The sequence below is a fragment of the Urocitellus parryii genome, chromosome 6 (genome assembly GCF_045843805.1).
Source record: "Urocitellus parryii isolate mUroPar1 chromosome 6, mUroPar1.hap1, whole genome shotgun sequence".
Taxonomy (NCBI): Eukaryota; Metazoa; Chordata; class Mammalia; order Rodentia; family Sciuridae; genus Urocitellus; species Urocitellus parryii.
Genome location: NC_135536.1, coordinates 172,278,642 through 172,339,589, shown reverse-complemented (window position 1 = coordinate 172,339,589; position 60,948 = coordinate 172,278,642). Strand labels below are relative to the sequence as shown.

The window sequence follows — 60,948 nt, the reverse complement described above, 5'->3', positions numbered from 1 at the left end:
TGGATGTCCTGGGAGGAGGCATTAGGAACAGCATCTACAGAGGCATCTCCACAGCTCCTTCTCTCAGGCTGAGCATCACGGAGCAATAAGAAGGTGGCACAAACTGAGAGTCCCAGGCAGCACAAATGAGGAAGGATCTGTGGGAAACATGTCCACATTCAATTATCTGCTCACCATTCATGAGAGTTTCCTGAGATCAATGATGTCCTCAGGTGACTGTCAGGGACATCTGTCTTGAGTAAACCAAGCCCCAAGGCAGGATTCTTAGCTCATCCTCTCCTGTTTCCTGACTCCTTTTCCTTTCCCTACAATGAAAGTCATAAGGAGAGCATCCTTGAGAGCAGCCCATCTAAAATTTCTCAATGTTGCTCCACATGGTAGAACCTTCCTGTCCATGGAGGCCCAGCAGTTGACTATTGGACTAGCCTAGGGGTGGTGTCCAAGGGCCACACCAAATCTGCTGACCCTCATTGCATGATTTTAGCTCATCCTCTCTGGAGCCCTTAGAACTCAGTGGACATCCACTGCCAACCCTTCACCTCCTCATTTCCTGTACACACACACACACACACACACACACACACCTCCACACTTCCTGGGAACTGAGACCCCCACAAAAGGTACCTGAAGTTCTGAGGGTGCCGAGGGGTGTGTGCCTGGTTCTCTAAACCCACTGACTCTGCAGCTGTGCACAGGTGGGCAGCACCCCCCCTGGCCCTGCCCCCTCTGCAGCAGCCTGTGTTCCACCCTCCCTCCTGGGGACTTACAGTCAGGACGTCTGCTTCCTGTGGACATAGACGGCAGAGACACTGACTCCTAGAAGGATCTTGGGGCCAAGGAACAGGCCTATGAGGTATGAAGAAGCAAGTGTAGACATCACTGCTCCTGAAAATCAAGGGAAAAGAGGGAGCCATTAGAAGTACTCCTACATGTCTATTCCCAGGAGCCTGCACTTGCCCCAGGTGAGGCTACCTAGGCCCAAAAAAATTGTGAAGGTTGAGCACACACACCCTGTCCTGGCTGCCCTGGTCAAGCCTGAGGCAGAAACCTGGTCAAGAGGCTCCTTATTCCATTCACCCAGCCTCAGGTCCCAGAGTGTCCTCCTTGAGGGAAGGTGAAAACATGAGCTCCATGCACACTGCCCACCTACCATGGAGATTCCTACTTGATCCTCACCATCTCATGGAGAGCGATCACCATCTCCTCCTGTTATGGAGACTGAGGCCTGGGGAGCTTAGGGAGAGTCATGGCTTAGAGGAATCCAAACCCAGAGAAGCTCCTCCCTGGAGTCCTTTATGGTGATACCTAAGATCATGTTCTCTGGACCAAAACAATGTCCGTGTCTTCATGCCAAGGAACCAGTTTTCAATGGGGCATGCCCATGGAGGGTGGGCCATTTCATGATGACAGAGGAGAGCCAGGCTTCCTGTTCAGTACCATGGGTGTGAATGACCCTGTGTCTCAGGACCTTGGGGAGCCTGCTAAGAAGTTGTAAGATGAACTAATAAAATTTCTGTCTGAAAAAAAAAAAATTTGTGAGTCAAGAAAATCTTTCTCCTATGTGTGAGGGACCAAAATATCCAAAGAGCAGACCACCCCTCCAGTGCTGTGTCACCTGAAGTCTTTCTCTTGGACACACAAAGCCATCTCCAGAGAATCAGACCTGTGGAGTCTTGTCCTTGTCACTATGGGCCATTTTCCTCTAAAATGATGCTAACAACAATGGAAATTTTTTTTGTAAATAAAGAAATCCTTCCAGGTCCATAGGAAGGAGTGGACACTGCTGCCCTGCTGGGGGCCAGGGTTCTCAGCTGAGTGCTGCTCTGGGGCTCCCCCTCAGTGGAGGAGAGCTGCACTCCTGCCCCCTCCTCCCTCTAGAAGGCCCCAGCATCAGAGCCTGCCTGAGCAGGGAGTGGAAGGCCCCTCTCCTCTCCTCCACTGAAAGCAGCTCTGGGTTCCTCTGGCTTCTGTGGGGACAGATGAGATGCTGCTGCTTCTCTCTTCAGGTGGGAGGGACCCTGATGTGTATGCTGAGAACATTCCAGGAATCTCCCTGATCCCCTATGTCCATCACAGAGGGCACTTCCAATGGACACCCAGCTCCAGGAGTGGTCTGGGAATCAGACTCTACACTGTGAATTTGAACCTGAGACCCATCAGCTGGCTGGTAGCATGGCCCCAGTGCTGGAGGTCAGTGGCACCTGGGCAGGCACTGGCCTGTGTTGAGGTGCCCTTGTTCACTCTTTCACCTGAAATGAAGTGGTTTGTCCTCAGGAGGGAGTTTTTGACATCTGGTGCTTGACCATAAATTAGGAAATGGTTGCTATTAGGCTCTGGCATTGGAGGGCTATTTCTGGGCGTCATTCCCTCTGGGGAAAGACAATGAGAAGCTAAGTGTGAGTCATCTCATGGTAAAGGTGAAGTCTGGGAGCCAATGGAGTTGGAGTTCCTGGCGGATTTTGAGCCAGAGGACAGCAAATCAGAGGTTTGGTTCCTGGATGTAATTCCAATAGTAGCAGAGCTTCAGCAGAGTTTACATCCTCAGGTTCAAGGGCTTTCCCTTGGGAAGTTGTAAAAGCTGGATATGAAGGTCAGGGCTATATGGATCAAATCACTCGAAGACCTTCAGTTGACTTCTGGGTTGCTGACCACAGTCACAGCAGGATGGCTGCCAATTAACTCTGCTCCAAAGATATCCAGTGCCATCTTCCGTGTCCCTTCCCCAAAAAATACTTCCTGCATCATGAAATCCTCACTTCATCCCAGAAAGGAGAAGTGCTGTGGTCCCATGTTACAGAGAGGATCTGGGATGCACCAGGGCACACGTCCCATGGGCTGGCCCTCAGGATGCAGTATTCATGCTGGTGTCCAGGTGGGTCAGAGGAAACTGGGAGACTCTCAGACCATTAACTGAAGCCTCCTCCCACAGAAGCAATAAAAGAAGATCCAGATGAAACCCAAGCAAGCAGAATAGGGGAAATAATAAAGAAAAGAGTCAAAATTCAATAAAATGGAACACAGGGAAGTAATAGAGAAGATCATTGAAACACAAAGTTGGTACCTTTAAAAGATCAATAAAATTGAAAATGTTCTTGCACTGATGATGATGAGGAGGATAGACAGAGAGAAAGGACATACTAGTAACATCAAGACTAAACAGGGTGCAGGGTGTATTTGTAGAGATTCTGCAGATTTTAGACTGAAATCTGCAGTTATGAAGTTGACACTATACATAAAATAGACTAAAACTGCTTCAAGAAGCTCAAGGTCCCCCAATGCACCCAAAATGAAATCTAGCACATGAATGGTCTTAAAATGCTAAGGAAAGACATCATTTTTAAATCTTGGGGAAAGGCTTCCTAATGTCCAGGTGGTTTTGTAAGGAGGTTGTACCATGTACTGAAGGATGAATTAAAACCAATGTTGGTGCAGAGAAAAGAGAAATAAAAGGAATTCTGAAAAATCTGAATACATACTCCAATTATTTTTTATGATTAGAGAAAACTATCATTATTTTTATTAACTGCCACAAAGCTGTTGGATTTGTAGAACAATGTCCTTCATCATTGGACCATTCCAGCTGTGGACTCCACTGGCACTGGTGCGTATTTCTGGCAAAGTGAATAGTGGATGGGATTAGGCAGCCTCCATGTATCTCCTACCATGAGGGAAATTGTCTCTTACTTCTAATCATTACTCTTCCTGCAAGAAGGGACAGGGATAAATCAGTGGCCCAGTGTTGACCCAGCACATGAGGCCCATGGTAGGGCATGCTGGAAGGAACCTGGACCTTGAAAGAGTCTGTAGGAGTCCAGACCTGCTCCTGTGGTCACACAGGGAAATCATGCACATGGAGCTACAGAATGGGGTCTCCAGAATGCTGTGGGTCTTTAGGAAAATATTTATAGGAGAAGGAACATTTTTTTAATTAGCAAAAATTTGCTCTATAGCTACTGTTGGCCCTGACCCCAGTGACTTAGATTTGCCTAGAGCAGTTTAGATAGTTTCCACAAGTCAGGGCAGGAAGCCATCAGCAACACTCCCATTGCTCTCCAGGGCTGTCCCAGTTTCCCTTTCTGTAAATTCCTAACACACAGGTAGTTGGAGCATCAAAGGAGAATATACACAAGCAGAAATTTGCATGTTGTGATGAGGTTTTGAGGGTCCTCACTTCAGTAGGTCTGTGACCACAAATCAGGAGGAAATCAAGACCCCTGTGGAGACCCCTCAAGGTCACCTAGGGGCCTGCTCCAAACAGTCTCCACCTCCTCAGGGAGTCCTTTCCAGATTTCACCTGGTAGGTACCAGCATTTGTCCAGTGAGGCTACAGATGTGTAGGAAAATTCCAGTATTGAATGAAGGCTGGAGAGACTCTGAGGAAAAAGAACAAAGCAACTGATAGGTGGATAGACAAAAGGTGGACAGTAGGACAGGACAGTCCCCCTCCATCTCTTTCTTTTTTAATGTCTGTTTATATCAGAAGATCCATGGAGAGATGGACCAAGCTCCTGACAGTGGAGACTCTAGAGGTAAGGAGTGGGGGATGGAGGGGAATTTAAGGTTATAATACATATTTATAGACTTGTGAATTATTCTGTAATGGATAGGAATACTAAATTTAGGACTAAAAATTTTAAAACAAAAAGATACAAGACAGAAAAGTCCCATTCACCTGGAGTGGAGACCCCCCAGGCAGATATGTGTTTCATTTTGGTCCTGCAGGTTGAACCCAGAGGTGCTGATCCACAAAACCACCTCCCCAGCCCTTTTTAATATTGATTTAGAGGCAGGGCCTCGAGGGGTTGCTCAGGACCTCACTAAGTTGCAGGTGCTCACCTGGAATTTACCTCCCTCTTGCCTCAGCCTTCTGAGCTGCTCAGATTAGACACTGGCCCTCGCCAGAGAAGTGTCTGTACACTGCTCCTTCAACATAATTAGCCTTCAGGAGGTGGATGGCTGCGTACCACCTGGCAGGTGACCCCCACGTCCCCACTCTGCACACAGGAGTTCACCAGGAGCCCATTAATGTGGTTACAGGTCACGTCCTTGTTCTCTGTGACGACTGAGGCAGTTTCCATCTTGGACATGTGTCCATTCTCCAGTCAGGTCACTTGAAGCTCAGGAGGTAGAACTACTTTCCCTGGCAGGTGATAGTTACCTGGTTTCATCACTGTGTGATTTAGGGGGACCCTCAATGTGGGTGGAAAGAGAGACACAGAGAGAGGGCCATGAGGACATGATGAGTGTCAGGTGAAGAAGGCAAGTGGCCAGTGCTAGGACAGGCCCATCCACCCCTGACCTCTTCCTTAGTGTCCCTGTTTGAAGCCCCATGAGATGTGTGCCCAACCCCACAGAGGAGACCCTCAGAGTGTGGGTGTGGGGAGCTGACTAAGACGCTGCTGTGTTCCCAGGCTCTGGGTGCCCTGGGGGAAGGGGGTCACTGCTCTCACATCACAACACACAGAGTCAAGGTGAAGTTTAAAGCATCTGGTCAGCTGGAAGAGTCCTCACCGGGGGTGTTGTCCATACCTTGCTCCCTGGGGCCAGCAGAGACCTGCAGGGTGTAGCTCCTGGTGGTGGCTGGCTGCCCGTCATGCTCCACCCGGCAGGTGAACGTCACGTCCTCCCTGTGCACAGAGGAGTTGACCAGCAGCCAGCTCGTCAGGTTGAAGGTCCCGTCCTTGTTCTCTGAGCGGGTGGAGGCTTTCTCTGTCCTGGACACATTTCCATTCTCCACCCAGGTCAGCTGTAGGCTCCGGGGGTAGAAGTGCTTCACCTGGCAGGTGACGTTCACCTGGTTCCCTGCCATGGTGGGCTGTGAGGTGACCTCCACGGTGGGCGGAACTGAAACAGCACAGGGAAAAGCTGTGACCTTATGGGACAGATGCTGAGCTCCTCCCAGCAGGGCAAGGGCCTCCCTCGGGACAGGGACAGGCATGCAGAGGGGCTCAGACACTGAGGGTTTGCACGGAAGTGAATCACTAACCACAGGGCCTGCCACCCACAGGTGCCAAGGGACCAGCAGCTCCCCTGAGGGTAAGTGAGTGAGGCTGACAGGCTGCCTGCAGGAAGTGAGCAAATAGATGGAACCTCCTGCATGTCAAGGCTCGGCTCTGGGAGGAGCTCAGCAGAGGTAGTTGCTGATGTTCAATGAAATGAAGCCACCAGCTCATGCTGGCCACAGGGCAGGAGTCCACATGTGACGGCAGGGGACAGCACTGCTGGGAGCTAGAACCCAGGCCACTGAGGTCCTGGCCAAGGCCCCTGGGGAGCAGCAGGCTGGGTGGCCAGTGTGGGCTGAGGTGGGGAGCAGGGTCCTGTACCTCGGATGGTGTCAGACAAGTTGGCAGTCCCACGAAGAGGGCTGCCCTGTAGGGTGACATGGGCCACCTTGCAGATGACCTGAGAGTGGACGTCTCCAGGGGCCAGGGTCACCTGGGCTGTGCTGGTCACATTGAAGGACACACTTTCTCCCGTGGGGTGCACGCTGGTCTGGGTGTGCGAGAGCTCATTCCCATTTTTGAACCACTTGAGGGTGATGTTCCGGGGGGAGAAGCCGTGGGACTGGCAGGTGAAGCTCACCATCTGCCCAGGTGTGGCCCTCGTCCCTGGACCGGACACCATGGGGGGAGAAGGTCTGGCTGTGAAGGGGATTGACAGACAAGTCAGATGATCTGGAGTCCCCTTCTGAGCATAGTGAGTGACACTGTTAAGGATCGTCTTTGACGTTATTGTTGGTGTTATTATTTGCTGTCCTGGGGATTGAGCCCAGGTGCATGCTAAGCACATGCTCTGTCACTGGGCTACACCCACAATGACAAGACAAGATGTTTTTAATGCTCCTAATAAAGCTCTCTGGGTGCTGAGTGTCCTTGTGTGGTGTCCCTACACTCATGTCCCTGAGTGAGCACAGCTGTCTAGCAACACAGTGAGGAATGTCAGCCCAGGTGCTGCTCCAGGCCTGAGGTCAGAGCCTTCCTCTCAGCACCAGAGCACTGCTACCAACTTAGGCCCAGGGAAGAGCTCACTGCCCTGTCTCACTCTTTGTTAACAACCGTGTCCTGCTGGCCTGCCCTGGAATGCTTGACACCAAGGGGAGTCATATTTAGAAGCAAATGCAGGGGACAAACAGTACCAGGACACCAAAGTGAACATGGGAACCAGCTCTCCATGCTGAGATGTGGCCCAGCACCTCATCTGTGGGATGGGGTGGTTGGCAAATCTCCTCCCAGGCCACACTGAGCACAGGTAGCTTTGGATCACACAGAGCTGTCCCTGGAATCTCAGCAAATGGTCAGGCATGCTGCCCAGAGACTGGGGAGGCTAAGGCAGGGGGACTGCAATTTAAGATCAGACTGGGAAACCTAGAGAGATCCTTCCTCAAAATAAGTAATAAAAACTGCTGAGGATGTAGCTTATTCTTAAAATGCCCCAGTTTCAATCCTCAGCGCCCATGCACACACACACACACACACACACACACACACACACACACACACACAGGTCCCTCCTTCTCCCTGACTTTGTTCTGTGCAGGGCTCGTCCACAGGGGGTTCTGAACTCAGCCCACTTGTTCCTCTTTCCACCAACATGCCATGGGCCTCACCTGGGCCAAGACCTGGATGTGAGAGGGAGAGATGAAGGGGTGCTTTCTGAATGTGGGCTTCCCTGGGTCACTTGGCATTGGAGTCACAGGTCACTGAACAGGGATGAGTTCATAACTGATGGCTAATTACAAGAGATGCAGACCCAGGCCCCTGAGCAGGTCCTGAGGGCCCTCAGGTGAGAGCATCAGGTGGCTGCTTGCCTGTGGACAGGTCCTCAGACAGGTCCCTTGGTGTCTCCAGATTGCTCACCACCACCCAGCACCTTCTACAGCTGTCACCAGGCAGCAAATATCATGAAGGTTTGTATCAGCAAATATTGACCTCCAACCTGACATGCACCCATCCCAGAGGGCACAGTATGGAGGGTGTCACTGAAGAAATGGAGTCACCCAGACCACACCAGCCTGGAAGGCCCTACAGGGTTAGGGACTCTGTGGCCACTTATCAGGAGCTGCTCAGCATTTTGAGGCTGACTTGAGCCCCCGGAGCCACTCAGATCTTGATAACCACCTCCGTGAGGAGGTGCTAGTAAGAGTCCATTATGGGACAAGGCTCAGAGAAGGGCATGGCCAGGCAAGGGCCCCAGGCTGGGGGAGAGGGAAGAGATCAGACTGCTCTCCTCCACACAGAGGATAATGCAACACCTTTTTTTTTTTTTTCTGCTGAGGTTCCTTGTCCCCTTTGGCAGAGTTCTTAAAACCACCACCCTGCAAGAGGAGCTTAAAGGCAAGGCACAGCTCTGGCATGCAGTAGGAGCCTAATAAATGACACCTGTGGCTGTATCCTCACTCCTTCTGAAAGTACACATACATTCTTCAGAAGCCAGAGGAGCAACAAATGCAGTGGGGACCCCAGGAAAAGCTCCATCCTATTCCTGCAGCCCCCAGGATGACCTGTGTGAGAGGAGGAGCAGACACCACAGGATGACGGGGCTCCGCCTGTTTCCCTGTCCACCCCCCAGGTACTGAGAGTCTACCCAGGGCCTCAGGGGGCTCAGCAGGAACCAGCACTGAGCTGCACCCCCGCCCTCTCCCTGTGTTCTTAAGAGTCCCCACAGGAAACAAGGTGACAAAGTGCTTCTCACATCACAAACAGCATCACAGGGGTTTCATCCAGAGAAGCTGTTTCCATAAAGAGGGGCTCTGTGAAGGGACAGGGGACAGATGCCTCAGTGACATTCTGGGTCACCAAGGCAGGGAACATTGTGTACTGAAGACCCAGGGCTCCTTGGTTTCAGCTCCTGTTCACAGGCAACGTGTGTCAGATGTGGGCTCTGGGGTGACCCTGGATCTAGGGGCCTCCATTGGGAGACCCTGCCACAGGCCCCGGGAGCTGAGCCCAGCACTTGCTGTTCAGCAGCATCCACACCTGAGAAGGCTCCCGTGCTCTCCTTCATTGCCAGAGGAAAGAACCCCAGCTTTCCTTCCGTGTCTTCAGGACATCTACCTCAGGAGTCCACAGCCCTGGCCACGTGTCAGAAACTTCTGGATAAGTGAAAACTTCAGAAGCCCAGACCCTCCTCAGACCTTTTAAAGCAAAGTTTGTATGTGAAGCCGCCTGGGTCTGGGAATCTTTGTGTTCAGGTTCCCCCATGATTCCTATGCGCAGCCAGTGGGGAGCCCCCGACCCCACCCACAACAGCAAGAACAACTGTAACATCTCCCCAGGAAGAAGGCTTTTGCTCTTGTTCAATCAACACAGCAGCTCTGTGTGTCCTGCTGGGCATCTCCCCATGGAGAGAGACCTGGCTGACACTCAGGAGAGGTTCCCCCTCACTGTGGCTTCAGGGTGTGAATGTCAGTGGCACCTGAACCTTGGGAGAGGGAGGAGGAGCATGGACGCAGCTCCCTGCCCAGTGGGTCAGGTCAGGGTCTGTGTTGAGCCCCTCCTGTGCCCTGGCTCCTCTGTGGGGACAGTGTCTATTCCCAGGGCAGCAGGAGCCTGGGCTGGAGTCAGGTTGGGCTCTGTCCCCTCCTGGCATTAATGTGCTGTGAGATAGAGGGCCTGCTGGGCCTCCAGCTCCCCAGGGTCAACAGGAGTGGGCACAGGGGTGAAGGTCCATGTGTGCTGACCACCTCAGCCTCATGGCTTAGGATGGGCATGCAGGGCCTCTTGCAGGAACCACACAGTGAGCACCTGTGCTTCCTGAACTGGAACCCCTGTGTCACCTACATGGGGAACGTTGCCTGGGGAGTGACCCAGCTCTGCTCCTGCCCTGCAGGGCCTGTGAGGGCTGGTCCCTGAGACACAGGGATTCACAGGCAGACCCAGGGCAAAGGCTCCAACCTCCTGGCAGCTCCTCCACCAGGGCCCCAGGTCTACAGGGAACCTGAGCCTGTCAGAATCCTCTCAGGTGCTGTTCCAGGAGGGGAAGGAAGGAAAGCATGCCCTGCCCCCTCCCTGCTCTGGAGGCCAGGTCCTCAGGGAAGGACAGGAACAGTAGCCTGTGGGAGGGGAACTTTACCTGCTCTGCTCCCAGCCCTTTCCAGAGCATCCAGAGGGCGGATTGGCACACAGTGGGTCCTGGGTGCTGGTGGTATAAAGAGGACTCACCCCCACAGGGCAGTGCTCTCTGATCCAGCAGACACAGTCTGGCTCTGTGATTGGCAAGTCCCTCAAACCCTCAGAGCCCTCAGCTGGGGAGCCACAGGGCAGGCCAGACTGGAAAAGGTCAGGGCTGTGGAGCAGGCAGGTGAGGGGTGCAGATGCCCCCCATTTAACAGCCATGGAGCCTGGACCAAATAGCTCAGCCTCCACAGGCCTCTGCCTCCCTGACCTGCAGAAGGGGTGACCACAGGTCATGACATGAGCACCCAGTGCTATTCCTGCTTCTCAGCTGTGGCCCCCAGGGTGGGGTGTGTGACCCCTGACCTCCTGTCCCACCCCAGGGAGGAGGAGGCAGCTGCACTCACCTCGAACAGACAACTCAGTGCCTGATCCAGACTTATACTCCTTATCAACAGGGGTGCGTTTCTGGAACTTCACACAGTAGTAGGTGCCGGCGTCTGCTGGGGTGACATTACTGATGCGGATGGAAAAGTCCCTGTTGTCCCTCTTTGTGGTATCTGAGAGATTTGTGACTCTGGGGAACCAGCCGTCTTGGTAGTTGTAGATCAACTCCCGGCCTGGCCCTGCCCCCTTAAACCACTGGATGGGCCCCACGGGGAGCAGGGAGGTCACAGTGCAGTGCAGAGTGGCCAACTCTCCAGCAGCGACAGACACTGACTTCTCAGGCTGGATCACCTGCAGCTCCTGTGCAGCCGCTCCTGGGGGAGACACAGGGTGGTCACACTCATCCTGGGGATCCCCTTGGTTTATCACGTGGTATCAGCAAAGCCTGTCACTGACTGAGTGCCCCAGAGTGGCCTTGAGCTCAGCACAGGGCGTGTCCTCACACTGAGCCTCCCCTGGCCTGCACCTCCACACTGTGAGACACCTGCCCCTGAGGCCCAGAGCCCTGAGCAAGGTGGAGGGAGGGGACTTGAGGGCCTGAGCCCTCCCCTGAGCTCTCATGTGTCACCAACTGTTTGTTGATCTTCTCTTTCTGACCACAAGGTCACTGGCACTTCATGGACCAAGACATTGGGTTGGGTCCTGTGGGTCTTGGGTCTCCTGAGTATTGGGGAAGTGGTGGGTACAATTAGTGGGACATGGATTTGACTGTGAGTCTTGGCTCAGCTCCCTGTTCCACAGAGATGCCAGCTCTTGTTTCAGTTTCCTCCTTCAGCCTGGAGTGGTGATAGAACATACAACCATGAACTTGCAGCTCAAGTATGAAAGAACACATTGCTGAAGCCCCTCCCATATCTGCCCACAGCACAACCACCTTGTACTCTCCTTGGCTGACCCCAATGGCTCCACCATGTCGCACAGCCCTCTGTCCCGCTGGCTGTCCTGTGCCCTGGGTTGTGCAGCTCTCTGATGCTTTTCCAGAGAGAGGAAAATTCTCTCCACCTTAGAGTACTGCTCCCATCCCAACCACAAGAATACCCACTGAGATACCAGCTCCTAGCCTTGACCCAGGCTGCAGAATCATCCTACCATTGGAATCTGGAACACCAGACCCTGTGAATTGGCTCTTTGCCAGTGCACTGTGTGGGAATGTGATTTGAGGAAGGATCCCTGCTGGAGGGTGTGTAGTTCCATGAGGAGCTGAGTGTCCACTGCTGAGTATCCTGTGAGAGTCAAGGGGGCAGAGGGCCACACAACGGCTGGATGAGCCTGTTCACAGTGTCCACCATGTGGTGAGTGGCATTGATGGGAAAGGTAACTGGTTCTATTCCTTCTTGGCTCCACATGGTCCCCCTCCCAAGGACAGTCCTCTGTTACCCTCCCCCAAATGACCATGCTGCTCTGCAGGCAGTCCCTTCTCTGCTGCTTCCTGGATGCTGCTGTTCTCCACCTCCCACCCTGTCCATGGCTGCTGTCCATGGTGATGGGTGGATCCTGGTACAAGGAGAACAGGGGAAGGAGCAATTTGATCTCTCTCTCCTTCAGATGCCCAAAGATATAATTTGAGGTTATAAATCACCCTGGGCAATGTGCGAGGACTTTGAGGTGACAGGCTAAGAGTCTCGCCCTTTAAATTAAATAGACTCACAAGGCACAGTGGCACCCAGAGGCTTGGGAGGCTGAGGCAGGAGGATCCCTAGTTCAAAGCCAGCTTCAGCAGAAGTGAGACGCTAAGCAACTCTGTGAGTCCTGGGGATGGGGATGTGGCTCAGTGGTGCGTGCCCCTGAATTTAATCTCCAGTAACCACCCTCCACCCAAAAAAAAAGTTAAATGTTCAAAAATAAAGAATGTGTAAGACATACTTGTGTCCACTATTGCTCCTCAGGGTGATGACCCCTGTCCCTCTGCATTAGTCAGCTTTGATTCCTGTGATCAAATACCTGACAAGATCAACTAAGGGAGAAAAGGCCACTTTGGGCTCACAGCTGCAGAGGCCAGTCTACTGTCAACAGGAACCAGGCAGGATGTCCATGACAGGGTGTAAGTCCATGCATGGGAGAAGGTGAAGGAGAAGGGGTGGGGGAGGAGGAGGAGGAGGAAGAGGAGGAGGAGGAGGAGGAGAAAGGCAGTGGTGGTGGGAAGACCAAGTGGACATGAAGATCCAGGGACAAAACACAGTCCTCGGGGACATGCCCCAGGGACCTACTTCCTTCAGACAGTCCACACCTGCACAGAGTTCCCACCACATTGTGACTCCATCTCTCTCCTGTCAGAATGGCCATCATCAAGAATCCAAAATATAAATGGTGGTGAGGATGTGGGAAAAGGAACTCTCACTAACGTTAGTGAAAATGTTAACTAGTACACCCACTATGGAAATCAGTGATTGTTTTCAAGTCACATTGATCACTGTTCAGTATGTGATATGATTTACCTCTTTGTTATGTGTTGATCACCACCATTGTCCCTAGAGGTACCTTAGCTACACAGGGCAAATACTTTGCCTCCTTTATGCTAAATTCACTACAAGTTTCTGTAACAGTTCCTGCACACAGTAGGTGTACACTCAGTGTGTACTTAGCGTGTGTATTGCTCAGTGCCACACCCCCTGCATTGCAGAAGTCGATTTGCAGTGGATATATTTTGTAGAAATGGCCACAAGTTGAGTTTACCACACAGAATACTTAGCAAAACAAGAACTACTTGCAGAAATAGTCAGGAAGTAGAAGAGCCCAGGATAAGAAAACCACAAACCCTGTTCTTCTACCATTGTCTACACCCATTGGCAGAAGCTGTACAAAGTGTGTAAATCAATCTATATATGCATATATACAAATTTAAACCAGGCACCCTTCTTATTGTCTTCAAATATAAATATAATAAAAGAAACAAGATCCAAATCCTCTTGGGGTCTCTAGTCCCCCCATGATGAGCATGAGATGCCCCAGGTCTTTGGAAGCAGACGTCTGACCCCATGAGGTCGCGCTACACACCATTAAAACAATGTCTGGCCACATGTAGGGTCAGGGCCACAGAGTTTGAGAAGATGGTGGGTGAACCACGAGCTCCAGATCAGAGCATCTGCACCCAGACCCCAGCCCTCGCACTGCCCCTGAATGACCACGGAGCTCCTGGTGCTTCTGCTTCTTAGCTGTAAGGTGGGGTGACCAGAGTGTCTGCTGTGGGTGTCATGGTCACGTGATGAGCTGTACAGCATTTCAGAGAGTCTGGCCCTTGGTGAGTGTTCAAGAAATTGAAAGTCATTACTCAGTAGATTTCCTGAGGCCCAGAGCCTTCCACTGGCCCAATATGATGTAATAAGGGTAAGGACATCGTCACAGCCTGCGTCAGTCAACTCTTCATTACTGTAATTAATACCTGAGACAAATCCACTTATGAAGAGAAAAGTATGATGAGCTCACAGTTTTAGAGGTTTCAGTCCAGCATTGATTGTCCCCAAGGCTATTGGGCCTGTGGGAGGCAGCAAATCAATGGAGGAGAAGGTATGATGGGACAAAGCCATGTACCTCACGGCCAGACTATGAGAGAGAGAGAGAGAGAGAGAGAGAGAGAGAGAGAGAGAGATTGCTTGCTCCATGGCCTTGAGGAGGTCACCTCATCTTTGGTGTCTCAGAAATTATCAGGATATAAAAATTGATCTTCTAGAAATGTATTTGAGCTAAAATATTACAATATGCAGGTGATTCTTGTCACTGCTGTGTGAAGCATCAGCTGATGTGACACCTCTGGCCCCAGCTGCAGGGGAGGCCTCCCAGAGACACTGCTCAGGACCCTTGGTCTGGGCTCCAGAGAATGCCCTGTCCCAGCCTCCATGGCAGAGCCTGTGTTTGTCCTGAGTCCCTGAAGTCCATGGGCAGAGCTGACCCAGGGGCCAGGACAGAGGACTCTCCCCAGACAGTGGTCACTCACCTGTGAGTCCCAGCAGGAGGGTCAGCAGCAGGACAGGACAGGGAAGCTGGAGCCAGGAGGCAGGTGCAGACATGGTGGAGCCCTGAGGAGCCTGCTCTGTCCCAGGGTCTGTGCTGGGAGATCCCTGACTCTGCTCTCTGGAGGGAACTGACTCTCTGCCTCCCTTGTTGCAAGAGGAAGTGACAGTGACAGAGTGACAAGCAATTTCCTTCAAAATTGTGAAATAGAAACTAGGAGCATGGACAGCGAAAGTTAAGAGTCTCTCATGCATTTTCAGAAGAAATTGGACGAGCCTCCTTCCCCTGGGCCTGCTCTAGTCCACTAGGCCCCTCGTGGTTCCCTGGGTCTTAGTGAGAGTCTATTTGAGAGTCACAGTACAGGCAGAATGTTCCCTAGACTCCTGACCCTTGGCTGGTGGCCTCACTCTGCAGCAGCTACACACAGAGCTACTCAGCAGAGGGAGGAGGGGTCCTGGGGTCTGCTCAGTGTTGGGGAGGGACTGGTCACCTCCTGCCATGGCCAATCACTGCAAAGCTTCTTTTCTGTAAAGGACCATAGTTCCCCATAACAGTTGGGTGCATCCTGACAAAACCATACGTGCATGCAATTAGGGATCAATCCTGGGTCTCCCTTTTCCTCTCCCCTGCTCACCCCACACCCTCCTCCTTCCTAATTTCTACTAGATTTCCTTTTGCTCATGTCTTCATTTATTTTTATTGTTTCTTTCAGTTTATATATAAATGTGGTGTATTTATATTACACATAACACAATTTTAAAAGAATTCCTTCTGCATTTCCTCCCTTTTCCATCCCTCCTCTTTGACTCTTGCTCTCCTTCTGTTCTACTGACCTTTCCCACATCTGTGTGACATCCTCTCCTTCTCTCCTTCTTTCCTTTATTACACTCTAGTGTGCAGAGGTCAGAGAAAACATTAGACCTTTGACTTTCTGAGGGTGACTTCTTTACTTAGCATGATGTTCTCCATGTCCATCAACTTACTGTCAAATGCCATGATGTCATTCTTCTTTGTGGCTGAGGAGAACAGGAAGTGACCGTGATGGAGTGAGAAGCAATTTCCTTCAAATGTGAAGTAGAAACCAGGCAGCAGAGTTAAAAATCACAGTTTATTAATCCATTTATCTATTGACAGGCCCTGATTGACTCCATAATTCAGCTATTGTGAATTGTGCTGCTACACACTTCTATCTGGCTCCATCCCTGTAGGATGCTAATTTTAGATCTTTTGTAAAAATACCAAGGAGTGGGATGGCGTGGTCATGTGGTGGTTCCATTCCTAGTTATTTGATGACTCTCCACTCTGTTTTCCTGAATGGTTGCCTTCATTTGCAGTCCCACCAACAATGGATGAGTGTGCATTTTCCAGTCATCATCGCCAACACTTATGATCTGTAATCCTGGCATTTGCCTTCTGACTGGAGTGAGATGAAGCTGTATTGTAGTGTTGATTTGCATTTCCCTGAGGACTAGGTGTGTTGAAATTTTTTCATATAAATATTGGCCATTTTTGTTTCTTTTTTTGAGATTTTTTTTGTCTTTTTTGCCTCTTTGGTTTTGTGGGTTGTTGTTGTTATTATGACTTAGGTTTTATGTACTGGAGCTCTGTGTATATTCTGAATACTAACCCCCTGTTGGGGGAGTGACTGGAATGATCCTCTCTTCATCATTTCCTTGCTGTGCACCAGATGTTAACTGACAGCATCCCCCTTACTGATTCTTGGTTTTCTTTCTTGCACTTTGGGAGTTTCATTAAAGAAGCTGTCACCAGAACCTACATGAGGGACTGTTGGCCTTAGTTTACTTTAGGATTTGCAAGTTTTCTGGACTATCCTAAGTCTTTAGTCCATTTTGATTCGACTTTTGTGCAGGTTAGAGATGTGGATCTATTTCCACTTTTCTACATATATCTAGCACCCAGTTTTCCCAGCAACATTTGTAAAGAGGCTTTCTTACAAAGTGTCTCTTTAGCACTTTTCTCAAATATCAGATAGCTGTGAGTATGTGGGCTCTGTGTCTTCTATGATTTTACACTGGTCCTCATGTCTATTTGTTGCCAATGCCATGATGTTTTTGTTACTGTAGCTCTATAGTATAATTCCAGGTCAGGTACTCTAATGCCCTCTGAATCATTTCTCTTGCTCAGTATGGCTTTGGCTATTCTGGATCTCTTATTCTTACAAATGAATTAAAGAATTGTTTTTTTCTGATTCTATAAGGAATGTTATTGTCATTTTGATGGAGATTGCATTGAATCTGTGTATTGCTTTTGGTAGTAAGGCCTTTTTGAGATACTAATTCTTCCTATGCAAGAACAGGGGATGTCTTTCCATTTTCAATCATTTCCTTCTTCCATGATCTATAATTTTCAATGTAGGGCTCTTTTACCTCATTGGTTAGATTAGTTCCCATGACTTTTTTTATTTTGAGGTTTATGAATGGGTGTTTTTTTTTCTGTTTGTTCTTTGACTAAATCATTATTGGTGTACTGGAAAGCAATTGATTTATGGGTATAGATCTTGTGTCCGGCTCCTTTGCTGAATTGATTTACAATCTCTAGAAATCATCTGTTGGAGTTTTTTGGGTCCTCTAGTTATAGGATTATGTCATTCACAAGCAGATAGCTTCATTTTTTCCTATTTGTATCTTTAATTTTCATCTCTTGCTTGATTGCTGTCTCTGGTGTGGCTATAGCTAACTATATTGAAGTAGAGTGAGTGGGCAACCTTGTCTTGTACTTAATATTAGATGAAGTGCATTTAATTTTTCTCCATTCAGAATGAAGTGAGCTGTGGCTTTATAATTCATAGCCTTTATAATGCTGAGGCAAGGTTCTTCCATGCTCACCTTCTACAGCATTTGTAACATGAAGAGAAGGTGGGTTTGGTTTTGTTATACGTCTGTTCTCATTTGCTCTCATTTGATTTCTACTTTATTTCCTCGTTGGTCCATTCTATGTTTAAAGAATAGGCAACCAAGATGAAAGTACAGCGAGGAAAGGAAAGGAGGCAATACTGGAAGTGAAACTAAACTGGCCACAAGTGGGTCAGAACAGAAGTAGCTGGCATGGAGTGTGGACACGGATCCCACATGGGGACTTTCCTTTGGCTTCATCTAGTGAAGGTGACCTTAACCACATACATGGGGGCGTGGTGGTGCCCAAAAGGGTGATGGTTATAAAGGGGGCTGATAATTGACCAAGGCAAAAAAGACGCTTGCTTCACAACTTCTATTAATAAGAACCAGGGCAACATGGCTGAAACTCCTCTGGTAAGTTGTTACAAAGCAATAAAACACTAATGCTCAGTGCTTCTTATGTTTCAAATTACTTGTACACCAAGCACTCAATTTATTAGTGTTTACATTCCCTATACATTTAAACTGACATTAACTAATGTTTTCACACTGTAAAGGTGGAAGAACAATCATAATTTTTTTAATCATTATGCAGATGGCTTCCCAGGGTTTGAGTTGCACAGTCGTTTGTACAATCCTGCTCTTCCATGGAGAGTGGTGACTGCCTTTGCTCAGGACAATATGCTGCTCATAAGTGCTAAGGGAGAAAAATCTCTCAGGTGGAGGAGAACTTTTCTTTCTTGGGGTTTGAGGCATATGCCCTAAGTAAAGAGGAGAGAGAATAATTACTCTTATTAAACCAGAATGAGTTTCCTTTAAGGAGCTCAACAAGGCTGGAGAGAAGTCGTAGGCAGAAAAAAGAAATCAAAATAATTCTTGAGAGCAATGACTTGGGGAGTTTGATGGCCAAACCCAAGGCAATGAGGAGAGCCATCGTGACATGTTCAGATTGGGCTTCCTTGTCACATTCTGGGGGGTGTCATGAGTTGGTGCCCAGAGGCAGGTGCCAGGCCCCTGCACAGCACCATGAGTGCAGACTGGGTCGTGAGGCATCGAGGACTGGGCAGGGGAGCAACAGGGGCCCGTGGGCTGGTGGGTGTCCTGGGAGGAGGCATTTGAGCAGAGGCTACAGAGGCTTCTGGGCAGCCCCTTCTCTCAGGCTGAGCACCATGGAGCAGGAAGACGGTGGCAGAGACTGAGGGTCACGGGCAGCAAGGAGTGATGAAGGATCTGTGGGAAACATGTCCACATTCAATTATCTGCTCACCTTTATGACACATCTCCTGAGAGCTGGGAGGTTCTGGTTGGCCCTCCTTGGATGCCTGTCTTGAGGGAACCCACGGTCCCAGGACAGGTCTCAGCTCAGCCTCTCCTGTGTCTGACTGTCCTTCCCTCTCCCTGCAGCTTGGCCACACTGAAGGTCAGAAGGGAGCAGCCCTGAGCAGCCCATCTAGAACTTCTCAACATTGCTGCATATGGTAGACCCTTCCTGCCCATGGACTATTGGACTAATCTTGGGGTAGTCTCCAAGGGACACGCCAAATCTGCTGACCTTCATTGCACCACTTTGGCCCATCATCTCTGGAGCCCCATGCCTCAGTGGACACTCATGCCAAGCCTTGACCTCCTCATCTCCTGCATACCGCACACAATTCCTGGGAGCTGGGGACCCCACAGAAGTTATATGAGATCCTGAGGGTGCTGAGGGATGTGTGCCTGGTTCTCTAGACCCACTGACTCTGCAGCTGTGCACAGGTGGGCTGCACTCCCACTGCCCCCTCCCTTCTTCAGCAACCTGTGGTCCACCCTCCCTCCTGGGGACTTACAATCAGAACTTCTTCTTCCTGTGGATGTAGGTGGCAGAGACACTGATGGCCAGTAGGATCTTGAGGCCAAATAACAGGACTACAAGGTATAGAGCAAGATGATAATTCACACTTCCTGAAATCAAGGGACAGGAGGAGCCATTAGAAGGGAGCCTGGGAGTCCATGCACACCAAGAAGCCTGCACTTGTCCTAGCTGAGGCTCCCTGGGTCCACACCCTCCCTGTCCTGACTGGCCTTGTCAAGCCTAAGGCAGAAGCCTGGCTTATTCCTTATTCCCACTCACCCAACCTCTGGTCCCAGGGTGTCCTCACTAAAGAGAGGTGAAAACGTGTGCTCCATGCACATTGCCCACCCAGCCATGCTGGTCCCTCCTGGATCCTCACCATCCCATGTAGAGGGATTACCATTTCCTCCTCATGAGGAAACTCAGACGTAAGAGTTATAGGAGGGTCACAGCTTAGAGGAATCCAAACCCAGAGGAGCTCCTCCCTGGAGTTCTGTAATATGATACCTTAGAGCATCTTCTTTGGGGCCAAAAGAATGATTCAGTATCTCTGGGCCATGAAAACTATTTTCTTTTTTTAAAAATATTTTTAGATGTTGATGGACCTTTATTTTATTCATTTATTTATATGCAGTGCTGAGAATCGAACCCAGGGCCTCTTCAGACATGCTAGGGAAGCGCTCTACCACTGAGCCATGACCCAGCCCATGAAAACTATTTTCAACGGGGCATGCACATGGGGTGTTGGCCATTCCATAGTGAGAGAGGAGAGCATGGCTGCCCACTCAGTACCATGGATGACCTTAATGACCCTATGTCTCAGGACCTTGGAGCCTGCTAAGGAGATACAGGCTAAATAACAAAATCACTGGCTGAAAAACACTCTCCTGGGTAAAGAAAAAGTTTCTCCTACATGTCAGGGGCCTCAAACTCCATCCAGAAGAGGACACTCCAGGGCTGTGTCCCCTGAAGTCTTTCTGTTGGACACACAAAAACAGATCCTGGGCAGCAGACCTCGGGAATCTTTGCATTTTACCAAGAGCCACGTTTTCAGTTGTTCACACTTTCACCAAAAGTGACCTGGCTTAACCTCAGGAAAGGAATCATGGCGTCTGGTGTTTGAACATAAATTGGGAAATGGTACTAATTAGCCATGACATGTCAGGGCTGCTTCTGGGCAACAGTCCTTTGGGGAAAGACAATGACAAGCTTAACTTATGTTATCAGAAGGTAAAGGTGAATTGTAAGAGCCTGGGGACTTCTCTATAGTATCGTAGATTTTTCTGTCTCCTGGAGCCCGAGGGCAGCAAACACAGAGGACTGGTTCCTGGATGTAATCCTAAGAGTAGCAGGGCTTCAGAGGAGATTGCATTCTCAAGTTCAAGGGCTTTCTCTGTTTGGATAGGGCCCTGATGGGAAGTTGTAGAACACTGAGGTGTAGACTAGGGACCTATGGATGAAAGTCCACAAAGACCTTAGTTGACTCTGGGTTGCTGATCACAGTCACAGCAGGAAGGCCTCAGAGTAACTCTGCTCCACAAATATCCAGTGACATCTTCCATGTTCTATCCCAACAAAAATGCTTCTCCTGCATCATGTAATCCTTACTGCAACCCAGAAGGAAGAAGTGCTGTGGTCCCACATTACAGAAAGGACCTGGGATGCACCAGGCCATGCTTATAGTGGGCTGGCCCTCAGGATGCAGTTTCCATGCAGGTGTCCAGGAGTGTCAAAGAAAGCGGGAGAGTCTCAGACCAATAAATGAAGCCTCCTTCCGCAGAAGCAATAAAAAAAAGATGCATATAAACCCTGAGAAATCAGAATAAAGTAAACAATAAAACACAGAAGAGTAGAAATTCAATAAAATGGAATACAGGGAAGTAATAGAGAAGATCATTGGAACACAAAGTTCATCCCTTTGAAAGGTCAATAACATAGAAAATACCCTTGCAAAACTGATGACAGAGATAGAGAGGGAGAGGAAGAGGGGGAGGGAGAGGGAGAGAGGAAAAGAGAGAGAGAGAGAGAGAGAGAGAGAGAAGAAGAAGAAGAAGAAGAAGAAGAAGGAGGAGGAGGAGGAGGAGGAGGAGGAGGAGGAGGAGGAGGAGAAGGAGGAGGAGGGAGACATTAACCAACTCAAGATATAAAAAGAACTGCAGATCCTAGAGACATTAGAAGGATACTGATGAGATATTAGGAGCACATCTGTAGACACAGATAAAGTTGACACCTTAGATAAAATGGACCAAAAATCCCTCAAGAAGCACAACCTACCCCAGTACACTCAAAATTACATCTAGCCTGTGAATGGCCAAAAAATTCTGAGGGAATTCAAACTTAGAAAAGGACTCATGATGCCCAGGGGGTTTCCTAAGGAGGTTAAAGATGAATTAAATCTAATTTTGGAGCACAGAAAACTGCTATAAAAGGAATTTTCAAAAATTGGAATATACGCCCATCACATTTAATGGTTAGAGAAAATTGTCGTTATTTTATTAACTGGGATAAAGCTGTTGGATTTGTAGAAGAATGTCCTCATCACTGGACCATTCCAGCTGTGGACTCCACTGGCACTCGAGTGCATTCCTGGCTAAGTGACTAGCAGATGGGATCAGCAGCCTCCATGTATCTCCAACTATGATGGAAATTGTCATTCACTTCTCATCATTACTCTTCCTGCAAGAGGGAACAGGGACAGACCAGTGGCCCAGTATTGACCCAGCACATGAGGCCCATGATAAGACATGCTGGAAGGAACCTGGACCTAAAAAGAATCATCTGGCATCCAGACCAGCTGCTAGGACTACACACAGAGATAATTCACATTGGTCCACAGAATGGAGACTTCAGCCAACTGTGGGTCCTTGGGACAATGTTCATGGGAAAGGGAACATGTCCTCAATTAGCTCAAATTTGCATTATAGGCTGTGTTGGCTCTGTCCCCAGGGACTTTATATTTGCCAGAGTAGTGTGGATAGATCTCCAGGTGCAGGGCAAGAAATTATCAGCAACACCCCATTGCTCTCTAGGGCCATCATAGTTTCCCTTTCAATAACTCTTAATGCACACAGTGGTTGAAGGAAAATACACTCAATCAGAAATTTGCATGTTGTCATGATGCATTGAGGGTCATTAATATGGGTCAGTTATCATGAATCAGGAAGCCAATGAGACCGCTGTGGAGACTATGCAAGGTCACCTATGGTCCTGGTCCAAACAGTCTCCACATCCTCAGAGGGTCCTCTCCAAAATTTCATCCATCAGGGACCAGAGTTTTCTAGGTAAGGAGACAGATGTGTATGGAAAATTCCAATATGGAATGGAGGCTGGGCACAGGTTGACAGGGTGAGGAAGAGGGAGAGGCCAGGAGGAAGGAGAACAGAGCAACTGGTAGGTGCAGAGAAGAGAGGCAGGAGAGTAGCACAGGATGGTCCCCTCCTCCCTGCTTATCTTCTTTAATATCTGTTATGTCAGGAGACCCATGGAGAGATGGACCTAGTTCTTCACAGTGGAGACTCTTGGGCTGAGGATGGGGGATTGCAGCTGACTTATAGGCTTATAAATTATTTTTAATAAACATGACTACTACCTTGACCACTATAAAAAATAGAAAAGATATGAAAGAGACCCATCCAGCTGGAGTGGAGACCCCACAGGGAGGTGTCTGCACCCTGCTCCTTCTGGAGGACAGAGACATCCAGCCTACGGCTGCTGGAGGTGGCTGGTTGCCCTTCATGTACCTCCAGGCAGGTGAGCACCATGTCCCCACCCTGGGCACATGAGTTCTGCGGGAGACTGCTCATGTGGTTACAGCTTTCTTCCTTGTTCTCTGGGATGACTGAGGTAGTATCTGTCATGGACACAATTCCATTCTCCAACCAGGTCACATGCAGGCTGGGGGGGGGGGACTTCTTTGGCTGGCAGGTGACAGTCACCTGGTTCTATGGCACTGTGTGTGGGGGGGTAACCTCTAAGTTGGGTAAAGAGAGGAGGAGAGAGAGGGTCATGAGGATGTGACAAGGGTCAGGTGAAGAAGGCAAGTGATGGCGGCCAGGACAGACCCATCCCCCATCCCCCCTTCCTCCTTAGTGTCCCTGTTTGAAGGCCCCATGAGATGTGTGCCCAAACCCACAGAGGAGACCCCCAGAGTGTGGGTGTGGGGCGCTGACTAAGACGCTGCTGTGTTCCCAGGCTCTGGGTGCCCTGGGGGAAGGGGGTCACTGTTCTCACATCACAACACACAGAGTCAAGGTGAAGTTTAAAGCATCCAGTCAGCCAGCGTGGAGGACTCACCAGGGGTGTTGTCAGGGCCTTGCTCCCTGGGGCCAGCAGAGACCTTCAGGGTGTAGCTCCTGGTGGTGGCTGGTTGACCGTCATGCTCCACCCGGCAGGTGAACGTCACATCCTCCCTGTGCCCAGAGGAGTTGACCAGCAGCCAGCTCATCAGATTGAAGGTCCTGTCCTTGTTCTCTGGGCGGGTGGAGCCTGTTTCTGTCCTGGACACATTTCCATTCTCCACCCAGGTCACCTGTAGGCTCTCAGGGTAGAAATGCTTCACCTGGCAGGTGACGTTCACCTGGTTCCCTGCCATGGTGGGCTGTGGGGTGACCTCCACGGTGGGCGGAACTGAAACAGCACAGGGAGAAGCTGTGACCTTATGGGACAGATGCTGAGCTCCTCCCAGCAGGGCAAGGGCCTCCCTCGGGACAGGGCCAGGCATGCAGAGAGGCTCAGACACTGGGGGTTTGCACAGGAGTGAATCACTAACCACACGGCCTGCCACCCACAGGTGCCAAGGGACCAGCAGCTCCCCTGAGGGTAAGTGAGTGAGGCTGACAGGCTGCTGCAGGAAGTGAGCAAATAGATGGAACCTCCCTGCACTTCAAGGCTCGTCTCTGGGAGGAGCTCAGCAGTGGTAGTTGCTGATGTTCAATGAAATGAAGCCACTAGCACATGCTGGCCACATGGTGGAAGTCCACATGTGATGGCAGGGGACAGCACTGCTGGGAGCTACAGCCCAGGCTACTGAGGTCCTGGAACAAGGCCCCTGGGGAGCAGCAGGCTGGATGGGCAGTGTGGGCTGAGGTGGGGATCAGGGTCCTGTACCTCGGATGGTGTCAGACAAGTTGGCTGTCCCACGAAGAGGGCTCCCCTGTAGGGTGACATGGGCCACCTCACAGATGACTTGAGAGTGCACGTCCCCAGGGGCCAGGGTCACCTGGGCTGTGCTGGACACATTGAAGGACACACTTTCTCCCATGGGGTGCACGCTGGTCTGGGTGTGCGGGAGCTCATTCCCATTTTTGAACCACTTGAGGGTGATGTTCCGGGGGGAGAAGCCGTGGGACTTGCAGGTGAAGCTCACCGTCTGCCCAGGTGTGGCCCTGGTCCCAGGACCTGACACCATGGGGGCAGAAGGTCTGGCTGTGAAGGGGATTGACAGACAAGTGAGATGATCGGGAGGCACCTTCTGAGCACAAGTGAGTGACACTGTTAAGGATCGTCTTTGACGTTATTGTTGGTGTTCTTATTTGCTGTCCTGGGGATTGAGCCCAGGTGCATGCTAAGCACATGCTCTGTCACTGGGCTACACCAAAAACGACAAGACAAGATGTTTTTAATGCTCCTAATAAAGCTCTCTGGGTGCTGAGTGTCCCCGTGTGGTGTCCCTACCCTCATGTCCCTGAGTGAGCACAGCTGTCTAGCAACACAGTGAGGAATGTCAGCCCAGGTGCTGCTCCAGGCCTGAGGTCAGAGCCTTCTCTCAGCACCAGAGCATTGCTACCAACTTAGGCCCAGGGAAGAGCTCACTGCCCTGTCTCACTCTTTGTTAACAACTGTGTCCTGCTGGCCTGCCCTGGAATGCTTGACACCAAGGGGAGTCATATTTAGAAACAAATGAAGGGGACAAACCATACCAGGACACCAAAGTGAACATGGGAACCAGCTCTCCATGGTGAGACCTGGCCCAGCACCTCATCTGTGGGATGGGGTGGTTGGCAAATCTCCTCCCAGGCCACACTGAACACTGTTGTCTTTGGATCACACAGAGCTGCCCCTGGAATCTCAGCAAATAGTCAGGCCTGTTGCCCAGAGACTGGGGAGGCTGAGGCAGGGGGACTGCAATTTAAGATCAGACTGGGAAACCTAGACAGAACCTTCCTCAAAATAAATGATGAAATGTGCTGAGGAAGTAGCTCAGTCTTAAAGTACCCCTGGTTTCAATCCTTTTCAAAGCAAAAACAAAACAAAACAAAAAAATAAAAGCCCAGGTCCCTCCTTCTCCAAGACATTGTTCTGTGCAGGATTCATCAACTCAGCCCACTTGTTCCTCTTTCCACCAACATGCCATGGGCCTCACCTGGGCCAAGACCTGGATGTGGGAGGGAGAGGATGAAGGGGTGCTTTCTGAATGTGGGCTTCCCTGGGTCACTTGGCATTGGAGTCACAGGTCACTAAACAGGGATGAGTTCATAACTGATGGCTAATTACAAGAGATGCAGACCCAGGCCCCTGAGCAGGTCCTGAGGGCCCTCAGGGGAGAGCATCAGGAGGCTGCTTTCCTGTGGACAGGTCCTCAGACGGGTCCCTTGGTGTCTCCAGATTGCTCACCACCACCCAGCACCTTCTACAGCTGTCGCCAGGCAGCAAATATCATGAAGGTTTCTATCAGCAAATATTGACCTCCCTGCCTGACATGCCCAACACTTACAGAGCACAATGTGTAGGGTGTCACTGAAAAAGTGGAGTCACCCAGACCCCAGCAGCATGGAAGTCCTTACAGGGGATAAGGACTCTAGTCAGTGGCCTCTTATCAAGAGCTGCTCAGCATCCTGAAGCTGGCCTGAGCCCTCAGAGCCTCTCAGCCCTTGATAACCACCTGCCCAAGAAGAGGTCCTAGTGAGATCCCATTATAGGATAAGGCTTAGAGAGGGGCATGGCTGGCCACGGGCACCAGGCTGGGGGAGAGGGAAGAGATCAGACTCCTGTCATCCACACCTGTTCTTTTTCTGGTCAGTCTCAGTGTCCCTTTTGTAGAAAATGATGGCAAGGGACAGCGCTGGCATGCAGTAGGAGCCTAATAAATGACACCTGTGCCTGTATCATCACTCCTTCTGGAACCACACATTCATTAGAAGAAACAGCAACAAATGGAGTGGGGACCCCAGGAAAAGCCTCCATCCTGTTCCTGCAGCCCCCAGGAGAACGTGGGTGAGAGGAGGAGCAGACACCACAGGATGACGGGGCTCCGCCTGTTTCCCTGCCCCCCCCCAGGGACTGAGAGTCTACCCAGGGCCTCAGGGTGCTCAGCAGGAACCAGCACTGAGCTGCACCCCCGCCCTCTCCCTGTGTTCTTAAGAGTCCCCACAGGAAACAAGGTGGCAAAGTGCTTCTCACATCATGAACAGCATCACAGGGGTTTCATCCAGAGAAGCTGTTTCCATAAAGAGGGGCTCTGTGAAGGGACAAGGGACAGATGCCTCAGTGACATTCTGGGTCACCAAGGCAGGGAGGGCTGTGTGCTGAAGAGCCAGGGCACAGTGGCTCCAGACACCTATTTGATGGGGTCCTGGGCTGACCCTGGACGTGAGCGGGATGTGTAGGGAAACCTGCCACAGGCCCAGGGAGCTGAGCTCAGCACGTGCTGTTCTGAAACTTCTGCACACAAGAAGGGTTCCCGCGCTCTCCTTCATGACCAGAGGGAGACACCAGCTTTCTCTCTGTGTCTTCAGAACATCCCAGGGGTTGTCCAGGGCTTGCCCGCCCTGGCCGTGAAACAGAACCTTAGACCCACGGCAGACATTTTAAAGCAAAATTTCTAGGTGAAGCCTGGGTCTGGGCAAACTTGTCTTCAGTTTCCCATGTGATATCTAGACACAGCAAGTGGGGCGTCCCTGATCCCACCCACCGTGACAACAAGACCAGCTACAATATCCCCATAGGTTGAAGTCCTTTGCCCTTGTTCAAACAACAGAGTAGCTCTGAGTGTGCTGATCTCCCTGTGGAAGGAGACCATGGCCGACGTTCAAGAGTTTTGTTGTTGTTGTTCTAATTAGTTATACTTGACAGCAGAATGCATTTCAGTTCCTTATACACAAATGGAGCACAGCTTTTCATTTCTCTGGTAGTACACGATGTAGACTGGCACCATGTGTGCAGTCACGCATGTCTCTAGGGTAATGATGTCTGTCTCATTCCACCAACGTTCCTACACCCATGTCCCCAACCCTCCCCTCCATCCCCTTTGCCCAATCGAAGTTCCTCCATTCCTCGCATGCCCCCCGACCCCGTTATGGATCAGCATCCACTTATCAGGGAGAACATTCGGCCTTTGGTTTTGGGGATTGATTTATTTTGTTTAGCATGGTATTCTCAATAGAGGTTCCCCACTCACTGTGGGCTTCAGGGTGTGAATGTGAGTGTCGTCCTGAACCTTGGGAGAAGGAGGAGGAGCAGAGACTCTGCTCCCTGCCCAGTGGGTCAGGTCAGGGTCTGTGTTGAGCCCCTCCTGTGCCCTGGCTCCTCTGTGGGGACAGTGTCTATTCCCAGGGCAGCAGGAGCCTGGGCTGGAGTCAGGTTGGGCTCTGTCCCCTCCTGGCATTAATGTGCTGTGAGAGAGAGGGCCTGCTGGGCCTCCAGCTCCCCAGGGTCAACAGGGGTGGGCACAGGTGTGAAGGTCCATGTGTGCTGACCACCTCAGCCTCATGGCTTAGGAAGGGCATGCAGGGCCTCTTGTAGGAACCACACAGTGAGCACCTGTGCTTCCTGAACTGGGACCCCTGTGTCACCCAGATGGGGAACGTTGCCTGGTGAGTGACCCAGCTCTGCTCCTGCCCTGCAGGGCCTGGAGGGCTGGTCCCTGAGACACAGGGATTTACAGGCAGACCCAGGGCAAAGGCTCCAACCTCTTGGCAGCTCCTCCACCAGGGCCCCAGGTCTACAGGGAACCTGAGCCTGTCAGAATCCTCTCAGGTGCTGTTCCAGGAGGGGAAGGAAGGAAAGCATGCCCTGCCCCCTCCCTGCTCTGGAGGCCTGGTCCTCAGGGAGGGGCAGAAATTTCCCTACTGTTTCATAGCAGTCAGAGCACAGATTGGCACAAGGGATACCTTCACACTGGCAAAAAGAGAAGGCTCACCCCCACGGGGCAGTGCTTTCTAAAGGCAGCAGACACAGTCTGGCTCTGTGATTGGCAAGTCCCTCAAACCCTCAGAGCCCTCAGCTGGGGAGCCACAGGGCAGGCCAGACTGGAAAAGGTCAGGGCTGTGGAGCAGGCAGGTGAGGGGTGCAGATGCCCCCCATTTACCAGCCATGGAGCCTGGACCAAATAGCACGGCCTCCACAGGCCTCTGCCTCCCTGACCTGCAGAAGGGGTGACCGCAGGTCATGACATGAGCACCCAGTGCTGCTCCTGCTTCTCAGCTGTGGCCCCCAGGGTGGAGGGCGTGACCCTGACCTCCTGTCCCACTCCAGGGAGGAGGAGGCAGCTGCACTCACCTCGCACAGACAACTCGGTGCCTCCTCCAGACTTATACTCCTTATCAACAGGGGTCGATTTCTGGAACTTCACACAGTAGTAGGTGCCGGCGTCTGCTGGGGTGACATTACTGATGCGGATGGAAAAGTCCCTGTTGTCCCTCTTTGTGGCATCTGAGAGATTTGTGACTCGGGGGAAGTGGCCTTCCTTGGTGTTGTAGATCAACTCCCGGCCTGGCCCTGCCCCCTTAAACCACCAATGGGGACCCACGGGGAGCAGGGAGGTCACAGTGCAGTGCAGAGTGGCCGACTCTCCAGCAGCGACAGACACTGACTTCTCAGGCTGGATCACCTGCAGCTCCTGTGCAGCCGCTCCTGGGGGAGACACAGGGTGGTCATTGCTCATCCTGGGGATCCCCTTGGTTTATCACGTGGTATCAGCAAAGCCTGTCACTGACTGAGTGCCCACAGAGTGGCCTTGAGCTCAGCACAGGGCGTGTCCTCACACTGAGCCTCCCCTGGCCTGCACCTCCACACTGTGAGTCACCTGCCCCTGAGGCCCAGAGCCCTGAGCAAGGTGGAGGGAGGGGACTTGAGGGCCTGAGCCCTCCCCTGAGCTCTCATGTGTCACCAACTGTTTGTTGATCTTCCCTTTCTGACCACAAGGTTTCTGGCACTTCATGGACCAAGACATTGTGTGGGGTCCTGTGGCTCTTGGGTCTCCTGAGTTTGGGGGAAGTGGTGGGTACAGTTCATGGGACATGCATTTGACATGAGTCTCTGCTCAGGTTCCCTGTTCCACAGAGATTCCAGCTCATGATGGGGTTCCCTCCTTCAGCCTGGAGTGATCATGGTGCATACAGCAATGAATGTGAAGCTCAAGTAAGAAATGAAGCATTGCTGAAGCCCCTCACATCTCTCCCCACAGTACAACCACCTTGTGTAAGTTTCTAATGCTGCTGAGACAAAGCACTGCACACCTTGTGCCTACAGCAACAGAAATCTATCTGTTATGGTCATGAACATCAGAAGACAAATTCTCTGTCACTGGGCCTCCACCCAGGGGTCCTCGTGAGAGCTGTTTCCTTAGGAGGCTGTTCCCTGCTCTCCACACCCAGGGGGCTGCCTGGGCTGCTTCCCCCTGTTTCCCATCCTCCTGTCCCTCCTCCCTCTTGCCTCCGTGATCCGTGGGCAGGTGGGCAGAGGGTAAGAGCTAGGGAAGGACATGGCATGGGGGAGGCAAGAGGGCAGAACAATGAGGATAAATCTCCACATACAGGAGGAGGAGCCTATCCACCGTGGCCAGCGTGTGGTGTGTGGTGTTTGTGAGAAAGATAATTTGTTCTCTTTCCTCTTGACCTCACTGGTCCCCCTCCCAAGGACAGTCCTGCATGACATCCGTCAATGGAGTTTCTGCTGCTCTGCGGGCAGCCCAGTCTCTGCTGCTTCCTGGATGCTGCTGATCCCCACCACCCACCGCACCCATGGCTGCCATCCAGGGTGACGGGTGGCTCCTGGTACAAGGGAACAGGGGAAGGAGCAATTTGAGCCCTCTCTCCTACAGACGCCCGAAGAAATAATTTGAGGTTACAAATCTCCCTGGGCAATGTGCTTGGACTTTGAAGTGCTGCTACCAGTGACAGGCTAGGAGCCTCTCCTCCCTTAACTTAAACTGTCACAAAATAAAATAATTAAAAACACAGTTGAGACCACCGTTGCTCCCCTGGATGACCACCCTAGCCCCTCCGCATTACTCAACTTTGGGTAGCTGTGACTAAAGTACTTGACAAGAACAACTTGGTGGAGGAAAGGTTATTGGGGGCTCACAGTTTCAGAGGTCAGTTCCCCTTAAGCTGGCACCAAGGCAGGTCGTCCATGGCAGGAGGGCGTGTGGTGGACACCTGCTCAGTCCATGGCAGCCAGGGTGGGAAGCCAGGATCATGGAGGACACATGAGTGTCCAGGGCCAAAATATCATCCTGTAGGCATGTCTCAATGACCTGCTGCCCCCAGCAAGTCCCCACCTGCCTATGGGTATGACCCATTCAAATCACAGTTCCAAAAAATGGATCAACACCTGGATCAGGTTGAGGTTCCATGATTTGTCATTTCCTCTCTGACCCTGCTGCGTTGCTGAACACAGGAGCTTTCCAGGGAACCCCTCACACACAAACCGTAATCCCCTCTGAGTCTCACTGCTGTACCCTACAGAGGAGGGCATGCCCCACAGTGGCCACCCTAGACCACCAGGGACTTGCCAGGTAGACATTCAAAGAGAAAGGGGGAGATTTGTCCACCAGCAGGTATTAGCCATGTGGAAGGTTTTGTTTAAGAGGACAAATAATGGATGAAGGGAAAGATTATCCTTTGGTGGTGTCACCCTAGGGACAGGCTATTCCTTGGAGTCACCAGATCTTTCTCTTTCTTCTTAGAGGCAGGGACTGAACACCACTGCTGAGGTAGGTAAAGGCATAACACAGGGGGAAAGAGAGGGGAGAGGCTGCCACTTTAGACACCTGCTAAGTCAAAAGCAGCCAAAAGGAACTTAAACCTTGTGCTCTGAGCTCATGGAAAATCTAGTAAACATGATGGCAGCCTTAGGCTACTTTTTAAGTTAAAAATATAATACAGGGGAGAAAATAAGCAGGAATAAAGAGCATAGGTAACCTCTTAGTATAGTTATGTAATAAATGCAGTAGTGTAGAGGCATGCATACTATGTGACTAAGCCAACTCCAACTTTCATAATTTGGCTTGATTGGAAACCCTAAATTTATAGGTTACACTTTTATATTAAATATTTTATACAACAAACAATATCATACGATATAAAGCATGCTGATTTTGTTTTGTGTGACTACAATATAGTTGGAAATAGCCTACATGTACCAATTCTCAAAATTTCATGTCCTTCAGCAATAAGAAGAATTAAATTATAGTTATAGGTGAGAATAAACTAAGACACGATGTCCCCTATAATCTTTAGAAACAACTAAATATAAAACAGAAAAAAAATATAGGCATTTATTTGAAGCCTTGCCAATATTTCCCACAGTTGTGGTCTCATGGCTATAAAAGCCCACTCCAGAGTGGGCAAGGAGCTCTAACATAAGGAATAATAAGTTAAAACAAATGTTCCTTTGGGGGACTTAAAGGTGACTGGATGAACAAACCCCTATAAACCCACAAGTGAAACAGTTCCTATAGGGAGGTTCCACGGTGGCCAAGCAGAGGGGCCAGCACTCACTCCTCACAAAGAAGAACCAGGCCACAGGTGGGCACTGCGTTTGAGGAGAATGATGTGGAGAATGCTGGGCCTCAGCAGGGAGAGACTGAGCCACGTGGGACTCGGAGACCCTGGACAAGACCACAGGAAGAGGGACAAGGAGGTACTCGAATCACTCACTGGAGAGCACATGGCCTCCTGGATACCTGGGGCTAGAAACCTGGACCTCCATGTGTGGAACTGGGTCCCTCTCACCCTGCACAAAAGTCAACTCAAAGTGGATCAAAGACCTGGGGAAGAAGAGCAGAAACTCAGAAACTGCTAGAAAAAAATGTAGAACCAACACTTCAACATATCAGCCCAGGGGTTGACTTCCTTAAAAAGACTCCTAAAGCATAAGAAATTAAACCAAAAATCAATAAATGGGATGCAAATTAAAAAGCTTCTACAGAGCAAAAGAAACAATTAATTGCATGGAGAGACATCCTAGAGAACAGGGAATCTTCACCACCTGCTCCTCAGATAGGGCAGTAATATCCAGAATAGATAAAGGACTCAAAAATCTTAACACCTGAAATAAATAAATAAATAACCCAATTAATACATGGCATAAGAACTCGACACTTCTCAAAAGAAGAAATACAAATTTCTTAATAAATATGTGAAAGAGTGTTCAACATCTTTAGCAATCGGGGAAATGCAAATCCAAACCACACTGTGTGGGGCTGGTGTTGTGGCTCAGTGGTAGAGCACTGCCTATCACAAGTGAGGTTCAGTCCTCAGAACCGCATAAAAATAAATAAATAAAAGTATTGTGTCCATCTACAACTAAAAATTAAAGAAAAAAAACTACACTGTGATTTCATCTCACTCCTGTCAGAATGCCAAATACCAAATATACCAATAATAAGTGTTGGTGAGGATGTGGGAAAAGGTGACTCATACATTGCTGGTGGGACTGCAAATGAGGGCAACTACCGTGGAGAGCAGAGATTCAACAAAGTGGGATGAAGGAAGGAGGAGGATGGGAATGGGAAAGACAGTGGAATGAATCGGACATAACTTTCCTATGTTTATATATGAATACGCGACCAGTGTAACTCCACATCACGTTCAACCATGTGAATGAGAAGATATACTCCTTGTATGTGCAATATGTCAAAATACACTTTATTGTCGTGTTTTAACTTAAAGGAACAAATAAACATAAAACAAAAATCTGGGAACAAAGCCATCATATGACCCAACTATCCCACTCTTTGGTATATATTCAAAAATCTAAAATCAGCATAATATAAGGTTACAGCCTCATCAGTATTTATAGCAACATGATTCACAATATCCAAGCTATAAAGCCAAACTCATTGCCTGTCTCCAGATGAATGGATAAAGAAAATGGAGTAATACTCAACCTTAAAAACAAATGAAATTATGGCATTTGCCAGTAAATGGATGAAACTAAAAACCATGATGCTGGATGAAAAAAGCCAGATCCAGGAAGTCATAAATGTGTCCTCTGATATGTGGAAACTAATCCAAAATAAAAGAGATCAGTGGAGCCTAGGAAGGGGATGGGGGAGAGGGGGACTTAATAAGGGAAGAACAGAGGAATGAGTCTGAACTAACTTTCCTATGAACATGTGAATACCCCACAGTGAATCTCAGCCTTGTGTAAACCGACAAGGCACTGATTTTTAAAAACTGTTTTAGGAGGTACCAAGGATTGAACTCAGGGACACCCAACCACTGAGCCACACCCCAGCCCTATTTTGTATTTTATTTAGAGACAGGGTCTCACTGAGTCGCTTAGGGCCTCTCTTTTGCTGAGGCTGGCTTTGAACTCATCATCTTCCTGGGATTACAGGTATGTGCCATCACACCCAGCATATGTAGTAAGTTATAATACATGGGGACGCTCAGGAAAATATCTGGCAGCACATTGTTAGTGAACACCGAGTACAGCCAGAGATCCAGTTCTGGCTGTATGAGTGGTATAACAGGTGATAATTCTTTCTCTACTGGTGACTCTGTTTTCAATTGTTTTTCTGCAATTAGCCTCCACTGAGAAGCAGAGTAGTTCAACATGGTTAAAAGAAAGCAATCTGGGGGTGTGGGGTCACAGCTCACGGGTTAAGTCATGTACTGAGCATGCACATGGGCCTGGGTCAATCCACAGTCTCAGAAAACAAGAAAGAAAGAACAAAGACATTTGGAACTGGCTGGTCTGGATTTGAATCCCAGCTACTGCACTGCCTGGGGAAGGGGACAGTGGGCAAGTTCCCTTCTCTGCCTGTTCCCTTCTGCAGCTAGAGGATGATGCAACCACGGGTCACAGAGGGCTGTCCTGGGGCTAGACTAGCTACAGCACACAGTGCTAACCCTGTGCCTGCCCAGGGGAAGGCTCACTCGGTGACCTGGGTGCTCATTTGGGTGCAGTGTAACTGGAATCACTTTAGGTGGAGTCTGCCCCTTAGGACTTGTAAGGTGGCATCACAACAGGACCACAGTGGGGAACCAGGAGGGTTGAGGGGTCTCAGTGTAGGCTTCATGGCCAAAGAAGGGGAGGGAGGGAAGCAACCTGTGGGAGCTGTGAGCAGGGGCTGTCCTGGACTCTGCCAAGAGAAGCCCTCCAGCCCTTCCTGTCCTGGGAAGAGGGAAGTTAAGGTCTCTGCAGGAAAGTCCAGAGGGTCTGGGAAAGGTGGGCATGGTGGTCACACCTGCAATCCCGGCTACTCAGAGACTGAGGCAGGAGGATTGCAAGTTCAAGGCCAGCCTCCACAACTTAGGGAGATGCTCTCTCCAATTAGAACACCCTGATTCCATCCCCAACATTGAAAGAAATAGGCAGGAAGAGAGAGAGAGAAGAAAAAGGAGAAGGAGGAGGTGCATAGTGAGGTCACTAAGGTTAAGTGAAGTCACAATCCAACATGACTCTGCCGTTTCAAAAGGACACAATGCCCAGAGGCACATAAGGAGAGACCCCCAGTTCTCACACACAGAGGAGATGCCAGGCACCACCACTGAGAGGCCTCAGAGGAAGCAAACTGCCAAAGTCTGGACCTTGCACTTCCAGACTTCAGAACCTTGAGAAAAGATCTGGCAGCACATTGTCACTTTGTTATGACAGCCCTACCAAGGAGCAGTTCCCATGAAGCAGAAAATGAGAAACTTCTTAAAGAGGAAGAGGTTTCTGGGCATGAAGGCACCCAGCTGTAGCCAAAGCAACTTGGGTATCTCAGATACTGCATTAATCTCAAGGATACAGAAAGAATTCAAAAAACTTAACACTCAAAAAATAAATAGCCCAATTAATAAATGGGCAAAGAAACTGACCAGACACTTCACAGAAGAAGAAATGGAATCAGTCAACAAATTTATGAAAAAAATGTTCAACTTCTCTAGCAATTAAAGAAATGAAAATCAAAACTACTCTAAGATTTTATCTTGCTTCAGTCAAAATGGCAATTATCAAAAGTTCAAAAGTAATGATAAATGTTGGCGAGGATGTGAGGGAAAAAGGTGCACTCCTACACACTGCTGGTGGGACTGCAAATTGGTACAACCACTCTGGAAAGTAGAAAGGAGGTTCCTCAGAAAACTTGGAATGGAACCACATTTGACCCAGTTATCCCACTCCTTAGTTTATACCCAAAGGATTAAAAGTCAGCATACTACAGTGACACAGCCACATCAATGTTTAATTCATAATTCATAGTAGCTAAGCTATGGAACCAACCTAGGTGCCCTTCAACAGATGAATGGATAAAAAAGTGTCCCAGGCTTATATACACAATGGGATATTACTCAAGCATAAAGAAGAATGAAATTATGGCAACTCCAGTAAATTGATGGAACTGGAGACTATCATGCTCAGTGTAATAATCCAATCCCAATGCCAAATGTTCTCTCTGATAGATGCTAGCACACCACAAGGGAGGGTGGGGAGGGAAGAATAGAAGTTCATCAGATTCGAAAATGGAAATAAAGGGAAAGAAGAGGGGATGGGAATGGGAAAGACAGTAGATGAATTGGTCATAAGTCTCCTGTGTTCATATGTGAACACGCGACCAGTGCGACTCCACATCATGTACAACCACAAGGGTGGGAAGGTATACTCCAGGTATGTATGACATGTCAAAAGACATCCTACCATCATTTATAACTTAAAAGAACTAATAAAAAATTTTAAATGGGGGGGTGGGGAGATAAAATATAAAAATAAAAACATAAGAAGGGTTGGGAATATAGCTAGGTGTAGAGTACTTGTGGGCCCAAGCCCCAGTACCAAAAAAAAGGGGGGGGGAGAGAAAAAGAGAGAGAGAGAGAGAGAGAGAGCCGAGGAATGAATGTGAAGACCTAGTTCACAGCAGAGGAAGAAGCTGGGGCAGAGGGAAAGTGAGGCACCGCGCAGGGGAAGGATGGAGGCTGAGCTTCCGCAGGCTCCACATCAACTTCGGACCCAGACGGTTTGGGGCTGAGAGCCAGGCAGACTTCAGCTGCCTCTGAGCTCCTTCCATGGCCTTGGGAAGGTCACCTTGCCTCTTGGGGTCTCAAGAGTTATCAGGATATAAAGATTGATCTTCCTGGAAATGTATTTTGTGAGCTGAAGTATTATAATATGCAGGTGATTCTTGTCACTGCTGTGTGAAGCATCAGCTGATGTGACGCCTCTGGCCCCAGCTGCAGGGGAGGCCTCCCAGAGACAGAGCTCAGGACCCTTGGTCTGGGCTCCAGAGAATGCCCTGTCCCAGCCTCCATGGCAGAGCCTGTGCTTGTCCTGAGTCCCTGGGAGTCCATGGGCAGAACTGACCCAAGGGCCAGGACAGAGGACTCTCCCCAGACAGTGCTCACTCACCTGTGAGTCCCAGCAGGAGGGTCAGCAGCAGGACAGGACAGGGACGCTGGGGCCAGGAGGCAGGCGCAGACATGGTGGAGCCCTGAGGAGCCTGCTCTGTCCCAGGGTCTGTGCTGGGAGATCCCTGCTCTGCTCTATGGAGAGAACTGACACTCTGCCTCCCTAGTTGCAAGAGGAAGTGACAGTGACAGAGTGGCAGGCAATTTGCTTCAAGATTGTGAAATAGAAACCAGGAGCACAGACAGCAAAGGTTAAGGGGGTGTTGTGCTGCATCTTTAGAAGAAATTGGACGGGCCTCGAGGAACAAGGCCTCCCTAGGCCTGCACTGGTCCACTAGGCCCCTCGTGGCTTCCTGGGCCTTAGTGATGGTCTTTGGGAGTCCCAAAACAGGCAGGATGTGCCCCAGACTCCTGACCCTGAGACCCTGGTGTGGCTGGCTGGTGGCCTCACTCTGCAGCAGCCTCACTAAGTGCTACTCAGCAGAGGGAGGAGGAGGGGTCCTGGGGCCTCCTCAGTGTGGGGGAGGGACTGGTCATTTCCTTCAAGGGCCACCCATTGCACACCTTTATTAATATACGTGCCACAGGGTAGACCAAATGCAGTGCGATGTGCACCTTAGTACATCACACCTGCACCCAGCAAAAGAATCATTTCCTGATTTCTTTCAGGAAACCATGTAGATTCAGGTCAATAACTACCTCTTTGTCAGGGAAGGTGGGATGATGGGTCCTGGGCTCGGACAGGGATTTGATGGAAGGGGAATATGGTGGGCAGGTTTCTGGGCGGGAGGAGGAACAGCCACATGGCTTCCCATGTCCTTTGTTGTCCGCACGCACAGAGCACCTGTCCTTGTACCACTCTGCAGATGGCACTGGGAAAGGAGGAACGTTGAGTGTCCCAACCTACCAAGAGGGTGCGCTGAGGAGCTGGGCAGGTCCCCAGAGCTCCCTAGCTCTAGTTTTGCCCCCGCTGTACCTGGGATAAGACTTCCTCCTCTGCAGTATGCTAGGGGAGAGTAAAGGAGACAATGACTATAACAAGCCTGAAATCCAATAGGTCATTATGGATGCTCCTGAGTGGCTCCTGCTCCTGAAGGGACCCTGCCTCTCAGTGCCAGGTGCTCACCAGTGCCTTCCTCCTACTGCCTGGGACCTCCTGGGACTCAGCTTATGTGTCCATGCTAAGACCCCCGACTCTCTGCATCCTTCTCCCTGGTGTTCTGGGGGGCAGCACTGCCTCACCTTTGGCAGGACGACTTGGGTCCCCTTACCTCTAGGTTTAAGGTACAGGTGCTTGGAGTATGCACGCTTTTCTACACACCCATGTCTGAGGACTTCCAGAGTGGGGTGGGGCAGAATACAAGAGGGAGAAGATGCAGCACCCCTGTCTAGACCTGAAGCCCAGTGGGATCCGAAGCCTGACCCTGCTCATCCTGAGGGTTCCCTATCTTTCCCCTGCCTGGCCCGACTCAATGTTGTCTGGGAAATTGTTTTTTCAGAGAATCCCTAATTCCTAGATCTAATAATGATCAGGAAGCTCTAGGTGCTAGTCCTCCCTCAATTCTTAGCTGTGTGACTTTCCACAAGACACTTGACTTTGCTGAGCCTATTTTATGACAAGTGAATGGAGATTATAGCAGGAACCTTGTTGGGCTGTGGCAGGAATGACATAAAAGAAGGCAGACAAAAAGCTCCCCCGTCCTTAATTAGAACCAGCAAATGTGGTTATAGTTATTCTTGGTGTGCAGAGATCACTTCTCTATCTCCAGCAAGTCCTGCCTTAGAATGCCACCTCGTGAGGAGAAATATTTTCTTCTCCAGCATCTGTGACTCACACAGGTATGACTGGACAACTCTGCTCCGTGCTGGGCTTCAGGTTCATCACAGGTCATGTGCAAGGTCCAAGGAAACTGTAAAGGTTATCATATTTCCATCCAAACTCCCACTTCAGTTTGACAGATGAGCATATGGAAAAAAAATTTAAAGTCCAAAGAGCATAACCCTGGCCCTGTTAATGACCCACTTGATCGCATCTCATTATGGTGGATGAGGCCACATTGCAGGAACATGTCCAAGAGGGAGAGATCACAGGGCAAGTCAGGAAGCCCAGTGAGGTGGAGGGGACAGTCATGCAACCTTCCCTAAGACCCCACCTCTTAAAGGTTCCACCACCTCTCCCATTGCCCCCAAGTGACCAAACCTTGGAGGGCACTCAACCCTATGCAAAGGACAGTGGTGATCATGTAAGAGAGATCTCCCAGGCACAACTCAGTGACCCACCTAAAGTTATATGAAGTAAAGGAATAGCAAAATACAGCACCTAGGACTCCCCCAAACTGGTTTGGCATTACCAAACCTGAGGAAATTTATTTGAGAAAGCACAATTGGATGGCAAAACTTCTAGCTTCAGGCTCTCAGTCTCTTCACTACCTAGTGTGGAATCCATGCAGCAAATTTTTTTTAAAAAATGCAGGGACATCACCACCATGTCATCATTCACATTTTGAGATCCCAGACCATCTGCCCTTGCTCTCCACCTTTTCAGAGTCTTCTGTTTGTTGGGGGGATAATGACCAAGGCTTTCAGTTGTCTGTAGCTGGAAGAATAGTAAAACATCTGTCTGCTCCCATATGGTGTCCTTGTACTTCCCACTACCAACCAAATTTTAGAAAATTTTCAGCCTTTGAAACACTACTAGGTATTAATCTTCGTGTCTAACAGTGGTCGTAGATGTTTAAAACAAAATGAGCACTCCACATTTTGAATAAATATCATCTGAAAAGATTTAACCAAATCATTCAGCTTCAGGATTTTAGCAAATTGCAATTTGAAAATGCCTACCCAGAGATTTTCTTAGACACAGCTGGATATCAAATGGACAAGACCACCAAAAAATATGCTTGATACCCTCTGCTTAGAAGAATATGGTGTAAAATCATGAAACAGTAGTGATCTCAGTGGCAGATAAAGAGAGATGGTGAACATGGCGAATATCCTGATGTTTTACTGATCTTTGGGAAAAAAAAAAAAAAACAGCAGACTGGCCAGAAGCTAAACGGAGAGATAAGGTAAATAAGGTAGCCAATGAGAACATTGATAAGGCCTCGCTTTTCCCTGGTGGTCTAGAAGACTGTGCAAGAGCACACCCCTGCACACATGCTCGGGAAAGATTGGAAGGGCTCTAGTGAGCTGCTCACTCCTAGTTGAACAGGATGGTCCTGTGCAGGAACAAAGCAGACTTGTACAACTGCCTTGACTGTGACAGCATTCCTCAAGCTACATCTGGACTTGGCCAGGAGCCTTTGCTTGTCCAATGCAATGCCAATACATGTAGCCCCAGGAGGGACTTGGAATTTATCCCCACATTTGACCTTGACCATCTGTGATTGTGCATTTCATTGTAAGAAGAAGATGTGTCAGTCACATGAACAGATGCATGAAGCAAACATATGAAGCAAAATCAGAGTTAATGGACCTTATATTAATCCACGGAGCTCTAGCCAACCTAAATACATGTGGGTAATAAGAAATTGCATCTGACTGTATGCCACTGAAATTGTTCTCGCTGTTCATTATGCGGAGATAAATCACTATGGTGGTAGTTCACACATATTGGGCTACTGTGAAAACAAGAACTTGAAAAGTATCATAGTGACACTGGGACCAGTTTATAGACAGCAAATGCACTATTATAGAAAGCTGGAAAACAACAAGATGTGAATGTAGTGGCAAGACATTTGGTGAAACTGTCCCCTGTGATCATCTGGAAAGCAGAAATGGTACTTGAAATTTTCAAGTGGAATCCTGATGCTTCTCCTATGAATGCTATGTGATTGTTTCTGGACAAAAGGATGTGCTCTGGTAAGGTAGCTTAATCTTTAGTATATATTCACTCCCTCTCTCCAACTCCATGGCAAAGTGTCCTGATCATTTTTGTGGGGCTCAACCATGAGATACTTTGGTCAAGAGGATGCTAGTGGATGTGGCCTAAGCATAACCTGGAGAATATGACACAAATGAATGGCCCTGAGGAATCAGAGACACATGAAATCAACCAGAACTCACCAGGAGCTTAGCTCAACTGTAAGGATTCTACCTGTGGAAATGTACAGGACAGCATTCCTCTGGTAAGCAAACTCTCAGTGGGTAACTGGCACCCTGTTTTCCATACTTGGAATATTTTGCAATTTCTCCAAGGAACTAGTAAGTTAACTGATACATGTGCAATGCCTAGCTGCTGTGACGATGCTCTGCATGAGGAGGCTCTGTGCTAGAGACTTACCAGCCTTGACCTTGATCTTAGACACTCACTCAGCTCCTGGGAATAAAGGAATTCTCTTGTTAGACAACCACAATGTTTCACCAACCCTCCTGAGCCTGAACCTGAGCACATAACAGTAACCTTAAACCATGGACTTTCTTGAGAGCTACACAAAGGTCCTACCATCGCACACCACAACTATAGTACGTAACTAAGAAATAAGCTGCATAATGCGGCTAACTCTGTAACCTGCCTAATGACACAATGAACAATAATGCACTACTGATGCCAGTGGCCTAATGTGACCTATGGATATAAATAAAGCTGGCAGCTTGGACAAGGGGCTTTCTGCCTATCTGCCATTCTGCCATGCTGCTATTCTGCCATTCTGCTTCTGCACCTTGCTTCTGTCTCCTTTGTTTTCTTGTACTCAACCAATCCTAGCCTCCTTCAGTTGAGTTCCAGCCATGATGCAGATCCATGACCGAGTCATGAATGCTGTGTGTTGTTGGAATTTTGTGGTCATTTATTTTAATGCAACAACTAAATACTACACTACACTACTGATACTGAGGAGTGCTAGATTCAGACTTTTGCCTTCTGTCCTTAGGTCTTCATTTTCTTTATGAGCAATCACTGCCTGCCTATGCCTCCCAAATTCACATCTCCAATCCAAGGCTTTCCCAACCTCCAGATGTACATCTCTATTTCCACCCGATATCTCCACTCAGGGAGGTGTTGGAAAGTCATCTCAAACTCAACATGTTCAAAAACAGGTGCTTAATCTTCCCCGTCCCAAGGCGCTGCCAAAGTACAGGTTTTGCAAACTCACTTGATGGCAATTTGCTATTCTCACCTCTCAGGCTTGAAATCTCAGGGACATTCATGTCTTCTTGCTCTCTCTCACTCTACTGACCAACAGATCCTATGGGCTCTATTTTCAAGATATATCCAGGGAAATATAGTTTCCTTAAAATGAATAAAGCCTGACAGAATGTCACTTCTGTCCTTACAACAAAACCTAGAAGTTTAATCTTCTACAATGTAATAGCTTTTCCTGAATCCCCTAGTGAGCTGAGGTTACTGGCAGCCAACTTATCTGCAATCCAAGGAAAAATAGATGCCTCTACAAAGAGATGGCCCTGGGCAGGGACCCACTGGGACAGAGGCCATAAGCCATGTAAGCTGGTAAGAAGAGTTCAGCTAGGATTTCTACCAAGTCACTGAAGTGTAATGTGGGTTTACATGAGAATATAGAACCCCTGGGAGCCACAGACCCAGAAGGAATGCACATTCACTCACAGGTTCTTCTCCACAAATCTTGCTGGATGCTTGGAAACACTGGGTCAGAACAGGAGTTCAGGGAGTTTCCCTCCTGGTACAGGCCTAGTGGAGGGGAGTAACAGCCACTGTGGGAAAGGACAAAGCCACACCCTGATCCATCACACCTATCTCCTATGTGGAACAAAACCTTAAGCAGCTGGACAGGGCAGCAGATCTACTTGTTCTTATGCAAAGGACCGGGAAAGTCCTCTTTTACCACTGGGGAAGGAGTAAAAAGATGTCATGGACTTAGATCATTAGAAATTCCTTACTGAGATGCCTGGGGTGGGGGGGTCAGTATCACCTCTAGGATCTAGGGTCAGAGTACCTGCCTAAGCCTAAGCCACAATGATAGGGCACGGTCCCATTCCACTTCACCAGGTGACCATCAGCCTACTAAGGAGGGGCAGCAAGAGCCAGAGAGAGACCTGCTCTGGGACCCAGATGCAAGGCAAACACCTGAGGTTTGGGGGTAAAACAGGCATTGAGCAGCATCCCCTCTAAATAGCCTATTCTAAGTACCAGGTAATTAAGAGCCTGGGTGTCTTGAAGGTAAATAAAGCATCAACAATACTCACATTTATTTCATCTAATGATTACATTACCTCAACCTCACACAAAAACTGCCAATCAGAAGAAAAATATATAACTACATCCAGGTTTTACTACAATTTTGATAAGTCTCTACTCTCCTACAAAGATTTTTAGCTTTCTACCAGAAAAAAATTACAAGATAAAAATGTAATTGGGAGAATAGAGTCTACTGAAACAATTGATTCAGTCAATAAATCCATAAAAAAGCAAATGATAGCAACCCTCAGTGGCCAGGGACAACAGAACCAAAAGTTCCTAAAACACATTATCTAAAATGTCTAATTTCAAACAAACAAATTCTAAGACATGTGAAGTAGCAGGAAAGTATGATCCCTATATTAGAAAAAACCCAACTCATAAAACCTGTATCAGCAGTAAGATGGCAGATTTAACAAAAGCTTCAAAACAGACATTGTAGATTTATATCCAAAGAATCAAAGGAAATCAAGTGTCACATCAAACACAGAATTATCTATAAAGCTATAGAAAATACTGATAAAGAACCAAATGGAAATTCCCCTTGAAAAGTGTAATAACGTGAAATGAAAGAGGCTCAACAGTAGATTTCAGCTGTGAATCTGGAAGCTCTTAGAAAACTTGCATACAGGTAGGTTGATAGACATTATGCAATATGAAAGAGAGCAAAAGAATGAAGAAAAATGAAGGAAGGGCCATCATCAGGTACAATCGTTTTTGAAAACTGGGAGCACAAGAAGGATAGGAGATAGAGAAAGGAGCAGGGGAAAAGTTCCAGGAAATAATGGTGCACAACATTCTATTTTCTTGAAAAGCATGAACTGCACATCTGGGAATGTCACCTAACTCAAAGTTAGATAACTTCAAAGAGACCAAGAAGAAGGCATTTACTGTGCAAATTCTGAGGGCCAAAAACAAGAAGAAAATTTTGAAAGCAACAGAAGAAAAACATGATATGTTTCTTGCAAGAAAAGCACAGAAGTATATATCTTACGACTCAATGATAAAAAAAAAATCTCGATTTTTAAAAAGGCAAAGTATCTGAATAGACATTTCTCTAAAGATACACAGATGGCCCATAAGCATATGAAAAAATCTTTTGCATTATCAATAATCAGGAAAATGCACATGAAACCTTACAAGATGCTCTTCTAGGCTAAGGGGAATGTACCATTACCTGGAAGACACTCTCCCTGTTCCTCACAGGATTAAATGTAGAATTACCATATGCTCAGCAATTCCATTCCTAGTTATAGACCCAAGAGAAATGAAAACATGTCCACACCAATAATGTACACACCTATTTAGAGCAACACTATACATAAATACAAAAGTGAGGAATGAACTTTCCTGTTGGAACTGTCTTTTTGGAGTCCCAGAGATTTCAATATGTTGTATCGCTATTCTCATTTATCCCTAAGGTTTTTTTTTATTTCATCCCTGATTTCTTCTGCTATCCACTGGTCATTCAAGAGCATATTATTTCATCTCTAGGTGTTAGAGTAGCTTCTATTTTTTATTTTATTGTTGATTTCTAATTTTACTCCATTATGATCTGGCAAAATGCAAGGTATTATCTCTATTTTTTTTTCATTTGCTAAGAGTTGCTTTGGGGTCTAAGATATGGTCTATTTTAGAGAAGGATCTAGGTGCTGCTGAGAAGAAAATGTATTTAGTCATTGATTGAGGAAACATTCTGTATATATCTACTAAGTCTAAATTATTGATTGTATTTTTTCAGTTATTTACTTTTTTTTTTTGAAAGATCTATCTAGTGGTGAGAGAAGTGTATTAAAGTTACCCAGTATTATTGTGTTGTGGTCTATTGGATTCTTGAAATTGAGAAGGGTTTTTTGATGTACATAGATGCTCTATTGTTTGGAGCATAAATATTTATGATTGTTATGTCTTATTGATGTGTGATTCCCTTAAGCAGTATGAAATGTCTTTGTCCCTTCTTAACTAACTTTGGCTTGAAGTCCATGTAAGCTGATATGAGGATACAAACCCCTCTTGTTTATGAGATCTATGTTAATGATGTGTTATTCCCTTCCTTTTATCTTCAGTCAGTGGCTGTCTCTGCCTATGAGCTGAGTCTCTTGGAGAAAGCATTTTGTTGGGTCTTAGTTTTCAATTCAATCTGCCAGTCTGTGTCTTTTAATTGATGAGTCTAGACCATTTATAGTCTATGTTATTTTTGAGAAATGATTTTTATTTTCTGAATTTTGATTTATTTCTGGTTTTTAATTTAAATTAGTTTCTCCTTTAATTAAATATTCTTCTAGGATAGTTCCTCCCTATGAGAGTGTTCACTTTGTTGTTGTTGTTGTGTTAGTTTGTAGTTGGACACAATAACTTTATTTTATTTATTTTTATGTGGTGCTGCGGATCAAAACCAGGGCCTTTCACGTGCTAGGCAGGTACTCTACCACCAAGCCACAACCCCAGCCCTGCTGGTGTTCACTGTTTTTTAATTTCTTCTTAATGAAATATTTTATTGAGTAAGTTTTGTGATGTTGGCTTTCTAGTTGCAAATTCTTTTAACTTTTGTTTACCATGAAGGTTTTTATTTCTCTGTTGATTCTGAGGCTTAATATTACTGGACATAGTATTCTTGGCTGGCAATCATTTTCTTTCAGAGCTTGGTATATATTATTTCAAGACTTTCTACCTTTGAAGATCTGAGTTGAGAAATCAGCTGAGATCCAGATCAGGTTTTCTCTAAATGTGACATGACATTTTTCTCTGGCAGTGCTTAAAATTCTATCTTCATTCTGCATGGTAGGCATTTTTATAATAATATGCCTTGATGTGGATCTACTGTAATATTATATCTTTGGAGTCCTGTAAGCCTCCTTATTTTACTTTCCATTTTATTTTTTAGGTTTTGGAAATTTTCTGATATTTTCTCATTGAAAAGATTGTGCATTCCTTTGGTTTGTTTCTCTGAGACTTTACCTGTCCCAATAAATCTTATATTTGGTCTTTTCAGGTTTATCCCATATTTCTTGGAAGTTCTGTTCATGGTCTCTTAACATCTTTTCTACATGGTCCATTTTATTTTCAAGGTATTTTGTTTTCATTATCTAAAACTCTGTCTTCCAAGTAGTCTAGTCTATTTGGAGATTCTATCCATTGAATTTTTAATTTGGTTTATTGATTTCTTCATTTTGAGGATTTCTGCTTATATTTTTTTCAGAATCTCTGTGTCTTTATTATAGTAAATTTTTACTTCCTGTGTTTTTTCTCTGATTTCACTCCTCACATCATGCTTTCTCTCACAAATTATTTAAATTATGTACATTCTAAACTCCTTCTCATCCACCATGTTTTTGATGGAATCTGTTATAGGGGTATCTTGTTTGTTTGAAGCAATTTGTTTTCTGGCTTTTTAATGTTGTTTGTATGTCTATCTATCTAACTGTATGGATCTGAGGCAGTACGGTTTCCACTCTGTGGAATTATAGTGTCCCTGAATTTTCCACTACTCACCATTTAGCGGAAGACAAATAATAACAACAACCAATGAAAACAATATACATCATTAAACCAAAGAGTTCCTCCTGTGACATCTACAATGTTGTCACAATAAACAGAAATCTTATGATCAGTTATTGCCTACAATAAAAACAGTCAGTTTGCCAAGGGGTTTACAATTTCAAATGGTGAACAGGAAGAGAACAGAAGTGATGTAGGCTGTGATGATTTTGAGGGAGGAGGAAAGAAAATAGAGGTAAAAAATTAAAGGAAGAATGAAAGAGAAATATAGAGATTCACTGTTAGCAGACAAAAATAGAAAGAAAAGGGAAACAGAAGAGTGAGAGAAATATATATTTTATATATATATAAATATATATAGTAAAAAATTTTAAATTAAAAAGTATAAAAATAATAGAATACAAAACAAAACTGAAATATACTAATCAAACATCCTAGTCTGTAATAAAAAAACAATCCATGAAAAATAACTGGTTTCAAAAATGCTAGAAGTGAGAAAAAACAAATAGGAATATGTATAAATGTCTATGAACCATTAAGGTCACAATTAAACAGAAAAAAAAAGGCAGGGAGATCTCAGTGAAAAGTTAAAGAGTTGTTTCTACTGGAGTTCAAAAGGTTCTCAGCTTCTCTTTTCAGCAGTGTTAAGTGGGGTTATCTGGAGTATGATGTTTGCTCCACACTCAGGACGGATTGTTGGAGTAAGAGAGGTAATCCAGTAGGTGGAACTCCTGGAGGTAGGATTTAGGCCTAGCTGGGCTCCAGGCTCTCCACTGAATTCCAATTGATCTGGAGATTTTCAATCAGCACACCTCCAGTGCCAAGTACTTGCTGGTCCATGCTGGAAGTCTGAACCACAGACATCTCCTTGTGTTCCATGCATTTGGTGGAAGAGCCAACTCTTAGTTGACTATATCCCTGCAGAGCCCACGTTTCTTGGTCTCAGGTTCAGTATCCAAACACAATCTCTCCTGCCCCTGCCCTTTTCAATTCTCCGCCAGCTCTCTCCTAGGTGGTCCTGCAAGCAACTGATTGAAGGAGCAGGGGGAGAGGCAGTGAGTTTCCATGACCAGTTGTCCCCTGTGGAAACCTATCTCCATATTGGATTTTCTCCTGGTTACTCAGGCACACTCTAGGTCATGTAGTGTGGGTTTGCCAAGCCTGTATTTCAGCTCAGACTCGGGTTTGCCAGGAGTCTGCTTCCTCAACTGCCTGCCACAGCTGCAAAATGACTCCTTCCTCTGTCTTCCACAAGTAGCTGGGAGAGATGCCACTTCTTTTCCATACAAGGATATTGAGCAGAATGCCTTTCAGTTTAGTTGGACAGTGTCTTTGATCTCTAAATTCTTTGTATTCAGACACACCTGATTTCTTCTAAAATTGTGGGGTCCTTTAATTCCCTTGTCCCTTCACTTTTCTTTCAGAGGAATGACTCTGGCTGGTGCCTTCAACTGCAGCAGTCATTGTGGTTCTGGGGATTTCTTATTATATCCAACCTCCCGAGTTCCAGATCTGCTTTGTGTGTCCAATACTAAATTCCAATAAAATCCCTCCTCCTTTATTGTTCACCTGCCTTGCTGAGAACTTGCATATCTTCCTTATTGCTTTTATGCCATGGAATAGCCAGAAAAATGACCTTCTCTATTCTGCCATTTTGAAGTGACCCTTAAGTAACTCCCAGGAATACTGGACTATATGGTAACTATTTCATGGAAAGTACATCTCCTTCAATGACATGCAAACATTTTGTCATTGTTGTTAAGTTAATTGGGCAGCTCATGTTGCGCTCTCTCTCTCTCCCTCTTCTTTTCTAAGGCTCTTCCAGAATGAACATTTTATTTCCACTCATTTTTTTTCTCTTCCTTTGAAGTCTCCCCAGGAGACTCTTGATAGATTTTCCTCTTAGATTTCAGCTATTCTCCCAGTTACTTCCTTCCATTTGCTGCTCTGTCTTCTCTACTGTTTGGGTGGTCTGAGTTCCATTTGGGTTTCCCTTTCCATTTATGACGGCACCATCAGCTTGAGTTTGGGCAGCTGAAGCATTTCTGGGGAAGAGCCTTTTTCAAAGTAGAGTCCCAATGCTTACGTGTTGTTGGAAGCCGCTGTCACATGCATTCCCACTGGTTTTGTTTGTTCTTATGCTAGAGTTGCTGGGAATGGCTGAACTGAAGCCGTCAATGGTCATAAGAGCTCTCTGGCTTACAACATCTGGGGTTCTTGTTTTGTTTTCAGTCCACATGATGACCCAGGTGTAAACCAAGGGCTGTGGTCTTACTCAGTGCTTCTGTTGCTATGTCGCCCTGAAGCAAACTGGCATCTCTCCTTCTCTCCTGGGTTCAGTTGATCTAACTTCTCTTCAGTAATAAAGTCTGACTGTGACTTAGCTTGGTTAGTTCTTTCATATCTCACCCTGCTAACCTTTATATCCTTGACTATGGGTTTTTCTGATGCATAAGTCCAACTAGGGGTCAGAATAAAATGAAAGAAACCTGTCCTTGGGGTTTTCTATACAAGTCTTCACAAGATCTCCTTTACAAAAATCTTGCAAACTTGCCACAACCTGGCTTGTCTTTCTCCAAGAAATTGTTTATTTACTCTGTGTTTCAGAGAAGCCCTCTTTACTAAATTTTTGTCCAATGCTTGTTTGGGATCCAGCTGCTCTTAGTTTGAGGGTCAGAGTGAGTCTCTGGCTTTCTTCTGGTACGTAATTCAGGATTTGGTTTCCCCCTCAGAGTCTGATAAGATTTGAAGTAATTTATCTTTGTCATCTCTTTTGGGAATCTATGCAAAGACTCATTTTTAATGTGACCACTGTCCGTAGAGTCTGTACGTTTAACATGTCATTATCTTTTCCATGCTATTCACAGTTTTCAATTCCTTATATTAAGTGATCCTGCAGGTTTGCATGGCAGACCTTCTGTCCTTGCTGGTCCATCTCAAGATGCTGTAGACTGTTTCTTACGGTGTGGGTTAGAAGAAACATCTGGAAGTGAGCTTTTGCACAGAAGTTTTGGTGGCTCCATCTTTGGCACTGGGACCTTATAATACTGGCAAATCTGGGCTGGAGCGGGATGCTATTGGGTCTAGATGCTTTGATAGACTGGACAACATGGTCAATAACTCCACTTTTGTGTATTTTTAGCTGGTGGATTTCTGCAGTTACTCTTGGATTTTAGGTGAGGCTTGATGTTTGGGTATTTCTGTTTCCCCTTGGCTCCTAGGTCCTCTTGGAGTTTTCTTTCTGCTCTGCAGCAGCAGTGGAAAGCCTGGCTTCACCATGACTTCTTAGAAACAGTTTTTCTTCTCTCATCACTCTTATTCAATATATTACTGGAAGCCCTTGTCAGAGCAATGAGACAAGAAAAGGAAATAAATGGCATAAATTTCAGAAAGAAAAAAAATCTATTTGTTGATGACATAATAGTCTTTTTTATTTGTTCTAATTAGCTATACATGGCAATAGAATGCACTTTGACACATCATACATAAATGGAGAATAACTTCTCATTCTTCTGATTGTACATGATGTAGATTCCCATCAATCACATAATCATATAATGTTTGATCCATTCTACTAAACTTCTTACCCCCATACCCCTTACCCTCCCTTCACTCCCCTCTGTCTAATACAAAGAACCTCTATTCTTCTCTAGAATCACCCCCTATTATAAATTAGCCTCTGCAAATCACAGAAAAAATTTAGCCTTCGGTTTTGGAGGATTGGCTTATTTTCACTGAGATAGTCTTCGGTTCCATTCATTTACCAGCAAATGTCATAATTTCACTCTTCTTTAAGGTGGAGTAATATTCCATTTTCTTTATCCATCCATCTGTTGAAGGGCATGTAGGTTGGTTCCATAGTTCAGCTATTGAGAGTTGAGTTGCTATAAACATTGATGTGGGTGCATCACTGTAGTATGATGATTTTAAGTATTTGGGGTATAAACTGAGGAGTGGGATAGCTGGATCAAATGGTGGTTCCATTTAGAGTTTTCTTGAGAAATCTCCATACTTCTTTCTATAATGGGTACACCAATTTGCAGTTCCACCAGCAATGTAAGAGTGTACCTTTTTTTCCCTCACCAAATTTTATTATTGCTTGTATTCTTGATAATTGACATTCTGATTGGAGTGAGATGGAATCTTAGTGTAATTTTGATTTTCATTTCTCTAATTGCTAGAGATGTTGAACATTTTTCATTTATTTGGTGATCAATTGTATTTCTTCTTCTATGAAGTGTCTGTGCTTTTCCTTTACCAATTTATTGATTGAGTTATTTGGGTTTTTTGGGTGTTTTTTGAGTTTTCTGTATATTCTGGAGATTAATGCTGTATCTGAGGTGTGTATGGTAAAGATTTTCTCCCATTTTTTTAGGCTGTCTCTTCACATTATTGTTTTCTTTGCTGCAGAGAAGCTTTTTGAATCCATCCCATTTATTGATTCTTGATTTTACTTCTTGCACTTTAGGAGTCTTGTTAAGGAAATCAGGTCCTAAGCCTACATGGTAAAGATTTGGATATACTTTTTCTCCTATGAGGCACAGGGTCCCTGTTCTAGTGCCTAAGTCTTTGATCCACTTTGAATTGAATTTTGTGCATGGTGAGAAATAGGGGTTTAATTTCATTTTGCTACATATGGATTTCCAATTTTCCAATTTGTTGAATAGTCTATCTTTTTTCCAGTGTATTTTTTTTAGAAAATTCTAAGGAATACAAACACATACACACAGGAAAAAAAACTCTTAAAACGAATAAGTGAGTTCAGAATGGTTGCAGAGCAGATGATAAACATAGAAAAATAAATTATGTTTCTTATACTTGAAACAAACCTGTAAAAAACTAAATTAAAAATATAATACCAGGCTGAGCACTCGCCTGGCATGTGTGGGGCACCAGATTTGATCCTCAGCATCACATAAAAAATAAAGAAATAAAAACAAAGGTATGGTGTTCATCTACAACTAAATATATATATATATATATATATATATATATATATATATATATATATATATTTAAAATACAATACTGTTTGCATGGCTCAAAAAATAAAATACTTGGGTATAAATCTAACAAAATATGTATAGGACTTGTATGCCATATGGGAGGGTGTGGTAGTCAGGGTTCTCTAGAGAAGCAGAAGCAATAGGAAATCATCTAGATGGACAGATAAGTCAGTAGGAGAGGAAAGGGCTTGCTATGGGAATTGGCTCAAGCCATTATGAGGGCTGAGAACTTCATGATATGTCATCTGCAAGTTGGAGACTCCGGGAAGCTCATGGTGGAACTCCCAGTTTGAGACCAACGGCGTGAGGACCGGGCAGGCAGTGGGGAGAATCGGAGGGGGGGGGGGGTGCTGGTGCAAGTCTTAAAGCCCAAAGGCAGATGCCCCTTAAGTTCTAATGGCCGTCCATCTCCAGAAGAGACAGCAAACTCGCTGGTCCCCTGCCTTTTTGCTCTATCCAGGCTCTCAACTAATTGAATGTTGCCTGTCTGTGTTGGGTGAGGGCAGATCTTCCTTATTTAGACCACTGAATCCGATTCCAATCTCTTCAGGAAACACACTCACAGACAGATCCACAAAGAGTGCTTCATCAGCTCTCCTGGGTATCCCTTAACGGGATCCAGTTGACATCTAATTAACCACCACAGAGGGTGCATGCTGTGTTCAGGGACTGAAAGTCTCAATATATTAAAAATGTCAATTCTATCCAAGCTAACATGTAAGTTTAACAACTTCTTATCAAAACCCTAGATAAGTTAAATTAAATATTAAATATATTAAATTAATAATTAATAAAATATTAAATATTTAACATGATATTATAGACATATATTAACTATAAGTATTAATACATATATAAGACTTATATACACAAAAAAAGAGAGAGAACCAGAAGAGTCAAAAATACTTTGATAAATGAAAAAAGAGTGAGGATACGCAATTTTAAGAGTCCTTACATACATGCAGTAATCAGAACTTTGTGAAATTGTCAGAGAGATACACATAGATTGGTGGAACAGAATAGGTAATCCAGAAACAGCTCACACAAGTATAGACAACTCATTTTTTCAACAACAACAAAAAAAAATCCAATGGTAAAAGGATTAATTTTTCTGAAGAGAAAATCTTTTAAACCAAAGGTGCTGGATATTCATAAACAAAAAGAAATGAACCTCACCAAGCGCAGTGTCGCACACTTGTAATCCCAGCAATTTGGGAGGCTGAGCCAAGATAATCACGAATTCAAAGCCAGCCTTGTCAACTTAGTGATGCCCTAAGCAACTCAGTGAGACCCTGCCTCAAAATAAAGTGTAAAAAGGGCTGAGGATGTGGCTCAGTAGTTATGTGTCCCAGGGATTCAATCCCTGGTACAAAAAAAAAAAAAAAAAAACCTCTGTCTAAACCTCAACCTTGTACAAGAATTATCTCAAGATGAATCATAGGTTCAAATGTAAACATGCTTAACTATAAAATGTTTAGCAGAAAATACACAAGAAAATCTTCAGGAATCTCTAACAGACCCAACATCAAAAGCATGATCAGCTTTTAAAAAGCAATATGTTGGGCTTTATCAAAACTAAAAATAATATTTTCTCCAAAATACCATGTTAAAGGAAGGAAAAAAGGGCTTCAGGTGTTTCAAAATATCTAAAAGCCACACATCTGACAAGGGACTCATACATTAAAATGTTTCTCTCAAAATGCAATAGTAAAAAAACAAAATAAGGCAAAATTGTCAATGGGCAAAAGATATAAAGAGACATTTCATTGATTAGGATAGACAGAAAATAAAATACGTGAAAAGATGATCAACAACTCAGCCATCTGGAAAAATGTAAATTAAGGCCACAATGAGGTATTACTACAGACTCAACAGAAGAGTTACAGTGAAACAAAGTGACAGTGCCACCTGCTGCCCAGGATGTGGAGAAACTGCATCTCTCCTGTGCTACAGGTGGGAATGGAAAATGGTACCACCAACTCTAAAGAGTCTGGCAGTTTCTAAAAAGAACTAAATTCAAACTTACAATTTGGTCCAGCAATTGCACTCCCAGGCATTCATCCTGGGGGAAAAAAAAAAAAGAAAGCTTATGTATACTCAAAAACCTGGGCATGGGTACTTATAGGAGATTTCTTTATAATAGTGAGACACTGGAAACAACCAAAATGTCCTACAAGTGGATGGTTAAGCACACCATGTGTACCCACACATGGAAATAATACTCAGCAATAAAAAGGAAGTATTTATATGTGCAAACACTTGTAAGGATCTCAAAGGCATTTTGTGTGTGTGTGTGTGTGTGTGTGTGTGTGTGTGTGTGTAGTGGTGCTAGGGATTGAAGCCAGGGCCTTGTGCATTCAAGGCAAGCACTCTACCAACTGAGCTATATCCCTAGCCCTCAAAGGCATTTTGAGCAAAGAAAATCAAACTGAACATTTCACATACCATAGGAGACATTTATACAACATCGTCAACATCATGGAGACACAGAATACATTAGCATTTGGCAGAGTTCTGGTAGAGTGGAGTGGGCACCTTATCAAGGAGGAGCATAAGGGAGGCTTTTATTATCATAGAATCATTCTGTGTCTTGATTGTCACAGTGGTCACATGAGCATGCTTATAAGACAAAACTGGAAGCATTGCTACACACAGCTACAAATAATGTTTATGCAGTCACCATAATGCAAGCTGTCTCAAATTAAAATACAATCATATTCTGGGGACACCTGTGTGGAAGGAAGTCAACAGGGACAGAATGTTGAACCCATATCTTTGGTCATAGGAAGTCATTAAACAATGCCTAAGAGGGGAAAATTAAGAAGTGGCCATCGAAGCATGTGATATAAGATATGAGAGTAAAATCTAAAATAACCAGTTAAAAGAGTTGAAAAATAGCCAGGCACGGTGGCCCATGCCTGTAATTCCAGCAGCTTGGGAGACTGAGGCAGGAGTATGGAGAGTTCAAAGCCAGCCTCAGCAATAGCGAGGCACTAAGCCGTTCAGTGAGACCCTGTCTCTAAATAAAATACAAAATAGGGCTAGGTCTGTGGGTCAGTGGTCAAGGGTCCCTGAGTTCAATCCCCAGTACCACACCCTTCCCCCACAAAAAAGTTGAAAAGTGTTGCTTTGGGAGGTAGGAAATGGTGGGTGGTTAGGGATACTCTGCTTTTCAAATGTAGAATTTAAAGGACTATTTGACTCAAACTACATGTACATGGAACTTTGATAAAGGGAAAATGGACTTTAGATCATTAAACTAATGTTATAAGAGTAACATCAAAAGAATATTCACATTAGTAGCACTAGAAAGAGAATTTTGTAATTTGCTGGATAAAAGACTGATGTTCAAAACTCAATGGCAATCCTATTCAGTAGTTAAAACCACTGAAAAAAAGTAACAATAATTTTTTTTAAGATTTCATAAACTAGAAAGTGTTAAAAAGAGTACTAATTAATGATACAAAAACCATTATGGGTGAAAAAATTAAAAATCATAAATTAAAAGTCATCTAAAACTAAATATATACTTGATATATATAAGATCATATATAATAATACATACAATTCACACACACACACACACACACACACACATATATATATCAATTTTCCCCAAATTAGTATAGAAATTCAATGCAATCAAATCATAATTCTAAGTGTCATGAAACCTGACAACATTATTCTAAAATGCTTTTGGGCTAAGAATAGCCATGAGAAATGTGAACAAGAAAAAGTAGAATGGTTTGCTTAAAAGAGCAAAATTTAAAGCTCTTCTAACACAGTGTAGTGTTGACAGAGATGGACAAGGAGATTCATGGAATTGAGTGCTCATCAAAAGAAACTCAGATTTAGAGAAAATTGATACATGGCAAAGGTGGCAGCAGATATATCACAGAGGACTGGAGAATTCATTCTTGTAGAAAAACGTTAGATCCCTACTGCCTGTGACTAATGTGTGTGCGCGCACACACACACATACACACACCAGAAAAATATGGCTAGACTAAAGACAATGTCAAAAGAGCATAACTTGAGCAAAGACTCTAAAATTTTATTTTGTATAACAAAAAACTCAAATGCTACCAACACTGCGACTTTGTGCGCTACACTAGAGGAACAAGAGGGACTCTTACATGTGCCCAAGGAAACAAACATAAGAATGTCTGTACAGACAAGGTTATACCAGTAAAAACATTGACGATAGCTTCAATATCCATTACAGAAGAATAATCAATGAATTGTGCCTGTTCTGGCAACAGAAAACCACAGATCAGTGGACATTAATAACAGAGTTACATAAATCCACACAATAAATCCACAAACTGTTAAGCATGAAAATGCTGTGTGTGATAGACTAGCATCTACGTAAAACTTAAAACATGCAAAATAACACTGTACATGGCTTAAGGATTTATATGTATGTTGTAAAAATCATAAAATCAGAGAATGAACATCAAATTCAGGACAAATTTTTTAAAAAAGAAACTAAACAACATAATGGCAAAATGTTAATATTTTGTGAAGATAATATGGTAGGTCCTGGGATATTTTATATTTCATTTTTATACACTTGAGAACAGATAAATGCTTACTCAACAGACAGTAACTTCAAATTCTGTATGTGTTAAAATCCTACTTTGCGGAAGCCCTGAGTCAAGGTGAAATCTCTGAATATTAAAGGCTGCTCATGATCAAGGGCAGGTGGACATGTGTTTTCTTGGTCAATTGGATCCTCTTGGATGGAGGCAGAGTCAATCTGAAGTCCAGCTCATTAGGACTGAGCCTTTCCCAAGTCCCCTGACCCAAGTCCATCCCTGCCCAGCTCCAAAATTCTGAGGGAAGGAACATCAGAAGGTGTGCAGAGGGAGCATTCTGTGGTGGGGGTGGCAGAGGAAAGAGTGGGGCCTGAGGTCACTTCCAGGTCCTTGAAGCTGCTTCTGTCCATTTGGGCCTGTCAGAGAGGGTGGATGGCAACGGACCAAAGAGGATGCAGGAGCTGTTGGTGGAAATCATTAACTCATCCTTTTATTTGCTCATTATGTACTGAGTCCACAAATATTTATTGAGCACCTACTATGTGGCAGGTACTCTGCTTGGCCTGAGTTCAGGTGCAGATCAGGAAAACAGTCCCTACTAACTACATCCCAACCCCTCTATCTCTCCCATGCCCTCCTTCATCGTCGCCACCAGTCAGAGGAGGACAGTAAAACACATGACCCTCTCCATCCCCAAGAACCCAGCCAAGTGAAGGGAACAATGAGGGTGAGTCTGCTCTGGAAGGTCCAGACACACGTTATCTAGGGGGTCACTGGCCCCTCTGCTGGATGCTGGGAATCGGGGCAAGTTCCTATGGTCTATAGAAAGCTGAGTGGTGGCCGTACAAGGAACAGAGCATGAGAAGCAAACAAGGGACGTCACTGCCTCTGGAACCTAACCCCTCGAATCCCTCTTGCTGTGGTAACAGGCAGAACTGGGGGCCCTGTTGAGAGAACAAGGGCTACTTGTCCAGATGGTACAGGACGTGGTGCTTCAAGAGGCAGCCGTGCTTATCTGTTTCTCTTTTTGTGGGGGACTGGAGGGGAAGGGAACCCAGGGTTGCTCTACCACCAAGCTACATCCCCAGCCCTCTTTATTTTTTATTTTGAGGCAGGGTTTCTTTAAGCTCTTGAGGCTGGCCTCGACCTTGTGACCCTCTTGCCTCAGCCTCCTGAGTAGCAGGGATTACAGGTGTGGTGACACTATTTTCTGGAGATGTACCATGTAGGAGAGAGATGATGTTTGTCCAGCCTAGGGCCACCAGACTTTCTGGAGTAGTGTCATGAGGGACAGAGGTGCTACATGGCAAAGCACTGTAAGGGACAGAGGTGCCATCTGTCTGGCCCATTGCCCCTTGACCTTCCTTCTAGCATGTTTTTTTCAATAAATCTCCTGTGTCCCATGCCTTCTCTGGGTGCTTCCTTGGGTCTCTCAGACCCTCCCCCACTGCCCTGACATAACTGGACCACGGACAGTTGAGTAGATTGTAGCAATATCTGCCGGGTTCATTTCAAAGATACAGCACATGAAAATTGAAATATATCACAGAGTATGGGGGACTCTCTGGAGATGGGGTCTTGATATTCATTGCACCCCACACTCTGGACTCCCACCTCCAGGGCCCTAGAACTTAACTTGAAAACCTTCCAACTCCAAGGCACTGTACAATGCATGGTTAGTTGGAAGGCTCTGAGAATTCCAGGAGACATTTGGAGAAAATAAGGGAGTTTATGACCTCTCCTTGAGGCTGATCACATCTGTGGACACTCTTGTGGGCACCCTGTGTGACTGATATGGTTTAGATATGAGGTGTCACCCAAATGCTCCTGTGAGAGACGATGCGAGAAGGTTCAGAGGAGAAATGACTGGGTTAGGAGAGCCTTGGTCTAATTAGCGCATTAATCCACTTGAATGGATTGTCTGGGTGATGACTGTAGGCAGGTAGGTGTGGCTGGTGGAGGTGGGTCGCTGGTGGGCATGCCTTGGTGTGTATATGAGGTCACTGGGGAGCCAAGCTTAGTCTCTCTCTGCTTCTTGATTATCAAGTCCTGAGCCCCACTCCTCCTCCACGCCTCTCTGCCAAGATGTTCTGCCTCCCCTCAGGCCCAGAGCAACGGAGTCTGCCATCTATGGACTGAGACCTCTGAAACCATGAGCCCCAAATAAACTCTTCCTCCTCTGAGATTGTTCTTGTCAAGTCTTTTGGTCACAGCAGTGAAAAAGCTGACTAAAATGGTGACCTTGTACCCTTGCCCTGAATTTCTCTTGCTAGCCATAACTGTGCCCCTGACCTGTCTCTCTGGGGACTTAGGCCCACCCCAAACTCACCTGTCACAGTTTCCACCGCCTACAGACGTAGTAGACCGTGAAACTCACCAACAGCAGCACCTTGACACCCAAGAGGAAAGCCACAAAGGTAAGGGTGGACGTCCCTGGACCTAAACGCCACAAAGCAGAAGAAGCCATTGAATGGGGCTTTATGAGTGTGAATATCTCTGAGGTCAGGCAGCCGGGAAGTTCCAGAGCCAGCAAGTTGTACCCAATTCCTTGTCCCAAACCTGACAGTTTGCTCTCTTGGAAAGGAAAGGTGATTTTGACCTATGAGGCTCACCTTGGATTTGGCCCAATAAATGCTGATTTGAGTATCTGACATCCACCAGTCAATGTGCCAGGCTCCCGGGGTACAAATCCAAGTTCAGCGCATGCCATTGAGCCCTTGGGGTCATTTATCATACCATTGCTATTATCACAGGAAGCTGGTCTCATCGGCAAGATTTCATAGATGAGTGAACTGAGTCTCAGAGATCATTGACTCACTTGCCTACGTTTACACAGCTACCATCACTGGAAACCATTTAAAAATAATTCTACCCTAATTCAAGTAGTAATAATAGAAGCCGGCTTTATTGCAGACATTCGTGTAGATTATGCTTAGATTAACTTATTTAAACCTTATAAGGACTCTGTGAATTAGGATGTTTCCTTAGGCTCTATCTACAGATGAGCAAACTGAGCCCAGAGGAGTCTATATCTGTGCAATAATTAATTGGAAGAGCTGGTTCTGTCATTGGAGCAGACATCATGCAGTGCCCAGGTGAGGTTGTTCAAGCAAGTCTTATAGAACAAGGTCCAGCAAGCTCACCTCCATGTCAAATAGACTATTTTAACCAAGAGTCTTGCTGACAGCCAACTCAAAGTCACCAGTAAAAGAGCACTAACTTACACCCTCTCCAGGGTCTTTTTGCAAGTTTTTGCTGGAAGACCACTCTCTGCACAGAAATGAAAGAAACTTGCAGGATGGCCACAGCCAAAGGAAACCACTGGCTAGAAACCATTCTGATTATTCTAGAAGTCAGATTTCTACTCTGACAAGATCTCAGTAATGATCCAGCTCCATTTCCTCCAAGTGCCTTCTGGAATCCACTCCAGAGACAGAGGTGACCCAGTTGCCGATAAGAGAAGAGGTGCACTGACCTGGGCTCCCAGAGGGCTCGCGTTTGGGATGGGACGCTGTGGACAGGATGAGGCTGGCCTGGACGGCAGGCTGTTGCTGGTGCTGCACCCTGCAGGTGACCAGCCACTCGGACCTCTGCCTCGACACGTTCACCAAGTGCAAGCTTTCCAAGGTGTAGGAGCCATCGCGGTTCTTCCTGGGCGTGGGCTGATGGGTCCCTTTGAGTGCGTGGCAGTGTTCCAGCCAGGTGAGGTGCATCTCCTGGGGATAGAATCTCTGCACAAGGCAGGTAACAGCCACCAAGCCGGAGGGAGTCGAAGACTGGGTCACTGTCACTGTAGGGGGAACTGACAAAACCCGGAGAGAACAGACAATTACCGTGGGAATTCCTCTGGCAGTTCCCTGGGGGTGGGGTTCATTTGTCCAGGAGAAAGTCCTTGGGTGGTACAATTTGAAGGAGCTGAGAGCTTCTGATTCCAAAATATCATTTCCTCATTCTCAACCTCCAAGATGTATCAAGTTCTATCAGTGATGCTGGGAATGGGTCAGGACTGCCACAGAGAAGGTCCTGAGTATTGGTAAATGGGTGGGTGCATGCTTAAAGAAATGCATGACGGAATGGGTGAGGGAATGCATGTTTGGATGGATGGGGATGGATGGATGCATGGAAGAAAGAATAAATGGTGTTGGTGAAATCTTTCTTTTCCACATTGGCCATTAAAGATGAAAAGATGAGGTATGAATGTCCCTTAAGAATCTACAAATCAGTCAACTCACTCTCTATGACTAGACAATCCTAAGATTTGAAGGTTCAGAGCCACTAGATGTCTTTGAGTCCAAGATACTAAGACTGTAATAGGAAGGAAATTCAGTTTGGGAAAGGAACTTGCTCAGGGTTATAGTTGGTGCAGCTGGAATTACACCAGAGAAGGAGTGTTTGACCATTGTGCTATCCTGATACCCAAACTATAATGCAATTAAGATTCTGATAATAGGATCTAATGGCTTCTAGAATTTTTTCCACCAGATTTTCACCTATGCAATAGAAGGTTTTCACAACAGGGAACCTTAGGCTATTCTGGAATCCAATAAAATATGACCCATCTCAGTAGATTTTGAATGCTCACCCAGCACCATCCAACTGTGACAAGGCGGGGTGTTGTGGATTAGGATCCTTGAGCTGCCACCATAGCCAACATCACCTTGTGTGGTTCATTTTCCTGTGTTTCCAAGACTGAAATTTTGAAATTTCTAACACTCATGGGTCTATTTAAGATGGATGTCAGCTCTTGGTCTAGGGTAGAGAGTAAGTCCTTGGGTGGTATAATTTGAAGGAGCTGAGAGTGTCTGATCCCAAAATACCGTTTCCTCATTCTCACCCTCCAAGACCTATCAAGTTCTATCAGTGATGCCGCTAATGGGTCACACAACCAAGGCAAGACCCTGTCCTGAAGCTTACTATCTGCTCTGTGCCCCCATTTGGTGCTCAGGTCCAGCACAAGGACTCTCAACAAGCAAAGAGCAAGACTTGGAAGGGAAGCCCAGGATGTGA

At 46.6% G+C, this 60,948-nt stretch overlaps 2 protein-coding genes and 1 gene segment (V, D, J or C); all 3 read right to left on the bottom strand.

Moving 5' to 3' along the window:
- Positions 1-769: 769 nt before the first annotated feature.
- Positions 770-14,563, bottom strand: LOC144255286 (signal-regulatory protein beta-1-like). Of its 3 annotated transcripts, none has more exons than XM_077799609.1 (5): positions 14,491-14,563; positions 10,520-10,873; positions 6,324-6,641; positions 5,512-5,844; positions 770-885 (listed from the first exon to the last, which is right to left on the bottom strand). In XM_077799609.1, the coding sequence occupies exons 1-5, from the start codon at positions 14,561-14,563 to the stop codon at positions 770-772; spliced, it is 1,194 nt and encodes a 397-aa protein (XP_077655735.1). The 3 variants fall into 3 exon arrangements, with proteins under 3 accessions (XP_077655735.1, XP_077655736.1, XP_077655737.1); XM_077799610.1 differs by having other exon boundaries at positions 770-882; XM_077799611.1 differs by lacking the exons at positions 5,512-5,844; positions 6,324-6,641.
- A 4,627-nt stretch (positions 14,564-19,190) lies between these two features.
- LOC144255460 (signal-regulatory protein beta-1-like) lies at positions 19,191-36,819 on the bottom strand. Its single transcript, XM_077800165.1, has 7 exons — positions 36,747-36,819; positions 28,689-29,042; positions 24,300-24,617; positions 23,461-23,819; positions 21,238-21,261; positions 21,139-21,148; positions 19,191-19,303 (listed from the first exon to the last, which is right to left on the bottom strand). Exons 1-7 carry the CDS (start codon positions 36,817-36,819, stop codon positions 19,191-19,193), a joined length of 1,251 nt encoding a protein of 416 aa, XP_077656291.1.
- A 21,454-nt stretch (positions 36,820-58,273) lies between these two features.
- Positions 58,274-60,948, bottom strand: part of LOC113177268 (Ig mu chain C region-like) — a 10,462-nt gene continuing 7,787 nt past the window's right edge. Inside the window, 2 exon segments of the C gene segment in view lie at positions 58,274-58,380; positions 59,417-59,743. Coding sequence covers positions 58,274-58,380; positions 59,417-59,743 — 434 coding nt within the window.

Excerpts from the sequence above, each read along its gene's own strand:
- LOC144255460 (XM_077800165.1), bottom strand. The coding sequence starts at position 36,819 with ATGTCTGCGCCTGCCTCCTGGCCCCAGCGTCCCTGTCCTGTCCTGCTG. Across the intron at positions 29,043-36,746 it reads CCTCCTGCTGGGACTCACAG|GAGCGGCTGCACAGGAGCTG; the intron begins GTGAGTGAGCAC and ends TGTCTCCCCCAG. Across the intron at positions 21,262-23,460 it reads CCTCCACGCTGGCTGACTGG|TCCTTCTTCTTCTTCTTCTT; the intron begins ATGCTTTAAACT and ends TCCTCCTCCTCC.
- LOC144255286 (XM_077799609.1), bottom strand. The coding sequence starts at position 14,563 with ATGTCTGCACCTGCCTCCTGGCTCCAGCTTCCCTGTCCTGTCCTGCTG. Across the intron at positions 6,642-10,519 it reads CACTGAGTTGTCTGTTCGAG|CCAGACCTTCTCCCCCCATG; the intron begins GTGAGTGCAGCT and ends TCCCCTTCACAG. Across the intron at positions 886-5,511 it reads AGGTATGGACAACACCCCCG|GAGCAGTGATGTCTACACTT; the intron begins GTGAGGACTCTT and ends CTTGATTTTCAG.